We start from the raw sequence: 69,727 nt of genomic DNA, 5'->3' as shown, positions 1-69,727 counted from the left end.
GGGCCAGCTGGTTTGCCCTGAAGGGTGTCCCCGATGAGGGTGGGGGTCCCGCTGGGGTGCCTGGCCAGCTTGGGTGAGGGGCTGAGGGCCTTTTTCAGGCTGGCCACACCCCCTTCAGGGTGGGGATCTCCACTGGGATGCCTGGCCAGCCTGGGTGAGGGGCTGGTGGTTGTTTGCAAGCTGGCCAAGTCCCCCAGCGGGGACCCTCACCCCATGGGGGTGTGGCCAGCCTGGGTGAGGAGCTGAGGGCTGTTTTCAGGCTGGCCACACCCCCTTCAGGGTGGGGGTCCCCGCTGGGGTGCCTGGGCAGCCTGGGTGAGGGGCTGATGGCTGTTTGCAGGCTGGCCACGGCCCCCAAGCTCCCAGCCTCTCCTTTTTTGCTTTTTTTTTTTTTTTTTTTTTTCAGCACCTTCTTGAGCGGAGGCCAAGGCCAGCTGGAAGCAGGTATCTGGGATTTATTTATCTTCTATAATTGGAACTTTGTAGTGTTAAGCAGAGGCCAGGGCTGGCCAGGGCGGGTGGGAATCTTGGCTTCCTCCATTGCCGGGGGCAACCCAAGCCTCCTGCTTGCTCCAGTTCCATGGCTGCCGCCATCTTGATTGGGTTAATTTGCATACTTGCTCCTGATTGGCTGGTGGGTGTGGCTGGTGGTCATAGCAGAGGTAAGGTCAATTTGCATGTTTCTCTTTTATTAGGATATTTTTATTGATTTCAGAGAGGAAGGGAGAGGTAGGGAGAGAGAGATAGAAACATCAATGATGGGTAAGGATCATTGATCGGCTGCCTCCTGCACACCCCCTACTGGGGATTGAGCCCACAACCTGGGCATGTGCCCTTGACCAGAATCGAACCTGGGACCTTCAGTCCACAGACCAATGCTCTATCCACTGAGCCAAAAGGCTTCTTTCTTTTGCCAGATTTAGGTGCATAATGAGGCTGTGAGCTTAGGAATTCTGCCAATGCAAGGGCTACTCAGGAAACCACCACAGGGCCACCTCTGCTTGGGAGCTGGGGTTCCAGAAACTCTCCATTTGCTCATGTCAGATCACAATGAGCCATTCTACAGGCAGCCCCTCAGGTTTACTACACTTGCAGAGGGTACATGAAGCTGGGATTAGCTTGCTGCAGCCAGTCTCCCAGGAGCCGGCAAGACTTGTGGCTAGAGAGAAATCTACAGAGGCCCCAAACTTGGAGCATGGGTGACAAGAAACTTAGCCCAGGGACCACCAGCGCAGCTGTGATGCTGCTGGAACTAGCGCTGGAAATGGCGCCACATGCATTGCACTGGCTAGCCCCCTCATGCTGGGCGGCAGCTCTGACCCTCCGCACCATGTGGAGTTGGCAGAACTGTGCTCATACCCAGGTCAGGCTGTCTCCCACCCGCTCCCGAGGCCGGGCACCATGCCCAAGAGAGCCTGGTGCTTCAGCCATGAACTTGTTTGCTTTCTGGTTTCAGACACGTTTGGGGTGTGAAAGGTTTAGCTCCTTGGTCCTGTGACACCCAGCTAACATCTCAGCCTCTGAGGATGCAGCCGGGAGGCTCCGGGTTCTATGTGCTAATCCCAGGACAAAGCCTCACAGGCACCGGCTGGGGTGACAGATGGCATGAAATGGGAGAGGTGACTGCTGAGGAGGTAGCTTTGGAGGTGGGGCGAGAGGGAATGCTGGAGAGAGCTCAGGCAGGGGGCCATGGAAAGGGATGGAGTAAGGGATTCAGAAAAGGACAGTCAACCCACAAAAGCCGCTTGCTAAATGAAAACATTTAATTTAGCTTGCTATAATAGAAGGCGCGAACATTGGAATTAGACCAGGTCTCAGCTTAGCTGTCGAGCTCTGTGATCTAGAACAAGTGACCATCCCTGCTCCCTCCTGTTCCGCGGAGGAAACCTCCCCTGCAGCACTGAGTCATGAGTGTGAAGCAAAGAAGTGTGTGACCGCATGGTGGCTGAGTGAACACCTGCCGGGGACATGCCCAGGGCTGTGATCACTGAATTCGCCAGTTATCTGCCACCATATTTGAATTTAATTTTAAAAGGTCCACCGCTTGCGTCTATAGATGCTTATGGCATACAAATGGTTAAAAAGTAGTCACAACAGACACACACAATCGCAATGCACCGTGACAAGTGCAATGAGAGAAGGCTGAGGGCCCACACGCGGCTTCACGCGGGATGAAGGCATGTGCAGCGAAGGGCCAGCATGTGCAAGGGCAAGGCACTGTGCTGGGCAGCAGCCGGGGCTGGAGCAGGATGGCCATGGTGGGCAGGGACGGGGGAGAGGCTGCGGGAAAGGTCAGCTGGGGTCAGGTGGCTTGGCAGGTGGTGTGAACTTGACTCCGCGTGACTGGGAAGCCGACAAAGGTTTTAAACAGAGCATGACTGACTGTATCTGGGCATCCGGGGAAGATGACACTGCTGTCCACCGAGTCCCAGGCCTCCGTGCCAGGCGACGTGTGACGGCTTCACGTTCCGTCCTCACAGTCCTGTGACACACGGGCCTGTGGTCAGCACCACTGCGTGGGGAAGACATGGAGGCTCAGGAAAGCGTCTCCTTTGTAAAGGTATTAGGAGAACTAATATCTTTTAAGGAATTTTTATTGATTTTGGGGGAGAGAGAAACATCAGTGTGAGAGCAAAACATCAGCCGCCTCCTCTACCAGGGATCGAGCCCGCAACCCGGGTTTGTGACCAGGAATCCAACAGGCAACCTCTTGGGAGCTCAGCCACTGCGCCACCTGCCCGGGCTGAGAGAACTCGTTTTAAAGATCATCGGAGGTGGGGCTCAATCAAGTGGTTGAGCCGCCACCTCCTACTCCTCTGCTTCTTCCTCCTCTTCTTTTGGAAGAGCTGGAATAGGACTGATGTTAACGCCTCTTTAAATGTTTGGTAGACTTGGCTAATAAAGCCATCCAGTCCTGGACTTTGGTTGGGAGGTGTTTTTTAAAAATCCTCTCTAGATGATATGTTTTTATTGATTTTGAGACGGAGGGAGGGGGGAGGGAGGGCGGGACCTTGATCAGTTGCCTCTGGTAGGTGCCCCGATGGGGAATCAAACCCGTAACCTTCTGGTGTGTGGGATAACACGTCCACCAACTAAGCAACCTGGCCAGGGTGTTGGAGGCTTTTTGATTATTGGTCCAGTTTTCTTACCATAGTTTTATTAAGAGTTTCTGTTTCTTGCCCTGACCGGTTTGGCTCAGTGGGTAGAGCGTCGGCCTGTGGACTTAAGGGTCCCGGGTTCGATTCCGGTCCAGGGCATGTACCTTGGTTGCGGGCACATCCCCAGTGGGGGGTGTGCAGGAGGCAGCTGATCGATGTTTCTAACTCTCTCTTCCTCTCCCTTCCTCTCTGTAAAGGATCAATAAAATATTTTTTTTAAAAAAAAAAGGAGTTTCTATTTCTTCTTGAGTCCGTTTTAAAAATTTGCATGTTTTTAGGAATTTGTTTATTTCATCCAAATTCTCACATTGCCATACAGTTATTCATAGTGTTCTCTTATACTCCCTTTAATTTCTGTGAAGTCAGCAGTAATGTGCCAGCCTTCATTTGTGATTTTAGTTATTTGCATCTTCTATTTTTTAAAGTTTATCTTTATTGTTGAAAGTATTACAGATGGCCGAAACCAGTTTGGCTCAGTGGATAGAGCGACAGCCTGCGGACTCAGGGGTCCCGGGTTCGATTCCGGTCAAGGGCATGTGCCTTGGTTGCGGGCACATCCCCAGTGGGGGGTGTGCAGGAGGCAGCTGATCGATGTTTCTCTCTCATCAATGTTTCTGACTCTCTATCCCTCTCTCTTTCTCTCTGTAAAAAATCAATAAAATATATATATAAAAAAAGAAAGTATTACAGATGTCCCGTTTTCCCATTGACACCCTCCACTCCACACCTACCCTTCCCAAGTCTTCACCATTCTATTGTCTGTGTCCATGGGCTATGCATATACGCATATACGTTCCCCAGTTAATCACTACGCATCCCCCCAACACACCTTCCCTCTGAAATTCATCAGGCTGTTCCATGTTTCTGTGTCTCTGTATCTATTTTGTTCATTAGATTCCACATAAGAGATCATGTGACACTTACCTTTCTCCAACCAGCTTATTTCACTTAGCATAACACTCTCCAGGTCCATCCATGCTGTTGCAAATGGTAAGAGTTCCTTCTTTTTCACAGCTGCATAGTATTCCATTGTGTAAATGTACCACAGCTTTTTTATCCACTCATCTGCTGATGGGCACTTAGGCTGTTTCCACATCTTCGCTATTGTAAATTGTGCTGCTATGAACATAGGGGTGCATACACTGTATTCCTTCTGATTGGTGATTCGTGTTTCTTAGGACATATTCCTAGAAGTGGGATCACTGGGTCAAATGGGAGTTCCGTTTTTAATTTTTTGAGGAAACTCCACACTGTTTTCCAGAGTGGCTGCACCAGTCTGCATTCCCACATGCTCATTCCCTTTTCTCCACATGCTCACCAACACTTGTCGTTTGTTGGTTTGTTGATGGTAACCTTTCTGACAGGTGTGAGGTGATACCTCTTTGCCATATTAATCTGCATCTCTCAGATGATTAGTGCCTTTGAGCATTTTTTCATATGTCTCATGGCCATCAGTATGTCCACTTTGGAGAACTGTCTATTTAGGTCCTTTGCCCATTTTTAAAATAGATTGTTTGTCTTCCTTGTGTTAAGTTGCATGAGTTCCTTATATGTTTTGGATATTAACCCTTTATCAAATGTATCATTGCCAAATATGTTCTCCCATACAGTGGGCTCCCTTTTCATTTTGATGATGGTTCTTTTGCTGTGCAGAAGCTTTTTATTTTTATGTAGTCCATCTGTTTATTTTCTCCTTAGTTTCCTTCATTCTATGAAATGTATCTGTAAACATATTGCTACAAGAGATGTCTGAGATTTTGCTATTTTTCTTCTAAGGTTTTTATGGTTTCAGAACTTATATTTAAATCTTTTATCATTTTGAGTTTATTCTTCTGTATGGTGTAAATTGGTGATCTAGTTTCTTTTTTCTTTCTTTTTTTTATGTACCTGTCTAATTTTCCCAACACCATTTATTGAAGAAACTGTCTTTTTTAAAATATATTTTATTGATTTTAGAGAGGAAGGGAGAGGGAGAGAGAGATAGAAACATCAATGATGAGAGAATCATTGATTGGCTGCCTCCTGTATGCCCCCTACTGGGGAATGAGCCCACAACCCAGCCATGTGCCCTTAGCCGGAATCGAACCTGAGACCCTTTAGTCTGTAGGCCGATGCTCTATCCATTGAGCCAAACCAGCTAGCGTGAGACTGTCTTTTTTTAAAACATATTTTTATTGCTGTCAGAGAAGAACGGAGAGGGAGACAGAAATAGAAACATCAATGATGAGAGAGAATCACTGATCGGCTGCACTCCTCCAACTGGGGATAAAGCCCACAACCCGGGCATGCGCCCTTACTGGAATCGAACCCAGGATCCCTCAGTCTGCAGGCCAACGCTCTATTCACTAAGCCAAACGGGCTAGGGCTGAAGAGACTGTCTTGAGTCCTTTGGATGCTCTTGCCTACTTTGTCAAATATTAATCATAAGAGCTTAGATTGATTTCTGAGTTCTCTATTCTGTTCCATTGATCTATATGCCTGTTCTTATGCCAGTACCAGGCTATTTTGAGTACAATGGCTTTGTAGTATAACTTGGTATCTGGTATTCTGATTCCTCCAACTTTGTTCTTTTTTCTCAAGATTACTGTGGCTATTAGGGGTCTTTTTTGGTTCTATATAAATTTTTGTAGTGTTTGTTCTAGATCTGTGAAATATGTCATTGGTATTTTAATAGGAATTACATTGAATTTATAGATTGCTTTAGGTAGTATGGACATTTTAATGAGGTTGATTCTACCAATGCATGAGCACGTTATATTCTTCCACTTATTTATATCTTCCTCTCTCTCTTTTTTCAACATCCTGTAGTTTTCCTAGTACAGGTCTTTTACCTCCTTAGTTAAATTTATTCCTAAGTATCTTAATTTTTTTGTTGCAATGGTAAATGGAATTGCTTGTTTAGTTTCTCTTTCTGAGCGTTCATTATTGGTGTATAAAAATGCCATCAGTTTTGGGGTGTTGATTATGTATTCTGCTACATTGCCAAATTCATTGATTACATCTAGTACTTTTTGGTGGAGTCTTTAGGGTTTTCTATGTACAGTATCATGTCACCTGCAAATAATGAGAGTTTTACTTCCTCCTTTCCAATTTGGATGTCTTTTATTTCTTCTTCTTGTCTGATTGCTGTGGCTAGGACTTCCGGTGCTATGTTGAATAAAAGTGGAGAAAGTGGACATCCTTGTCTTATTTCTGTTCTTAGGGGGAATATTTTTAGTTTTTGCCCATTGAGTGTGATGTTGGCTGTATGTCATAAATGGCCTTTATCATGTTGAGATAAGCTCCCTCTATTCCCACTGTGCTGAGAGTTTCTATCAAAAATGGGTGTTGGATTTTGTCAAATGCTTTTTCTGTGTCTGTTGATATGATCCTGGGATTTTTGTCTTTTAATTTGTTTATGTGATGTATCACGTTTATTGATTTGGGAATATTGTACCAGCCTTGCATCCCTGGAATAAATCCCACTTGGTCATGGTGTATGACCTTATTAATATATTGCTGGATCCAACTTGCTAAAATTTTGTTGAGGATTTTAACATCTATGTTCATCAGGGATATTGGCCTGTAGTTCTCTTTCTTTGTAGCGTCTTTCTCTGGTTTTGGAATTAGGGTAATGCTGGCCTCATAGAAAGAGCTTGGAAGTGTTCCTTCCTCTTGAATTTTTTGGAATAGTTTGAGGAGGACAGGAGTTAGTTCTTCTTTGAATATTTGGTAAAACTCCCCTGGGAAGCCATCGGGACCAGGGCTTTTGTTTGCTGTGAGGGTTTTTTTAAATTATTATTATTGCTTCAATTTTATCAGTAGTTATCAGCCTATTCAGGCTTTCTGATTCTTCCTGATTGAGTTTTGGAGTATTGTATTTTTCTAAGAATATGTCCATTTTGTCCAGTTTGTTGGAATATAGTCACTTATAGTATTTTTTATGGTCATTTGTATTTCTGTGGTGTCACTTATTACTTCACCTCTTGTTTCTGATTTTGTTTATTTGGGTCCTTTCTCTTTGTTTCTTCAGGAGTCTGGCTAGGGGTTCAACAATCTTGTTTATCTTTTCAAAGAACCAGCTCTTGGTTTTATAGATCTTTGGTATTGTTTTTCTAGTCTCTATGTCACTTATTTCTGCTCTGATCTTTTTTTGTAAGTATTTTTCATTTTTTAAAATATATTTTTATTGATTTCAGAGAGGGTGGGAGAGAGAAAGAGAAACGTCAATGATGAGAGGGAATCATTGAACAGCTGCCTCCCGCACATCCCACACTGGGGATTGAGCCTGCAACCCAGGAATGTGGCCTGACTGGGAATCAAACTGTGACCTCCTGGCTCCTAGGTCAATGATCAACCACTGAGCCATGCCAGCTGTGCGTTTATCTTGTTTTTTGAGGTAGGCCTGTAATGCTATGAACTTCCCTCTCAGAACTGCTTTCACTGTGTTCCATAAATTTTGGGTTGTTGTATGTTCATTGTCATTTGTTTCCAGGAAGTTTTTGATTTCTTTATCTCGTTGATAACCCATTTGTTGTTTAATAACATGCTATTTAACCTCCATGTGTTTGAATGTTTTACGGTGTTTTTATTATAGTTGATTTCTAATTTCATTCCATTGTGGTCTGAGAAGATGCTTGATATGATTTCAATCTTCTTGAACTTGTAGAGACTTAGTTTGTGTCCTAACATGTGGTCTATCTTTGAAAATGTCCCATGTGCACTTGAAAGGAATGTATATTCTGCAGCTTTGGGTGAAATGTTCTGAAAATGTCAATTAATTCCATCTGATCTAGTATGTTGTTTAGGATCGCTATTTCTTTTAATTTTTGTCTAGAAAACCAGTGATGCCTGACTGCTGTGGCTCAGTGGTTGAATGTCGACCTACGAACCAGGAGGTCATGGTTCGATTCCCAGTAAGGGCACATGCCAGGAATGCGGGCCAGATCCCCAGTGTGGGGTGTGCAGGAGGCAGCTGATCAATGATTCTCATCATTGATGTTTCTCTCTTTCCTCCCTCTCCCTTTCTCTCTGAAATCAATAAAAATATATTAAAAAGAAAACCAGTGATGTCAGTGGGGTGTTAAAGTCCCCACTATGATTGTATTGCTGTCAATATCTCACTTAAAATTTTCTAGAAGTTTTTTTTTTATATATTTGGATGCTCCTGTATTGGGTGCATATCTGTTTACCAGAGTTGTATCCTCTTGTTGTATTGATCCCTTTAGTATTATGAAGTGTCCTTTTGTGACTGATTTATTTCACTTAGCTTAATGTCTTCAAGATGCATCCATGTTGTAGATGTGTGAAAACTTCGTTCCTGTCCTAGCTGGTTTGACTCAGTGGTTAGAATGTTGGCCCAAGGACTGAAGGTTCAATTCGGTCAAGGGCATGTACCTCAGTTACAGGCTCAATCCCCGGCCCTGGTCAGGGTGCATGTGGGAGGCAACCAATCAATGTGTCTCTCTCACATTGATGTTTCTCTCTCTGTGTCTCTCCCGCTTACTTCCACTCTACCTAAAAACCAATGGAAGAAATATTCTCATGTGAGATTAATAACAAAAACTCTATCCTTATTAAGGCTGAATAATATTCCATTGTACATACATTTTGCTTATTCATTTATCTGTTGATGGGCACTTGATTGCTTCCACCATTTGACTATTGTGCATAATGCTACTATGAACATGAGTGCACAAAAATATAAATCTAAATATGTATCTGCTTTCAATTCTTTTGGGTATATACCCAGAAGTGAAATTGCTGGATCATATGGTAGTTCTTAATTCTTTGAGGAAACATCATACTATTTTCTATAATGGCTACACCATTTTACATTTCCACCAGCAGTGTACAAGAATTCCAGTTTCGCTCGGCCAGCGTGGCTCAGTGATTGAGTTTTGACCTATGAACCAGGAGGTCAGAGTTTTGATTCCTGGTCAGGATACATGGCTGGGTTATGGACTCAGTCCTCAGTGTGGAGTATGTAAGAGTCAGCCAATCAATAATTCTCTCTCATTACTGATGTTTCTATCTCTCTCCCTCTCCCTTCCTCTTGGAAATAAATATATACATATTAATAAATAATTTTTAAAATATTCTTATAAAAAAAGAATTCCAGTTTCTCTACATTCTCACCAACAGTTATTATTTTCTGCTTTGTTTCATCCTATCTAATAGAGGGAATATGCTAATTGACCATCACGCCCTCACAAAGATGGCGGTGCCCACAGCCACAAGATGGTGGCACCCAGTCCTCTCAGCCCCACCGGGGCAGCGGGCGTGCGGCATGGCCAGGCTCGCCCCCAGGTGGGTCCGGACGCTCCGCGTGCCTGCCTCCAGAGTCCCCAGTCCTCTCAGTCCCCCAGCCGCCCAGGGCCGGCCCAAGGCACAGGCAGGCCTCTGATGGCGGCTGCCCAGCCACCCTGGGCTGGCCCGAGGTGCAGGCAAGCTTTGGATGGCCGCTGCCCAACTGATGCCCGAGGTGCAGGCAAGCCACCGATGGCAGCTGCCCAGTTGCCCAGGGTCGGCCCGAGGCACAGGCAAGCCTTGGATGGCAGCTGCCCAGCCGCCCAGGGCCACCCAAGGCTCAGGTAAACAAGGCTGGCCAAGGCTTGCACTGCTGGCAGTGGCAGCAGCAGAGGTGTGATTCGGGCGTTGTCTTCCCCTGATGACCAGGTCACCTCCCACCCCTGAGGGCTCCCGGACTGTGAAAGGGGTTAGGCCAGGCTGAGGGCCCCCCGCTCCCATGCATGAATTTTCATGCACTGGGCCTCTAGTTTTATATAATAGCCATCCTCCTAATGGGTGTGAAATGGAATCTCATTGTGGTTTTGATTTGCATTTCCCCAATGATTAGTCATGTTGAGCATCTTTTCATGTGCCCATTGACCATTTATATATCTTCTTTGAAGAAATGTCTATTCAAGTCCTATTGGATCATTGTTACATCCATTCTGCCAATCTCTTGTGTGTGTGGTAAAATATACATAAAATTTACCATTTTAGTCATTTAAAAATAAGTAACTCTGTGGCATTAAATAAATTAATAATGTTGTGCAATCGTTACCAATCCTTGTATTTTCATTGGTGAGCTTAATCCATTTACATTTAAAGTGATTATTGATAGTGAAGGACTTACTTTTGCCATAGTATTGTTTTCCATGTCATATCTTTTTTGTTTCTCAATCCTTTCAATACTGTCTTCCTTTGTATCTGCTTTGTTCCTAGTATACCATTTTTATTTCCTCTTCATTTCCTAGTTGTTTTCTTAGTGGTCACCATGGGGATTACAATGAACATTCTAAGATTAACAGCTGATTTATCATCTGAAACCATGGAGGCTAGAAACCAGTAGGATGATATATTTAAAATACCAACAGGAAAAACAGAAAACAAAAAACCTGGCTGTCAATAATTGCATATCCAGAAATACTATTCTTCAAAATTAAGGAGAAGTTAAGACATTCCCAGATAAACAAAAACTAGTGAAATTCATTGCTACCAGAACTATTGCCCTATAAGAGATACTAAAGGGAGTCCTCAGACTAAAACAAAAAAAGCACTAGATGAAAACTAGTAAGAAATAAAATAATTGGTAAAGGTAACTCCAAGGTATATATAAAGACTAGTATTATTGTATTTTATGTAACTCTTCTTCTATGTTTCTTTTATGATTTAAAAGATATATAAAGCAATAACTATAAATCTATGTTAACATACACACAATGTGTAGAGATGAATTGTAGCAACAACATAAAATGTGTATTTACAGAATTGGATAGGAGAAATTAATGTATGCCATTGAAACTAAGATGGTATGGCCCTGGCTGGTTTGGCTCAATGGATAGCACACCGGCCTTTAGACTGAAGGGTCCCGGGTTCAATTCTGGTCAAGGGCACATGCCAGGGTTGTGGGCTTGATCCCCAGTAGGGAGTGTGCAGGAGGCAGCCAATGAATGATTATCTCTTATCACTGATGGTGTTATCTTTCTCTCCCTCTCCCTTCCTCTCTGAAATTAATATAAAATGTAAAAAAAAAAGAAAGAAACTAAGATGGTATTAACTCAACCTAGATTGTTGTAAATGTATCTATTTCTTCTTAAGAGTACTTTGGTAATTTGTGTCTTCAGATGTATTCTCCATTTTAACTAATTTGTTGATTTTATTGGTGTAAAGTTGTTCCTATTATTTCCTTATTTTTCTTTTATTATCTGTAGAAACTGTTGTGATGTTACATCTCTCATTCCTGATTTTGGTGACTTGTATTTTCTTTAATTCTGGTCAATCTGACCAGAGGTTTATCAACTTTGTTGATCTTCTCAAGAAGTAGCTTTTAGTAGCATTTGGTTTCGATTTTTCTCTCTTTTTCTATTTTATATTTCATGGATTTCTGCATTGATCTTTATGTTTTTCTGCACACTTTGATTTCAGGTTGAAGCTGAGATAATTGACATGAGATCTTTTTTAAAAAATAGACATGTAGGCCCCACCGATGTGGCTCAGTGTTGATCGTCAACCCATGAATCAGGGGGTCATGGTTCAATTACCAGTCGGGGCACATGCCCAGGTTGCAGGCTCGATCCCCAGTAGGGGGTGTGAATGAGGTGGCCGATTGATGAGTCTCTCTCATCACTGATGTTTCTCTCTCTTTCTCTCCTTTCCTCTCTGAAATAAATAAATATATATACACAAAAAGGAATCAATAAACATTATAAAAGAAATTAAAAATATATTTTAAAAAATAGCCCTAGCCAGTTTGCTCAGTGGATAGAGCATCGGCCTGTGAACTAGAGAGTCCCAGGTTTGATTCCAGTTGGGGCATATGCCTCCATTGCAGGCTCAATTCCTGGCTCTGATTAGGGCATGCGTGGGGGGTAACCAGTCGATGCGTCTCTCTCACATCCATGTTTCTCTCTCTCTGTCTCTCCCCCTCCCTTCCACTCTCTCTAAAAATCAATGGAAAAATATCCTCAGGTGAGGATTAACAAAACAAAACACAAAATAGACATTTAGTACTATAAATTTCTCTAATAGAGATGTCCACAAGCTGGTATGTTGTTTTCATTTTCACATTCAGCTCAAAACATTTTCCAATTATTCTTTATCCAAATACAGTATAGCAGGATTTTCCAAGGATTTTACTGTTATTGAGTTCTTTTCTTTAATATTTTTTATTGAAATTTTAAAAATTAATCTTTATTGTTGAGATTATTACAGATGTCCCTCTTTTCCCCCCCAGAGCTCCGCTCCACCTGGTTCCCACCCCACCTAGGTCCTCGCCACCCTACTGTCTGTGTCCATAGGTAATGCATAAATGCATATAACATCTTCGTCTAATCTCCTCCCACCCTCCTCCACACACACCTTCTTTTTTTTTTTTTAATGTATTTTATTGATTTTTTTACAGAGAGAAAGAGAGAGGGATAGAGAGTTAGAAACAGCGATGATAGAGAAACATCGATCAGCTGCCTCTTGTACAACCCCTACTGGGGATGTGCCCGCAACCAAGGTACATGCCCTTGACCGGAATCGAACCTGGGACCTTTCAGTCCACAGGCCGACGCTCTATCCACTGAGCCAAACCGGTTTTGGCTCACACACACCTTCTTCCCTTTGAGAATCGTCAGTCTGTTCCATTTCCATGCCCCTAATTCTATTCCAGTCACCAGTTTATTCTGTTCATCAGATTTTTGATTCGTTTGATTTTTAGATTCAATTGTTGATAGATATGTATTTGTCATCACTTTGTTGTTCATATTTTTTATCTTTACCTTTTTCTTCCTCCTCTTCTTAAAGAATATTCTTCAGCATTTTTTTAAATGCAAAACTTTTTTAAATTTTTTTAAATTTAATAAATCTTTATTGTTCAGATTATTACAATTGTTTCTCCTTTTTCCCCCATAGCTCTCCTCCACCCAGTTCCCACCTCACCCTCTGCCCTTATCTCCCCCACACTGTATTCATCCATAGGTGTACAATTTTTGTCCAGTCTCTTCCTGCATCCCTCATACCCCTTTCCCCCTGAGAATTATCAGTCCACTCCCTTTCTATGCCCCTGATTCTATTATATTCACCAATTTATTATGTTCCTCAGATTTTTAATTCACTTGATTTTTAGGTTCACTTGCTAATAGATATGTATTTGTTGTTCTTACTTTTTTCTTCTTCCTCTTCTTCAAGAATACCTTTCAGCATTTCATATAATACTGATTTGGTGGTGATGAACTCCTTTAGCTTTTTCTTATCTGTGAAGCTCTTTATCTGACCTTCCATTCTGAATGATAAATTTGCTGGGTAGAGTAATCTTGGTTGTAGGTTCTTGCTATTCATCACTTTGAATATTTCTTGCCACTCCCTTCTGGCCTGCATAGTTTCTGTTGAGAAATCAGCTGACAATCGTATGGGTGCTCCCTTGTAGGTAATTAACTGTTTTTCTCTTGCTGCTTTTAATATTCTCTCTTTGTCTTTTGCTCTTGGCATGTTAATTATGATGTGTCTTGGTGTAGTCCTCTTTGGATTCCTTTTGTTTGGGGTTCTGTGTGCTTCCTGGACTTGTAAGTCTATTTCTTTCACCAGGTAGGGGAAGTTTTCTGTCATTATTTCTTCAAATAGGTTTTCAGTGTCTTGCTCTCTCTCTTCTTCTGGCCCCCCTATAATTCTGATGTTGGTATGCTTGAAGTTGTCCCAGAGGCTCCTTACACTATCTTCAAATTTTTGGATTCTTTTTGCTTTTCTGGTTGAGTGTTTTTTGCTTCTTTGTATTTCAAATCTTTGACTTGATTCTTGCATTCTTCTAGTCTGCTGTTGAGTCTCTGTATAATATTTTTTATTTCAGTCAGTGTATGCTTAATTTCTAGTTGGTCCTTTTTCATATCCTCGAGGGTCTCGCTAAATTTATCGGCCTTTTCTAGGAAATTCTTGAAAAACCTTATAACCGTGGTTTTGAACTCTATATCCAATCGTTTGTTTGCTCCATTTCTTTCCTTTGTGATGTTTCTTTGTCTCCGCATTGTCGCTGCTTCCCTGAGTTGGTAGGGTAGCTTTGTGTGCTAGGTGTCCTATATGGCCCAGTGGGTCGGCCTCCCCAGTTACCTGAGGTGGACACCCTTGGTGCACCCCTTTGTGGACTGTTTGTACAGCTTTGTTGTAGTTAAGTCTTGATTGTTGTTGGTATCACTGGGAGGAATTGACCTCCAGGCCAATTGGCTGTGAGGATCAGCTGTCTACACTGCCGGGAGAACTTCTGTGCTGGAGACAGCCTTATAGGACCAGGCTTGCAAAATTGCAAAAGCCTCTGTGCTCAGCTTGGATGGGGCGGAGTCTCAGGGCTGAGCAGACAGTCTTGGCTTCCCGTCAGCCCTGCCCTTGCGTGCGCGCGCGCACCTTCAAACCTCTGCCTTCCACGGCTCCCCTGAGTTTCTGCCTGATAGTCCAGATTCCCCCCATAAAAGCATGGGTCCCCAGGAGCTCACCCGGAACTGGGGTTCAGAGCATTCGGAACTGGGGTTCAGTGCAGTCAGGAGCTCCCGACTCCCTTCCACTAGGGAAAGCCAGCGGCAACCTCCAGTCTTCTTTGCGAGCAACTAGCTTGCGCACGCGCCTCCAGACCCCTGCCCGCCGCAGCTCCCCCGAGTCTCCGTGTGCCTTTCTCTCTACCTGACAGTCCAGACTCCCCCCATATGAGCCTGGGTCCATGGGGTTTCGCCTAGAACTGGGGTTCAGTGCAGTCGGAAGTGGGGTTCAGTGCAGTCAGGGGCTTCCTTCCCTCTCCCGCCAGAGAAAGCCAGCTAGGCACTCAACCGCCCTTCCTCTCTGCATGTGTGTCTCCGTACCTCAGCCCTTTGCAGCTCCTCTGATTCTCCGTGAGCTTTTCTCTTTCCTTCTAGTTGTAGAATTTCCACTCAGCCAGCTTTCCTGTGGTTCTGGATGATGTCTGTTCTGTCTTTTAGTTGTAGTTTTGAAATTGTTGTGTGAGGCAGCAGTTTAGGTGCTTACCTATGCCACCATCTTGGTTTCTCCTCCTTCAGCATCTCATATAATACTGTTTTGGAGGTGATGAACTCCTTTAGCTTTTTCTAGTCTGTGAAGCTCTTTATCTGACCTTCCATTCTAAATAAAGCTTTGCTGGGTAGAGTAGTCTTGGTTGTAGGTTCTTGCTATTCATCACTTTGAATATTTCTTGCCACTCCCTTCTGGCCTGCATAGTTTCTGTTAAGAAATCAGCTGACAGACGTATGGGCACTCCCTTGTAGGTAACTAACTGCTTTTCTCTTGCTGCTTTTAAGATTCTCTCTTTGTGCCAAAACCGGTTTGGCTCAATGGATAGAGCGTCGGTCTGCGGACTGAAAGGTCCCAGGTTCGATTCCGGTCAAGGACATGTACATTGGCTGCGGGCACATCCCTGGTAGGGGGTGTGCAGGAGGCAGCTGGTCGATGATTCTCTCTCATCGATGTTTCTAGCTCTCTATCCCTTCTCCCTTCCTCTCTGTAAATAATAAAATATATTTTTTTAAAAAAAGATTCTCTCTTTGTCTTTTGCCCTTGGCATTTTAATTATGATGTGTCTTGATGTGACCCTCTTGTTTGGGGTTCTCTGTGCTTCCTGGACTTCTATTTCTTTCACCAGGTGGGGGAAGTTTTCTGTCATTATTTTTTCAAATAGGTTTTCAGTATCTTGCTCTCTCTCTTCTTCTGGAACCCCCATAATTCATATGTTGGTACACTTGAAGTTGTCCAGAGGCTCCTTACACTATCTTCATATTTTTCTATTCTTTTCACTCTTTCGGTTGGGTGTTTTTTGCTTCCTCATATTTCAAATCATTGATTTGATTCTTGGATCCTCTTAGTCTGCTGTTGGATCCCTGTGTATTATTCTTCATTTCAGTCATTGTATGCTTAATTTCTGACTGGTCCTTTTCCGTTTTTGTTTGTTTGTTTTGTTTTGTTTTTTGGCATTCACACTAAGATCCTTGAAAGTCTAAGTTCCTTGGAAGTTTCTAGAAGATTCATGAGTAACCTTATCATTGTGGTTCTGAACTCTATATCCAGTATTTTGCTTTCTTCCATTCCTTTCATTTGTGACTTGATTCTTTGTCTCTGCATTTTGGCTGCTTCCCTGTGTTTGTTTCTATGTATTGGGTAGCTGCTAAGTCTCCCTGAGTTGATAGGGTGGCCTTGTGTGGTTGGTGTCCTATAGGGCCCAGTGACTCAACCTCCCCAGTCACCTGAGGTGGACATTCTTGGTGCACCCCTTTGTGAGCTGTGTGCACAGTCTTGTTGTAGTGGAGCCTTGATTGCTGTTGGTGTCACCAGGAGGAATTGACCTCCAGGCCAATTGGCTGTGAGGACCAGCTGTGTCTACAATGGAAGAGCTGCTGTGCAGAAGACACTCTTATTGAGCAGGACTTGCTTCAGTGGGACTTTGGTGCTCACTCAGTCTGCCCCTTAAGTGTGTCACTTATGGATGTGAAGAGTTGTAATCTGGTATGGTCTCACACTGACCACTGGGTACACTGGCTCTTGGGCCTTCAAGGAGGTGCAAAGTCAGCCACTGCCTGGGGCCATCCAGCAGGAGCTACAGAAAGATCTGTAGATTCCTCCTCTTTGTATGGGGTTTGTAAGTTTCCAGATGAGGCCCAGCTCTGAAGCAAGGTAGGCTGGTGCTGGTGCTGGGTCTTGAGCCTTTTATTGATAGGTTTGGGGCTCCCTGACCCAGCTGAAACTTGTTTGACAGATTTTAGCCTGAGAAAGGACAGGCCATTCATATGCAAAAGCCTCTTTGCACAGCTTGGGTGGAGTTGTAAACTGGATGAGGCAGGGTCTTAGGGAATCACCAGGGTGGAGCAAACAGAAATGGCTGCCAGTCAGCCCTGCACTGGTGAGGTCCCAGCACGGGAACATGACCACTGTGAGCACCTCCGTCTGGAAGAAAGCCACCCGAGTTCTTGCCCCAATGTCACAGTCCAGTTTCTCCCCGTATGTGTCTGAGTCTCCAGAGCCTTGCCCAGCACTGGAGCTCAGTGGAAGAGGGAGCTTGTAAATTCAGTCCGTGAATTTTATGAGAAGCAGCTGGGTCTCCAGTAGCCTGTGTGTCACTCAGCCCCAATCCGCACCTGTTTTTACAATCTGTATTTCTTACTGCCCATAGGGACTTCTTTCCCCAGCTCTGGACCCTGGTCTGGGGGTCTGGTGTGGGGCTGGGACCCCTTGCTTCTCTGGGCGGCCTCCGCAGAGGTGATCTCCCTCCTGATTAAAAAAGTGACACCCAGTATGCTGGGCCAGCCGGTTCTGCACCTCCTAGCAGTCTCAGTGTGTTTTCTTCTTTACGTCCCTAGTTGTAGTACTTCCATTTAGCCAGCTTTCCAGTGGTCTTGGATGATGTTTGTTCTGTATTTTAGTTGTAACGTTGATGTGGTTGTAGGAGGCAGCGAGTACAGGCATTTACCTATGCCACCATCTTGCTTCTCCGAGTCTATTGAATTTTTTTATAAGGGGGTGAGAGAAACATTGATGTGAATGCAGCTGCCTCCTGCATGCACCCCACTGGGGACCAAGCCCTGACCTTAATTGAACTGCTGACCTTCAGTGCTCAGGACAAGGCTCAACCAACTGAGCCATACTGGTCAGGGCTCTTATTGATTTTTAATATAATTCCACTGTGATCAGAGCATACTTTGTATGACTTGAATCCTTTTTTATTTATTGATGCTTGTTTTAAGGCCCAGAATATGATTTGTCTTGATAAACGTTCTATGTGCACTTAAGAATATGTAATCTACTGTTAGGTTAGTATTCTCTCAATGTCAATCAGGACAAGTTGGTTGACAGACAGTGTTATTCAAGTCTATTATTTCCTGGCTGATTATTTGTCTACTCATCTTTCAGTCATTGAAAGAGTAGTATTGAAATCTCTGACTATAATTGTGGTTGTCTTTTCTTGCAGTTCTATCAGTTTTGTTTTATATATTTTGAAGCACTCTTATTAGGCCCATGAACATTTAGGATTATTATGTCCTTGATTAATTAACCCCTTCATCATTACAATCTGATCTTCTTTATCCCTGGTAATATTCTTTGCTCTGAAATCAACTTTGTCTAATATTATTGTAGCCTTCCTAGCTTATTAGCATAAGCATGGGGTATCTTTATTTTTATTCTATTTGAATTTTTATATTAATCTTTTGCACTCGGATGTCGAGATTAAAATTACTCTTTTATGTATCAATAATTTGAAATATAAAAAAATCCAAATAACAGGGGGAAGGTTAGGGAGAGGTGGGGGAGATAAGAGATCAATCAAAGGACTTGTATTCATGCATATAAGCATAACCAATGGATGCAAAACTCTGGGGGGTGAGGGCATATATGGGAGTGGGGCGAGGGGTGGCAATGGTAAGATATGTACACATATAATACCTTAATAAAAAAATTGAAAAAAAATCGAAATAAATAAGTTTGTATAAAAAGAAACTCCAGTTTTTTATTCTACTGCTGCGCTTTGTAAAATCTGGGGTATTTAAAAAATTAAATCCCGAGTAGAATAAAGGAATCGAGAAAAAAGCAAGCGAGTGCAAAGGGTTAAAGTACATTTTTGTCCTGGCTGGCATGGCTCAGTGATTACAGTGTTGGCCTGTGCACTGGAGAGTCACAGGTTCGATTCCTGGTCAAAAGCACATAACTGGATTGCAGGTTTGATCTCCAGCTCTGGTCAGGGCATGTGGGGCAGGCAACCAATCAATGTGTCTCCCTCAGATCAATGTTTCTCTCTCTTTCTCCCTTTTACTCTTTCTAAAAATCAATGGAAATAATGTCCTCAGGCCTGACTGGTGTGGCTCAGTAGTTGAGTGGTGATCCAGGAACTAAGAGGTAGCTGGTTTGGTTCCCGGTCAGAACACATGCCTATGCCCAGGTTGCTGGCTCAATCCCTAGTGGGGGCTGTGCAAGAGGCAGCCAATTGATGATGCTCCTTTCTTATCGTTGTTTCTATCTATTCCTCTCCCTTCCTCTCTCTCTAAAAAAAAAAATCAATAAAAACATATCATACATATATAAAATATCCTTGGGTGAGGATTAACAAAAATAAATTCAATTAATTAATTAGTTTAATTAAATAATTCTTGCCCTGGCGGGGTAGCTCTATTGGTTAGAGTGTCATCCCAATACACCAAGGTTGCAGGCTCGATCTCCAGTCAGGGCACATACGGGAATCAACCAATGAATGCATAAACAAATGGAACAACAAAATGATGTTTCTCTCTCTCTCCCCCCTCCTCTCTCTCTAAAAGCACCAGTAAATAAAATTTTAAAAATAAATAAGTACATTTCTTTTTAAACATTTTTTGCCCTAATCGGTTTGGCTCAGTGGATAGAGCGTCGGCCTGCAGACTGAAAGGTCCCAGGTTCAGTTCTGGTCAAGGGCATGTACCTTGGTTGTGGGCACATCCCCAGTAGGGGGTGTGCAGGAGGCAGCTGATCGATGTTTCTCTCTCATTGATGTTTCTAAACTCTCTATCCCTCTCCCTTCCTCTCTGTAAAAAATCAATAAAATATCTGTTCTTTGTTCCCCTTTTCCTCTTTTTCTAACTTCTTTGGGATTGAGTATTTTTATTTTAATCCTCATGCAAGGATGTTTTCGATTTTGAGAGAGAGAGAGAGAGAGGAGAGACAGAGAGAGAGAAAGAATCATCAATGTAAAAGAAAAACATCCATCAGTTGCTTCCTGTAGGCACCATGACCAGGGATCAAACCTGCAACCTAGATATGTGCCTTGACTGGGGATTGAACCTGCAACCTTTTGGTGCAAAGGATGACACTCCAGCCAACTGAGCCACCCGGCCAGGGCACTTGAGTATTTTTTATTTCATTTTATCTCTTTTTCTGGCTTATTAGCTATAACTGTTATTTTACCAATTGCTTTAGGATTTACAGTATACATCTTTAACTTACCACAGTCCACTTCATCACAGGAACTAACCAGGCCTCAAATGCAGCCCTGGAGCAACTGCCAACACAGAGCTGTCCAGGAGGAAGGGCCCATCTGTCACCCAGTCTGCCTCATCCTTGGGAAGTCAGCACATTGCTCAGGGCCTCAGCTCACTCATTTGTAAATTGGGGTTGTCCCACCTGCCCTGCCTAGCTCAAAACAGTGTTCTGTTCTAGGAGTAAGGGAAGAAAAACATGCTAAGTCTCTGATACTGAGACTCCAACCCTTTCCACACACTGGCCCAGCCAATGTGACCACTAGGCCTGCTCCTGGGACCACTAAGCCTCAAGATACATGGTTAGAAGCCCTAGGGATGAGGACAAAGGTTGGGTGTGTGGGCAGCCAAGGAGGCCTGGGTTCTAAAACCTATCACTTGAGCCGAAGCCGGTTTGGCTCAGTGGATAGAGCGTTGGCCTACGGACTCAAGGGTCCCAGGTTCGATTCCGGTCAAGGGCATGTACCTTGGTTGCAGGCACATCCCCAGTAGGGGGTGTGCAAGAGGCAGCTGATCGATATTTCTCTCTCATCGATGTTTCTAACTCTCTATCCCTCTCTCTTTCTCTCTGTAAAAAAAATCAATAAAATATAATTTAAAAAAACAAACAAAAAACCTATCACTTGAGTGAGGAAGGACATGGAGTTGAGGAGAATAAATATCAGGGCTTCTGAGCCAGACCAGTAAGCCAGGACACGTGGAATGGAGAAAATGAGACAAATAGCTGAACAAACTGGCAGAGCAATTTATAACAAATACAGAAAGTCACCTCCCTAGAGATAACTTCTAGGCCTCAGTTGTATTTCAGTTCCAGGCCCAGAAAAGCAGCAAAATCATGTGGGTGACATCAGGACCAGCTGCAATGACTAACAACCTCCTGCCCTGGCATTGACCAATCAATAGAGACCATGACCCTCAAAAACCACACCTGGGATTAAAAATGGATGTAATGGCAGAGTAAGTGGATGATGCACAGACAGGCTCCCAGGACCAAACTGGGATTACAACTAAAATATAGAAAAATTTCCTGAACAATCAACAGAAGACTCGCTGGAGAGAACCCTGATAATGGAGGATGGAAAGTGGAGACCGCACAGAGACTGGTAGGAGGGACAGAGGTGCCAAAGGGCTGGCTGGGCTCCCACAGACAGCAGCTGAGGTTCCAGAGAGATATCTCAGCTGTGGGGGTGCCACTGAGAACCCTGGGCTCTAATCCCCAAGCTGGGACCCCCAGCAGAGAGCGCCAGAACTGAGAAGGGTACCCACATAACATCTGGCTGTGAAAAGCAGTGTGGTTGCTGTCTGCCAGGGAGAGATGCTGGAAATGCAGGCACCCTCTTAAAGGGCCAATGCACAAAATTCCCTGTGGAGCCAGGTACCTTGTGCTCCAGCAGAGGGAGGACAGGGTAGCCTGGAGTTGTGTGAGCAGAAGCCAGGACTGGGGGCTCTTGGGTTAGAGCTCAGAAGGCAGACGCTCCAGTTTCCGTGCTGAGTTATTCCCTCACACTGTGGAGGTCATCTTTCTCACTCAGACATTTGCTATATAGGCAGCTTTTCCCGGGAGGAAGACAGTTGACCCACCCTATTAGAAAACAACTTGTCCTATGGGGCAAAGTTTCTGAGGCCCATTAAGAGACTAAGAATAACAATTAGCCTCCTAGCAGAAGCAATTGCCCCACCCTATTATAAAAACTCAGACCACATCTATGGATGATTACGTGAGGGCTATTCAAGACAGAATCCTATCTGTCTGTAGGCAGAGGTGATCTCTGGAGGCTTTGAGTCATTGCCTGATCCAATTAGTCAGAAACAGCATTTGACACTGTCCTGCACTAGAGACTGAGAGGCATAGCAGATCTACCTAATACATAGTCACAAACCCAAAAAGGAAGCCAAAATGAGGAGACAAAGAAACAATATTCAAATAAAAGAACAAGAGAATTCTCCAGAAGAAGAGCTAAATGAAATGGAGGTAACAAATTTATCTGATATAGAGTTCAAAATAATGATGGTGAAGATGCTCAAAAGCATGAAAAAAGATATAGTAACTATGAAAACAGGAAAAGAGAATGACATGGCACAAATAAAGAACACATTAGAAGGAATACACAGCAGATTAGGGGAAGCTGAGGATCAAATCAATGGATTAGAAGATAGGGTTGAAAAACTCACACAATCTGAGAACCATAAAGAAAAGAAAAAACAATTAAAAAACAGGAGGACAGCTTAAAGGGCCAATGGAACAACAAGAAAAGTAACAATATTCGAATAATAGGTGTGCCAGTAGAGACAGAAAAAGAGAAAGGAATAGAGACCATGTTTGAAGAAATAATGGTAGAAAACTTCTCTAATCTGGTGAAGGAAAAAGTCACACAAATTCAGCAGGCACAGAGAGTCCCAAGCAAGAAGAACCCGAATTGGCCCATGCCCAGACACATCATAATTAAAATACCAAAAATTAAAGACAAAGAGATAATTTTAAAGGCAGCAAGAGAAAAGCAAATTGTTACCTACAGAGGAACCCCCATAAGGCTGACACCTGATTTTTCATCAGAAACTCTACAGGCCAGAAGGGAATGGCATGAAGTACTCAAGGTAATGGAATGCAATGACCTGAAACCAAGATTACTATATACAGCGAGACTATCATTCAAAATAGATGGTGAAATAAAGAGCTTCCCAGACAAAAAAAAAAAAAAAAAGGCTAAAGGAGGACATCACCACCAATACAGCATTACAAGAAATGTTAAAGGGACTGCTATAATGAGGAGAAGAAATAGAGAGAGAAACCTAGACATACAGAATTAAAATGGCAATAAATAAGTACCTATCAATAATAACCTTAAATGTAAATTGATCAAATGCTCCAATCAAAAGACATAGGGTAGCTGAAAGGATACAAAAACATGACCCTACTATATGTTGTCTACAAGAGACCCACCTCGTAACAAAAGACTCACACAGGAGGAGAGTGAAGTAATGGAAAAATTTTCCATACAAATGGAAAAGGAAAAAAAAGCTTGAGTAGCAATATTCATATCTGACAAAATAGACTTCAAAATGAAGGCCATCACAAGAGACAACAAAGGTCACTACATAATACACAAGGGATCAATCCAACAAGAAGATATATAACCCTGGTAAATATATATGCACTCAATATAGCTGCAGCAATCTTGAGAATGAAGAACAAAGTTGGAGGAATCACAATACCAGATATCAAGTTATACTACAAAGCCACTATAATCAAAACAGCCTGGTACTGGCACAAGAACAGGCATATAGATCAATGCAACAGAATAGAGAACCCAGAAATCAACCCAAGACATTATGCTCATTAATAATTTTTTAAATATATTTTATTGATTTTTTACAAAGAGGAAGAGAGAGGGATAGAGAGTTAGAAACACCGATGAGAGAGAAACATCAATCAGCTGCCTCTTGCACACCCCCTACTGGGGATGTGCCCGCAACTAAGGTCATGCCCTTGACCGGAATCGAACCTGGGACCCTTGAGTCCGCAGGCCAACGCTCTATCCACTGAGCCAAACCGGTTTCGGCGCTCATTAATATTTACAAAGGAGCCAACAGCATACAAAGGAGTCAAGACAGTCTCTTCAATAAATGGTGTTGGGAAAATTGGATAGATACATGCAAAAAAATGAAACTAGATCACCAACTTACACCACACACAAAAATAAACTCAAAATGGATAAAAGTCCTAAATGTAAGTTAGGAAACCATACAAATCCTAGAAGAAACCATAGGCAGCAAAATCTCAGACATCTCTTATAGCAATATGTTTATGGATTCATCTCCTAGGGCCGTGGTTGGCAAACTGTGGCTCGCAAGCCACATGCGGCTCTTTGGCCCCTTGAGTGTGGCTATTCCACAAAATACCACAGCCTGGGCGAGTCTATTTTGAAGAAGTGGCATTAAAAGAAGTTTAAGTTTAAAAAATTTGGCTCTCAAAAGAAATTTCGCCAAATTTTCACCGGTTTGGCTCAGTGGATAGAGCGTCGGCCTGTGGACTCAAGGGTCCCGGGTTCGATTCTGGTCAAGGGCATGTACCTTGGTTGCAGGCACGTCCCCAGTGGGGGGTGTGCAGGAGGCAGCTGATCGATGTTTCTCTCTCATCGATGTTTCTAACTCTCTATCCCTCTCCCTTCCTCTCTGTAAAAAATCAATAAAATATATTTTTTTTAAAAAAGAAAAATTTCAATCGTTGTACTGTTGATATTTGGCTCTGTTGACTAATGAGTTTGCCGACCACTGTCCTAGGGCAACGGAAACTAAGGAGAAAATAAACAAATGGGACTACATCAAAATAAAAAGCTTCTGCACAGCAAAAGAAACCATCAACAAAACTAAAAGGGACCCCCTGTATGAGAGAACATATTTGGCAATGATACATCTGATAAAGGGTTAATACCCAAAATATATAAGGAACTCATACAACTTAACAAAAGGAAGATAAACAATCCAATTAAAAAATGGGCAAAGGACATAGACACTTCTCCAAAGTGGACATACATATGGCCAAGAGACATATGATAAAATGCTGAAAGTCACTGTTCATCAGAGAGATGCAAATTAAAACAACGAGGTACCACCTGTCAGAATGGCTGCCATCAACAAATCAACAAACGACAAGTGCTGGCGAGGATGCGGAGAAAACGGAATCCTCGCACACTGCTGGTGGGAATGCAGACAGGTGCAGCCACTGTGGAGAGCAGTATGGAGTTTCCTCAAAAAATTAAATATGGAACTGCCATTTGACCCAGTGATCCCACTTCTAGGAATGTACTAGTATCCTAAGAAACCTGAAGCACCAATCAGAAAGAATGTATGCACCCCTATGTTCATAGCAGCACATTTTACAGTAGCTAAGATCTGGAAACAGCCCAAGTGCCCATCACTAGATGAGTGGATAAAAAAGCTGTGGTACATTTACACCATGGAATGAATACTCTGCAGCAGTAAAAAAGAAGGATCTCTTACCCTTTGAGACAGCATGGAGGGACCTGGAGAATATCATGCTAAATGAAATAAGTCAGTCAGAGAAAGACAAGTATCACATGATCTCACTCATATATGGAATCTAATCAACAAGATAAACGGATGAACAGAGTGGATCCAGAGACATGGAAGCATGGAACAGAGTGCGGAATCTCAGAGGGAATGAGGCGGAAGGTGGGTGGGTGGGAGGTAACCAACCAAAGAACTTGTCTGCATATATGCACGGCCCATGGACGCAGACAGTGGGTTGGAAAGGGCCTGGGGGGTGGGAAGAGGTGGGCTGGAGGGGGTCAATGGGGGAAATAGGGAGACATATGTAATACTTTCAACAAGTAAGATTTTTAAAAAAGAAATAATTCTGAATAACAGCACAAATTGCTCTTTAATAACACAGGTTAGAACTGTGTGGTCCACTTATAGGGAGACTTTATTTTTAAATAAATTCTGTGAATGTAAACAAAACAAAAAAACCCACACCTGGAGCCCTAGCTGGTTTGGCTCAGTGGCTAGAACGTCAGCCCATGGACTGATGCTCTACCCTGGATCACTCCCAGATTTGATCCTGGTCAAGGGCATGTATCTAGGTTGCAGACTCAACTCGTGGGCATGCAACCAATTGACATGAGACATCGATGTTTCTCTCTCTGTCTCTCTCCCTCACTTCCATTCTCTCTAAAAATCAATTTCCTTGGGTGAGGATTAACAACAGAAACCACACACACCTAGGAAATGGATGAATATTCTGCTGTAACCCTCCCCTAAGATTCCTGCCTGCAAGAGAGAGATAAAAGGCTCAAGACAAAGGATGCAGTGTGCACTCTCCCTCCTGGGAGCAGGCCCTAGCCTTCCCTTCTCCCTCTTCTTCCCCCACAGGCACGCATCTCCTCAACTTTAAGGGACGCAATGACCCTTACAACCAGGGGAGCAATGGGCAGCAGCAGTCATCCCAGGCTAACCCCTAAACCTGTCCCCAAGGCCCTTTCCTCTGACTCCCAGAGAGCTAGGGCAGCCCAGCCTAACTCACTTGTGGCTTCTTCTATCCTAAGCCCTTCCTATTTCTCTCTGTCCCCGGTTTTAATTAACAGACCCTCATAGTCACCTGGACTGGTGGTGTGACATTTTTCCTGAAGTCAAGAACCGCTTGTCCTAGACAGACGAGCTCAGGGCCGGGTCCCTGTCCGGTGACACTTGCGGTACTTTGACAAAAACCTCAGATGTTGGCCTTCCTCAATGTGACTGCACATTGTTGGAACAACCATTGTGTCCCTGGGGGCTGCAGCTCTCTGTAAGTTTGCTGTGGGGGAACCAAGAAAGAAGGCATACGCGGATTCCTACAGAAACTGTAATTCCAGGCAAGATTTTGAGGAGATGAAGAAGGCTGGTGTCTTTCAGAGTGCAAAGAATCGGAATGTAAAGAATTTCCTTGGGTTGAATTCCATGGAAGTTTGTCACTGAGCTGTGTTCCTGAACTGTGAAACAGGGATATTTGAGCTGAGGAATAGTTCTCTTGATAAATAAACGATTAACAAATACTGTGGAAAAGTAAATTCTAAAAAATGAAACCTATTAATTGATCCCCACTGCCTTGCAATGTGAGGCAGGCCTTGCGTGAGGAGGTGGCTCCTCCCTCTGCATGGTCTCCCTACTCAGACTCAAAAGGCCGAGAACACCAGGAAATCCGCCTGGAGCCTCCAAACGAGGCGTCTCTTTGATTGCTTCCCTGTCTGATTCCCCACCACAGTCAGGGGGCTGCATCTGGAGGCGAGAGGCCGAAGTCTCCACCTACAGTCTGGTTCTCGGTGGAATCAGCCAACCTTCTCTGGAAGGACCTTCGGAGACAGGTCAGATCAGACCCAGTAGCTTAACTATGTCCATGCCATGGGCTGCCTCTGGCAAAAACAGGGTGACCCATGCCCTACCTGGTTCGGCTCGGTGGACAGAGCGTTGGCCTGTGGACTGAAGGGTCCTGGGTTTGATTCCGGTCAGGGGCATATGCTCAGGTTGCAGGCTAGATCCCCAGTGAAGGGCATGCGGTGGACAGCTGGTCAGTGATCCTCTCATCATTGATGTTTCTATCTCTCCCTCTCCCTTCCTCTCTGAGATCAATAAAAATATTTTTTTTAAAAAATAGGGGGACCCAGGCCATCCCTGTGTCTCCAGTAGCACCCGAGGACCCAGGAGGAGGATCTCAGCCTGGTTCAACTGCAACAACCTTTATGTTCTTAGGTGGTTTCCATCACCTGCCAGTCTGGAGTTTCCCCAATTGTATGTGATTCTGGCGGGGGCAGGAGGGGGGGAGGGGGTCTGGTATAAAACCATTTGAGGTAACTGTAGATTCACCTGTGGTGGTAAGAAATAATAGAGATACCCTTGCCTAGCTTCTCCCAATAATAATAATAATAATAATAAATCCTCACTGGAGGATATGTTTTTATTGATTTTAAAGGGTGGAGGGGGAAGGAGAGAAACATGGATCGATTGCCTCCCCTACACGACCCTTTTGGGGTACAGGACGATGCTCTAACCAACTGAGCCACCTGGCTGGGGCTCCCAATAACTTTGGCAAAACTATAGTATACCAACCAGAATACGGACACTGGTAAAAACCCACCAATCTTACTCAGACTTATCCAGCAGGTGTGTGACATTTCAATGATCAGGCCAGGAAAGCTCTGACCCAAGCCTGCCTGCTGAGCCAGCAGCTGTAACCCCCTGGTCACCCCGCGGCTCCTTCTGTGCCCCCCCCCCCCCCAGAGGTGGCCTGGGCGTGCGGTGTGTGCCTGCTCCCACACCGCCTCGGCCTGTGCTCCCGGCCTTAGGACCGAGGCGCGGGCAGCGCGGGCAGGTCCGTGGGCAGGTCCGTGGGCAGGTCCGTGGGCTGGTCCGTGGGCTGGTCCGTGGGCAGGTCCGTGGGCAGGTCCGTGGGCTGGCCGCGCAGGAGCTGACCCGCCCGCCTCTTCTGCCCTCAGCGCGCGGCCAGGAGGCGTGGAGGACGCAACGTGTTAATGGAGGCCTATCGGCCGGGGCAGGGCCCTGCCGGGAGGGACGTGCCCCAGTCGCCAGCGCCTGAGCAAAGCGTTAGAGGCGGCTTTGCTCCGCGTCCCAACGAGAGGAGGAGCGCGGACGCCAGGCCTCGCCCGGGAACGGGAGTCCCCAGCGCGGGCGCTCCACGAGGTCCGCCCCGGGGCACGCCGGGAAACCGCGCGCCCCGCCCCCTCCCGCGCACGCTTCTCCCCCCGCTGCGCAGCCCTCGGCTGCCCCCTGCCGCCGCGGGGTGGACCCTGCAACCCGGTCCGTCCCCGCCTTCACGCCGCCGGATTGGCCGCGCTCCGAACCTGAGGCTCCGCCCGTTTCCCCGGGTCCTTTGATCACGCGCCTCCAGCCTCTTCCGGGGCCCGGGAGCCAACCGAGGGCGTTCCTGTCCGGGCTGCAACGGCGGGAGGTAAGGCATGGCCGGGTCGGATGGGCTGCCGAGCGCTGACATGGGTCCACGCCTCGGGGTTCCGGGGTTCCAGGATGCCGGGGCCCCTCTACCCTCTTTCCAAGCCTCCCTCCCCCGGCCTGAGCCTCCCAGAGCCCTGGGAACGGCCTGATACTCTCCCCACCCCGACATGTATTCTCGACGATGTGCGTGCGACTAAGCAACCTGCCCCCGCGAACACCGGGACAGGTGGTTCACACCTTGCCCTCGGGTGGAGACTCAGGCGAGCCAGGGCCAGGGACCGAGGGGCATCTGTGTGCAGCCGCGCAAGGACAGTCTCCTTGCATCTGTCGGTGGGAGCTGACCCTCTCCTACTTGTCAGCTCAGGCCAGGAGGGTAGGGACCTGGGCGGAGCCCAGAGGAAGGGGACTTCACCTCACAGATGCAGTCCAGCCCTAACAACTTGTGTCCACCCAGGCAGGAGACACAGGGAAGAGGATGCCCAGACTGTGTGTCTGGAGTGACACCAGGGACGAGGAGGACACACTCAGCCTATACTGTAGCCTGAAGTGTGGGGATTGGATCAGGACTGAGACGGGCTCCTTCCAGTGTGCCTACCTCATCCCCGGGGCCACAGTGCAGGACCCTCATGTTTTTACCCGACTTCCCCATTTTGCTTCACTGCATAGGTGCTGGCAGCCCAGCACCCCAGGAGGTCGGGGCAGGAGCTGGGAACCTGTGTCTAACCTTTCCCCAGTTTAGAATTGCAAGTGTTTGGCCTGCACCTGAGCTGGGCCCCACCCTGATTTGGGGAATCAGAGCTGGGCAGAACTAAGTCTCTGGGTCTGGGCCTCCCCTAGGTGCCCCTTCACACCCAAGATTTGCTGAGAGTCATTGGAAGGTTAGGGTACCGGGAGGACTCCTTGTCCCCGTGCCTGGCCCGAGATTTCATGTATCACCAGCTCTTGGGGAAGGCTCCAGGGGCTGGGTGTCACTCTGGCTGCAACCGATGCCCTCCCTTCCTCCTCCCCAGGGAGCCCAGTGGAGGCGCCCTCCCGAGGCACTGCCCATGCTGACCGCACAGCCCCCCGGCTGCCGATGTCATGAGTAACACCACAGTGCCCAACGCCCCCCGGGCCAACAGCGACTCCATGGTGGGCTATGTGCTGGGCCCTTTCTTCCTCATCACCCTGGTCGGGGTGGTGGTGGCTGTGGTAAGGAGCCCCCTCGTTCGCACATACACCCACAGCTTTGCTAACCGGGGCTGGGCGGGCCTGGTCTCTGAACAAGCTGTCCTGCAGTGGGCTGTGGAGGTGGGTGGGCTGTGCAGGTTGCCCAGCCTCCACAGCGCTGTCTCTGTTACAGGTAATGTATGTCCAGAAGAAAAAGCGGTGAGTGTCCCTGCCCCCAGTACTGCCTCCCCCACATTTGGCTTAAATGTCCTTTCACAGGATTAGTGTCCTCTGCATACATGTAAGATGGCCCTCCGCCATCCTGACACAAGCCTGAAATCCCCTACACCCCATTGTTAGGTTTTCCTGCCCAGGCTCAGCTTACCCGCTGGGGAGAGGCCCCTTTGTCCTTAGAGCCTGGGGGAGTGGAGACAGGGCGGTCAGATGTTTAAGGGGGGCCCCTGGGCTGACCCCTCCCCTGCCCCCCAGGGTGGACAGGCTTCGCCATCACCTGCTCCCCATGTACAGCTATGACCCCGCTGAGGAGCTACACGAGGCTGAGCAGGAGCTACTCTCTGACATGGGAGACCTGAAGGTAAGACGGAGCCAGCAGAGGGGGGTCTGCTCTGCTCTCACCCTGGAAACCAGAGCCTGGTTCTGCCCTCAGCCCTCCCCCTTGGGACTGATGAGTAGCAAGGCCTCTCTTGCAGGGGCCTGAGCCCCACCGTCGTCTCCCCCACAGGTGGTGCACGGCTGGCAGAGTGGCTACCAGCACAAGCGGATGCCCTTGCTGGATGTCAAGACCTGACACCCTCACCTTCAGAACCATGGGGTCCTGCCGCCTGCTGCTTCCCCTCCCACCTGCTCACCCAGCCCCCTGCTGGGCACTGGGTCTCCACTCCTCCCACCCACCCCATCCCTTAGTCCTTTGTGGGCTGAGCCTGCTCCCAGGCACTCGGTGTTTTCCTCTTGGGGTGGGCCCTCCCTGACTTGGCTTGGGAGCGCTTTCCACGGTGACAGGGCCGGATGTATAGTCTTCGTATACATATTTTGTAAATAAAATGTTTTGTGGTTAGAGGTGATTTCAAATGCCTTAAATTACCTCCTGAGGTGACTGCTTTCCATCCTCCTGCCTCCACCCTGAAGAGCTGGGCAGGGCAGCTCGAGCCACGCCCCCCCACCGCCCAACAGGTTCTAAGTTTCCATCTTCACCTGCTCCAGGCACACACACCCCCACCGCACCCCCCTGTACAGAGACTCCAGTCCAGAAAAGGATATATTTTTATTCAAGTAACTGCAAGTAGGAAACCAGAGGGAGGGGCCCAGGCTGGGACAAATAATGGCCACCTCCTCCCGGCAGAACAGGGGGAGGTGGCCCTACACTCTCCGCTGTCAACACAGGCCCCCTGCTCACTCTGCTGCAGCATCCTAGGGAAGGCTCTACCCCACCTTCCCTGGGACTGGAGTAGTCTATTCCCAGCCTGCTTTGCCTCTTGCTCCTTCCCAAGAGCATCTGGGAGGGGAGTGTGGGCAGAACAGGAGGCGGTGAGGGTGAACATTTGGCGCTGGTAGCAGCAATGACAGATGTCTAAGGATGAAACATGGAACAAAACAACACAACTGTCCAGAGGTAGTTTGTGAACAGAGGAAAGATGGAACCAGAACCTTGGGGGGTGGGGAGGAGCAGGGGGTGGGAGTGAGCAAGGCTCGCTCCTTGTTAGTGCCCCATGTGAGGGGGAGGAAACTGGAGGCCTCGAGTGGAAGCAGATGGGGTCAGGGGCTCACACCCCTCCTGCCTTCCCTCCTGTGCCACAGGGGGGCGCTGTTCAACCTCGTGCAGGGCTAGGCACCTCGTGGAAGGAAGGAAAGGGGGTGTGAGCCACACCTGGTGAGACAGACACAGGTTCGTTGGGGCATCTTGGGGCCAAACAACACTATCCATGGCCACAGGTGCTGCTGCCAGGACAGTGGAGTGGGCATGTCAGAGTGAGATGGGGCTCGGGCCCCTTTAAGGCCAGGGGAGCCCTCCCAGGCCCCCTAATGGGAAGCCAGAGGTAAGAGTGGGGAAGGGACCCCCTAAACCGGGAGCCCAGTCAGCAATGCCCCCACCACGCAGGGAGCAGGGACGCAGCAGGCATGGGGTGCAGCTAAGTGGGATGTCAGCTTTGTCAGGATGCCGGGGGGAATGCATGTGGGGGTGAGAGGGTGCTGGGAATCGAGACCAAAGGAAAACTGTTCCCCACTCGGGCCACCAGGGCCCGGCTGGTGTGCTGTGTAGTGTGGCGGTGCAGGCGGGCGCAGGTGGGTGGTGGTGGCCGGGGGAGGGGGCGGGGCAGTGGGAGCGGAGCTGTCCAGTCCCAGAAGGAAACGGCTCCTCAGGGAGGAAGCAGGTGGCACGGTCACTGCTCTTCCTCGGAGGACTCCTGTGAGATGCCCTCTTCTTCCTCCTTCTCCTGTGAGGTGGACAGGCAGGGCCATCAGCACGGGTGCCAGGCCTGGCCCTCCTCCTCCTCCACCCCCAGTTGCGGGGGAGGGAACTCAGGCCTGCTGCCCCCACCCCTCCCTGGCTCTCCAGAAGGGGGATGAGTCAGGGCTGAGTGTGTGGGTGACTCAGCAACCTCCACAGCCCAGCTTCATTCATAAAAAAGGAAGAATTTAAAAGGAGGGAAAAAAACCACACATGCTGCTCTCAGAGCCATCCTCCCTCCCTTGCCCCGGGACCCACTGTGGGGGACAGGGCAGAACCCAGAACAGCAGCACTGAAGCTGAAGGCTGGGGAGGGCAGGCAGCAGCCAGGGAGAGGAGACGGGTAGGGGTGGCGGAGGGTGCAGGAGAACCAGGTGGCCTTGGCACGCAGGGGCAGCTGCTGGGCTGTGGGGCAGTGGCCGAAGCCACAGGCTGACCCCAGGCCAGGGTGGGGAGGAAGGGGAAGTGTGTGGCCCAGGGGCTCACTCACGGGGCGGGAATGTCGGGACACCACGGGCTGCAGCCCCCGTGCCAGGCACAAACTCCAAAACAACTTGTTTCCTGTTACTCACTCCTGGGGCCCAGCCAGCCCCCCTACCCCCACCCCCCCAGCCCTGGTGATAGTGGCTCAGCTCGAGGAATGAATGCCTCAGGGAGTTCAGGGAGCAGGTTGGGGATAGGGAAGGGCTGGGAAAAGGAAGGCTGGGGAGGCTAACTCAGGGGAGCCCCCTGGAGGCGGTCTCCTGACTCGAAAACCTACTTCCACTACCAGCTCTGGGGCCCAGAAAAGAAAGGAGCCTCGTGTGGGTCACACCTCAGCTCCCTCCAGCACTGACCCCTCCAGCGCTGAGCTCTTTGCTGCTGCTTCCTCCTCCCCAGGATCAGGGCAAAGACACACCTCACTCCTCCCCCCTGGGAAAGCCTTTCCTCAACTCTGTGATGGGAGACAGGTTAGAGGACCTCCAAGATCCCCCCCCTAGAAGCAGAGTGCAGGGCAAGGGTGTTCTGTACCTGGGAGCCCTCACTCCTCATGGGCACATAGCCCTGTAAACTAGGTGCCAGGAGCCGGGCCTGGGCCAAGGGTGACAGCCACCATTCCCGACCCAGCAGGTCGGGGAGAATGGTTTTTCCATGGTGGGTGCACAAGACCAGGTAGGCCTCACCCATTTCTCAGCAGCCCACCCAGAGGGGCCACGCCTGTACCCCCTTCACCTACCAGTTTTTTGGGTCTGCCCCTTGGTTTCCTCCCTGGAGTCGTGGTGGTTTTCTGGATGGGCAGAGGAAAAACCCAGAGTCAAAAATGTCCCCATCAGTGCTCATCCAATAACGGTGGGCTGCCCTCCTCTGCTCAGGGCAGCCCAGGAATCTCATCCCAGCCACAGGCCCACCCCAGCTGGTCCAGCTGGTGATGACTGGCCGCCACATTGCCCCCCTCAATATACACACACACGCCCCCCACTCCCTCCTCCTCCTCCCATGACTCAGAGGATATGAGTCGTGTCTTAGAAAAAATAAAATAAAAAACAAAACAACTTCTCTGGAAGCCTGATGCCGCCGGGAAGCTGGCCTTCCCTGACCCCCACCCCCAGATCCAGGGGACCCCAGGATAGAAGTAACATTCTCGGCCCAGGGGCTGGTGGGGCTGCCCCGTCCCTGTGCCCAGCTCTCCTTTCTCCAGGCCAGGGATGCTGTAGGACTTCTGACTTGATTTCCCCATTGTCCCAGGCAGAACCAAGGCGCAGAAGTGAGACCTCAGTCATCACCCTGCTTTCCCCATTAGCACGGACCCACTGCCCGCCACCACAGCCCAGGCAGAGGGGCAGACTGGGAATAAGCCAGCCCTTCCCCACGCCTCCCTCTTCGCACACTAGGATGGCCACTCCACCCCCAAGCCTCACCCGGGTCTTGGCAGCGCCCTTGTTTTTGCTCCCCTTTGGTCTGCCCCGAGGTCTCTTCGGTGTTGGCACTTCGCTGGGCTCCTTCTGCAGAGACAGAGGAGGCAGTTAGACACGGATGCCACCTGTCCCACCCCAACCGGAACAAGCCTGTCTCGTCCACATTAAACACTTGTTTATCACAGTAACCCCCTCCCTAATTATCTCAGCCAAACCACTAGGAAAATCACCTGCTTTCGCATCACCACCAGCAGCTTCCCCTGGCACTTTAAGATTATGCAAATTAGCACGAGCATTAAGTCAGCAAGCCATCACCTAGGCCAAGAACCCACAATGGCAGGGACAAGTCGCCGGGATTCAGTTGTTGGACCACCTTTTGCAAGGGCACATACAAGGCCCTTGCTTCCCTGCGACAAGAAGACCCTGGGGAAGGTGTCCTGGGGCCGACAGACAGGCAGCTCTGCCCCGTCTCAGCTCTGCCACTGACTAATCCCAACATCCTGGGGAAGGCACTTCCGGCCTGAGCCTCACTTTCCTCATTTGTAAGGGGTATCATCAAAATTAAATGAAGGATGTCGAGTCCTGAGCCACAATCATTGCCCACCCTTTTCAGGTAGTACATGCTGCACACTCTGGGATGCAGAAGAGTAGAAAGGAGGGAGCCTCCAGCCTCTACCTGTAAGCTGGCCCCCTCCCGGCTGCCTCCCAGGGAGAAGAAACCCCAGAGATCCCTGCCATTGTTGCCGCTAAAATTTTAATAAGCCCAAGTCGGAATAAAAAGCTGCTGCATAATGCATAGAAGCCAGGCAGCAGAGGCAAGCAGCCACGGCTCCCCGTGGGTGGCTTCTGCCCATGGTCCAGTAACCCAACACCCCTTTCTGACCCCCAACCCCACCCCAGTAAGAGGCGGTGGGGAGGCCCAGGGAAGCAGACTACAAGGCTGAGTGCCCCACACACTAGGCTCTGAAGAGGCAGCTGAATGCCACCACCCAGACGCCTCCTGGCTCCCGGCTCCCAGTCAAGGCAGACCACCCCTCCACCTCGCTGCCGGGGGAGCTGGAGGCCTCGTCTCCTCTCCTCTTCCCCGGGAAGGGGAAGGCTGGCCTTTGCCCACTGGCCATGCCTCCCGGGGTGCCCCACAGGGCAAGGCTGGAGGAAGACAGCACCAGGGTTCCGAGGGTCACTCTGCCACCAACCCCCCACCATTTTCAACTTCTTAGGCTTCCATTTCCTTGTACGGAGCCAGGGTGAAGCCCAGCCAGGCCCACGGGCAGTGAGGCCCTGTCCTGGAGATGAGGAAGTGCAGCAACGGTCAGTGAGTACCCAGAACTTTCGTAACAGCAATATGTGAGGTGGATCTCACGCTTAAAGATCCTAGGCTTCTCTCTCATGTTCCCGGAGTTCATCTTTACTGTTCTATAAACACAGGGGGCAGGACAGGCCGGAAGTAAGAGCAGGTGGCCTCCCGCAGTGCAGAACTGAGGCTGGGTCCCCACTTCTGCTGGGGTCTCAGGAGGGTCTGAGAGTTGGTGAGTGTAGGCTGTGCAGGCATGTGGGGAGGACATGCAGACAGGAATGATTGTGCACCGCTCCGTTCCTGCTTTCGCCTGCAGGATGCCTGGTACCTCCCTGGCCCAAAGGGGTAAACCGAGGCAAAGACTTGGACACCCACCTGACTCCCCACCAGTGCGGTCCCAGGACTCACCGGAGGCTGCTTTCTCGGCCGGCCCCGCCCTCGCTTCTCAGTGCCGTCCTTTTCCTGCTTGGAGGCCAAGGGCTGGCTGGACTTCGAACTCGACTCGCTCATCTTCCCTTCTCTACGGAGCAGGCGGAGGAGCGATGGCTCAGATGCTGAAGGCAGGAAAGGGGGTTTTAAACAAAACAGTTTCAGCCACCCCTACGCCCTCATCCCTCCCACCCTCCAAGGTACTGCAGCGAAACTGCCTGCACCCAGGATGCCCACCCTGCTGCCGCCGCAGGGAGGAGCTAGGCCCTTTGCCCTCATCACTCCTTATCTCCTGTTCAGAGGGCTCTTTGTTAGCCTGCCACCCACAGGGCCAGGGCCCCAGGCACAGGCAGCCCAGACCTAGCTGAGGGGGAAGGCTGTCTGAGCAAAGGTGTAGATGGGGGGGGGGGGGTCTTCACACCACAGGGGGCGGGAGGGGGGACTCTCTCTAGCCAGCTTCTGACCTTTCACCGAGCTGGGGGGCTTGCAGGAAGCAAGGGAGGAAAGTTAAGCAGAGAGAATGAGCCCGGGCACCTGGCAGTCCCCTGCACAGCTCGCTGACAATACTGGCAAGCTCGAGGCTCAGGACCTGAGACTACCAGGGCCAACCTTGACACTCCAACCAACCACTAGGCCAGGGCGGTAAAGCCTGGGGTTCAAAGATGGGGCACAATGGGGAACCGGGAAGGTGGTTGAACTGCAGCGGGCAAGGCTGGCGGAGGACAAGGAGCCCACAACGGAAAGGTGGGTCTCCTCTCTCCCCTCACCCCTCACCCCCATCCTGCCCACCTGGGCCAGAGGAGAGCGTTCCCTTTGATCCCTGCTTACAGGAGGGGCTTCTCCAACTGGGATGGACCCTTCTAGCTGGCCCTCCGGAGCCCTGGCAGGACTGACCCTAAAAAGCTTCTTGGTCCTTTTCTAGCATGTTCCCTCTCAGAAGCCTCACTATTTGAGTTTGCCCAAAACCTCCCCCTGCAAAGACACCTACACCCTGTGGCTGGGAGCCCCTTCGAGGCATAAAAAGGACAGAGAGGCCCTGGCCGGGTAGCTCAGCTGGTTAGTGTCGTCCAGATACACCAAGGTGGCGGTTCCTTCCCCGGTCAGGGCACATACAAGAATCAACCAATGAATGCATAAAACGAGTGGAACAACTAATTGATCTCTCTCTCAAATCAATAATTAAAAAACGAAATCTTCCCAGTCATTATCCCCAAGTTACAGACAAGAGACTGGAGTGAGGAAACCCGTGGCGCCACCACCTCCATGTGGACCAATTCCTGGCTGCGCTTGGTCAAGGGTGGGCTGGGCCAAGGCCTCCGCTTGGGAAAGCCCCTCAGTCTGTAACACGGGGTCAAGGTAAGACAGCTGCCTCGACTCCCTCTCCAGACCCCTGCAAAGGTCAAACCAGATTAATAGTTTTAAAATTCCTAAACAATGGGAAGTCTCCATTCAAAACGAGAACTAGGACATTTGAAAATGACTTTTCTCCTTTTCAGACAATTTCCAATGAGAAAACATTTTGCAAATTTATGACTTTTGGAGGACCCCATCCTCAAAGCTTCGGGGTGCGCCAGACAGCAGGGCTTTTTCTGGTATTTCTCCCATTTTACAATATTTTAGACTTGAAGACCCTTTAAAGAAGGTGGTTGGGGCTTTAGCTGCTCCATCATCAGTGCTTGGCCTGCTCTGTAATTACAGGCAGTGATTAAAATCTTCTATTACACCACAGGTCCCCTCTCAAACTAAACATCAAAATTAATCAGCTAAGTGAGTACTGGCCCCACATGTGGTCTGCTGGAGGCCCCCCTCCGAGACGGGGTTCTAGTTGGGTGAAGCTGGTCCCCAATCCCAGACAGCCTGGGCCGCGCTGCTGGGCTGCTGATGGGTCTCCCTGGAAGCTTGTGTTTCATCTGGTGCTTCCTCCTACCTCTTGCTGCTGGGGACCCTTGAGCCCACTCTCCCACCCCAAATCCAGCCCTCCATGAGTTGAATAAAGGCCTGAGGCCCTCTCTGGTGAGACCAACAAATGCTGCGTCTTCCACCTGTTTCTGAACAGCAGAGGCTTGTCGTGGAAAAGCCACTTTGAGGGCCCAATCTTAATCCTTCAATTTCTAAGACCTTTTGGTCCTCACGCTTGTCCCCTTTACACGCTGTGCCCGCACTGTGCGCTCCACAAATGCTTAGAGAACTTGCAGGAAATCATCACGGGGCTGCCTTGTTTTACAAAAAAGTAGTCCAGAGAACCTGATAAGTTGCCTCAAGTAGCACAGCAAGTTGACGGACAGGATGGAGTAGGTTCCTGGCGACCCCCTAGCCCGCCACTTTCCTTACCCGCCTGGGAGGCTTGGTTAAGTCCCTGGGGCCCCCGGCTCCACCCTCGGTCCCCGGGTGACTCTGCAAGTGTCTGCGCTTGGCCGTTGCAGGTCCACCGGCGGGACTAGGGGCCAGAATGAGCGGGGGGAGGGGCGCTCTAGCAGGCGCGGGAAACCGGTGCACCCCGACCGCATGCACCGCCACGCGGGTGCACCCGGCCCCACTTCCTGCCAGAGGGGGCACCCAAGCCCGCCTCGGGGCAGGAAACCTGGCGCGCGCTGGCGCGGGGTAGAGGAAGAAAGCCACCTTCCTCTGTGCCCTCTCCGCAAAATAAAGCCCCAGGAAAATAAATTGAAACGGGGAGTCAAAGGGACTAGTTCCAACAGAGCCCAGCAAAGCAGAGAAACCAGTTTGTGGGGGTGGAGGGCAGGCCTGGCCCTGGGGGCTGAAGAGGCGCGCGGGCCGGGCCAAAGGTGGGGTCGGGGTGAAGCCCCACACCCAGGCCCGCGATTCGGCCTCATCTGCGGAAAGGGGCACCAGGTGAAGGCCGAGCGGGAGCAGGACCGAATTGCGGGATTCCTGCCCATCCCCCTCACTTCTAGAACTTCCCCAGGCTGCGGGGGACGGCCGGCTCCCCACTCTCCCGCTGCGCCGCAGCCTGTTCCTCTCTCCGCCCCCCCAACCACCCACTCAGGGCCCGGGTCGGGCCCGGGCTCGGGCGGGAGCGGCGGGCGCGAGGTGCATCGGGATCCGCCGGGTGCACAACTCGCGCTCGCCGCAGCCGCGCGCCCCCTCCCCCACCGCGCGCCTTTCCCGGGTCCCCGCCCCCCGCAGGGCGCCCGCGTCGCGGGGGAAGGAGTGCGGGCGCCCTCCCCAAGCCTGCGGGCCCCGCCGCCCGCCCCCGCGCCGCGCGGCCCTCCTCCGCCCGCGGCTCGCGCAGTCCCGGCCTGGGAATAAAGCTGGAGGCACGCGCTGCAGCCCCCGGCGGCTCGCAGGAGGGGCGGCGGGGGCGCGGGCGCCCCCCTCTGTCGCGGGCCCCGGGGACGACTCACCGCGAGCTCGGCCGCCGGCCTGTGGTGCGCGCTCCGGGCTGCTAGGAGCGACGGTGCTGGGCGCTGAGGACCGGCCTGGCTTCGCCGCCGCCGCCGCTAGTAGCAAATGCGGATCTGAAACCGGGAGAGAGCAGAGGTTCTCAGAGACCGCCGCCGCCGCGTGCTCGCCGCCCAGGCCCCCGCGGGGTATTTATGTGTCACCTCCAGGCGGGGGGACAAAAATATTCCCCCTCCCCCGAAGGATGGCGAGGGGCAGGAAGCCGGGCACGGCCCGTGCGCGGCCTCAATAAATAATTTCATTAAATGATAGATATTAAAAAAAACAGAAGCCACCGGAGGGGCCGCGAACTCACGCCTTCTTGGAGCCGCGCCAGCGCCAGAAATAGCCCGGGCTCGGAGTCCCAATTAGAGGAGCGCAGCCCCGGCTCAGGGGAGCTTAAAAAGAGCGACCCAGGGGCAGGGGGGACGGGCCCGCCCGCGCCAGCCGTGTCACCGAGGGGGCGGGGCCATGCAAATGAGCCCGGGGATTTAAAAGGGCGGCCGCCCGCCAGCCGCCCCGCGGGTGGGTGCTGACTTCGGGGAGGGGCACGCAGCTCCCCGCGCCGGCGCCGGGGGCGGGCTGAGAAACCGAGGTGCCGGCCCACTCCCCACTCTCTCGGACGGGGAACCTGGGAGAGGGCACCGAGGGGTCGTCTAGGAGCCTTTCCTGGGCTTGTGGGGGAGGGTTTCCCAGTCCCGGGAACGGGGTTGTCCCGGGCAGAATGACTTCCAGGGTTCTTGGGGGCATAAGGGCCTGGCGCCCGCGGGGCGCGAGAGACGGTGGTGCCTGCGGGGTCCGCGAGGGCGGGGGCGGGGAATGGAGAGTTCGCGGCCTACCCGCCGCCCCCTTCGCCCAGACCGGCGGCTGGTAGACCTCCCCCGGGCGGACAGGTGTCGGCATGTACCTTTCCGTGCCAACCCGCGTGCGGCTACCTGGTGAAATACCGCTCTTGTGAAATTCAAACGTGAAACTTGTGAAACCCAGAGTTTTAATTTATTAGCGGCCGCAAGTGACCCTTAATCAAGGTGCACCCTTAAAGCAAAACAAACGACCGGCTCTGCAGGTAAACCCGAGGAGAGGCTCCTTCAGACCCGCTCTCCCGCACCCTCTGCCCCGTCGCTGTGACTTTACTCAATAGGAAGGCGCGAACCGTCACCGCCTGGAAGCGCTTTGAGGGCAGGGACGGGGTGCACGCACATCATGCCCGCCACGCCGGGCGCTCTGGCGCCGGCCCAACAAAGACTTGTTGCACGGCCGACAAGGAAGCCCCAGTGGGAAGATGGCGGGGAGGGCCGTGGAGAAGAAAGGGCGCTGCTGGTGGCGCTCCCTGCAGGCCGGGCCGGGGCCTTGGGGAGCGGGCCCCCCCGCCCCTGGTCCCCGCGGCGGCCTTCCACACCTCCCGTGATGCAGGGAATTGCAATGCGGCCCAGTGACACGGCGGTGACTCATGTTTTTCTTCCTCCCCGGTCAGCCGAGGCCCCGGCCCAGCCCCCTCCTCACGGGGCCGGCCGGCGGCGGAGGGGGCTCCAGGAAAACCCTGCGCTCGGAGTGGAGGCGGGGTGGGGAACGGCGGGGCCGGCCTCCCAGTTTCAAGAATGTTTCAGGAATGTTTCCGGTGGGGGTGGGGAGCCGAGGCGGGAGTGGGCCCAGCCCCCACCCGGGCAGCACGTGCTCGGCCGGGTGGGGGTGGGGCGCCGGGCGGGAAGGCGCTGGGGGCCCACAGAACCGGTTTAAAGGAGAGGGCGCGGGGCCGGGGCCGGGGCCGGTCGGAGCTGGGAGTGGGCGGGGAGGCCTCCGGCCCGCGCGCCCGCTCCCCGCCCAGCGCCCAGGTGGGACGCACCCCGGTGAAGTCCCCAGGCTGCCCTGGAGGGAGAGGAAGTCACCGAAGGGCGGCCCGAGGGGAGAGAGGGCGGAGGGGCTCGCAGGGGAGAGGCTGGGGGAGGGGTGGCCTGCCCCTTTGTCTGGAGCCCTGGTGGGGGTGGGGCGGGTGCAAGGCGCGCTGCTCCATCTTTGTGCCCTGCGCCCAGCGCGCGCTTAGTAGGCCGCCGGTAGAATTGGCCGAGTGGCAGGAGTTGTTAGCTCCAGAACCTTCGCGGCCTTGAGTGGAAGAACGAGCCCTCCACCCTAAGGTTGCAGGCCCCTGCCGGCGCCCCAGGGCCCCCAGGCTTCTAGGCCAGGCCTGGGGCTGGTGGCCAGGGAGGCCTTGTGTGGCCTGGGTCCGTCCCTGAGAGTCGAAGCGGGACTTCGTCTCCAGTGGGCTGTGGGGAAACTTGGCCAACTTTTTGGCCCACTTTTCACCAGCCGACTTGATCTTATTTTTCCCTACTCTTATTTTCCCCTCGTCCTGATTTCCTCACCGACTTGTTTTTTACCTTGTATTATGTGTATTTTTGTAAGCCACCTCAATCCCTCTCTGGAAGGAAGCAGATATAAATAAATTTCTAGGCAAATATAGCAGTTTATTCTTCTCCAGGATTATCCACACCCTTGAAATCCAAATAACTCTACCCCTGACCCCCACCACCATGCTTTCTAGATTGCAAACGCCCCAAAATTACTTTCTTTCCTCTTTCAATAAGTATTTATTAAGCAGAAGGATGAGTGGTAGGGATTTTAAAAATAAGACCGAGTCCTTGCCCCAGTGAATTTCATGTCTAGAGGAATCAGAACTAGGAACACCCCAGAGTAACAATCACCTAGATGCCAGGAGGCAGAAAGCCTGGGTTCAATATTTACTGAGGGCCTTCTGTGTACAAGCACTGGCCCATGCTCTTGGGGTACAGTCGGTGAGCAACCTCTCTATGCTCTCAGAACGTAGACTAGGGGGTCAGGTGCTGAAAGAGAGACTCAGTGGGTGCTACCGGGGGAGAGGGGGGAGCTGGGGATAGTCAAGGAAGTCTAGGAGAGGTGGGCTTGAGCAGGCCTGATGGGATTTGGTCAGGTGGGGGGCCATGGGGAGCAGGCAGGGAGAGGAAGCTGTTCTAGGCCAGGGCCATCAACCTGATTGGTCAAGGCCTGAGGGGCCCAGAGAAATTGGTCATATCAGAGCCAGTCTTTGCCACAGGAAACATTTTCTTATGTCCGAGTTGAATTTTACAGTTTTCATAAGGACAACCCAGTGAGCTCAATGAGCCCCACAGACATATTCAAAAGCAGGGAGTTCAGCTCAACTTTCTTTTTCCGGACAGCTGGGCTGTTGAAATTCTTCCTGATGTATGTTAGTTCTTTCCCTGCCCTATTAAGTAGCAGAAGCCTGACAATCTCCCAGTCGTGGCTTGAAATGCAGAGGTCGTGGTAGGTTAGGGTGCCCCTTAGCATTCCCTGGGGATTCATGTCTGCCATCTCTCCAGTTATATATTTACTTACCAGCCTATCTCTGGCTTTTGCATCAACTGCAGCTCTCAGAAGAGTAGAGGTTAATAGAGGTCCCAAAAGGCATGGGAGTCAGGTGTGACAGTGTTCTGAATTGGCCTAACCTGGAAGGTAGATGGGAAGAGGTGGGGTGAAGAGGCATAGAAATTGTCTCACCTATTGTCCAAACCAGGATACTTTTTAAAGAAAGCCTTTTACTGATGAGAAATGTACATACAGAAAATGCACAAATCCTGTGTTCAGCTCAACACATTTTCACAAAGTGAACACCCTTGTGTCACTAGCACCCAGATCAAGCAGCTTTTATGTGCATTGTGTGGATGGAATCATACGTTACATACTCTCCTGTGTTAGTTTATTTTGTTCAACATTATGTTGTGATTCATCCATGTGATTGCACGTGGCTGCGGGATGTTCGTTCTCTTTGATGCCTAGTGTAAGTGTCCCACAGTTTTTATATCCACTCTGTTGAAGGGCATTTGGATAGTTTCTGGTTTGAGACTGTTACAAATAGTGCAGCCACAAATGTTCTGGAATATGTCTTGGAGACTAGATGTGCACACTTCTGTTGGGTATACACCTAGGAGAGGAATTCCTGGATCATAGGATATGTATGCCCAGCTATTACAGACAAGCAGGACACTTAAGAGTAAAAGGGAGCCCAACTGGTGTGGCTCAGTAGTGGAGCATCAACCTATGAACCAGTTCGATTCCTGGTCAGGGCACATCCCAGTAGGGGGTGTGCAGGAGGCAGCCGATCAATGATTCTCTCTCATCATTTATGTTTCTTTCTCTCCCTCTCCCTTCCTCTCTAAAATCAATAGAAACAACAACAACTAAAAGAGTAAAAGGGGTCACTAGCAGTTATGACAAACGATGAGCATGAACCTGAACTGGCCCATTATAACTGGGATTGACCCAGGACCATATCAACCAAGATTGACCTAGGCAAGCCAGATATCGGGTCACGCTGGTGCGCAGTGTTGACCAATGTCCTGGAGAGTCACCAGCTACTCGTACATCTGGTCATCTGGCAGGACCGGCCACTAGGCCCTGCTGACCACAGGCTCCGCTGCCAGGAAGCCCGGCAGGCCTAGAGTGGGAGGAGGACCTTTCTGCTTCCAACTTTCGAGGGAAAAATTCTCCAATAAATAGGAAGGCCTGGGAGACAGGAAGCTCCCTGCCCCCTGCCCTGAGCCAGCTACCCACCTTGCATGACCCCAGGACACATCAGTTTTATCAACCTTCTTCAGAGCTGGAACCTAGGAAAGCCCAGCTCCTCTTCAACCTCAGGAAAAAACAAACAACAACAACAACAACAAAGGTAAAAGGAGAGTTGATGAGCACCTACTAAATGCAGCCCCTCACAGCCCCTACCAGTTCAGCAATGCTACTGCCCCCATTTTACTGGTGTTAAAACTGAGCCTCGCCTAACTGGTTTGGCTCAGTGGATAGAGCATCGACCTGCGGACTGAAAGGTCCCAGGTTCGATTCCGGTCAAGGGCATATACCTTGGTTGTGGGCACATCCCCAGTAGGAGGTGTGCAGGAGGCAGCAGATCGATGTTTCTCTCTCATCAATGTTTCTAACTCTCTATCCCTCTCCCTTCCTCTCTGTAAAAAATAAAAAATAAACAAAAAAAAAACAAATAATATATATTTTAAAAAAAACAGCCTCAGGGAGGTTAGCTTGGGATTCTGCCTCCTTCCCCTGCACTGCTTCTCCTAGACGGGGTGAGCTTGCTGCCTTCTCCCAGCCTGGCGGATGGGTCCCTTTCTGCCTCTCCCCCTCCCTTCCACTCTCCCTAAAAATCAATGTAAAAACATCCCTCTGGTGAGGATTAACAATAAATAAATAAATAAATAAATACATAAATAAATAAATAAATAACATGTAAACAGTGCTATGTATTGTGTTTTCTGTCTGGTTCTCCCCACTGAAAAGTCAGCTTCATCGGGGCCGGGAATTTTATGCTGTGTTCACTGGGGTATCTCTAGGGCCTACCACAGTGTTCAAGCTAAAAAAAATGTGTCTGAATAAAGAATGATTAGGCCCTGGCCGGATCGCTCAGCTGGTAGGAGTATCGTCCCAAATGAGGTGGTGGATTCGATTCCCGGTCAGGGAACATACTCAGGGTTGGATCCCTTGTTGGAGCATATACAGGAGGCAACTGATTGATGTTTCTCTCTCACATGGATCTCTCTCTCTCTCTCTCTTTAAAAACATGTTTTCATTGATTTCATAGAGAGGAAGAGAGAGGGGAGAGAGAGAAACATCAATGATGAGAGAATTATTGATCTGTTGCCTCCTGGGGATCCAGCTCCCAACATGCCTGGAAATGGAACCGTGACCCCCTGGTGCCACTGGCCGGGCTTCTCTCTCTGTCTGTTTCTCTGAAATAAAAACAAAAATGATGATAATTAGCCAAAGTGATTTCTGTTTCAGCAAAGGCCACGCCACAGGGAGTTGTGCTGGGGTTCTGAACTTCAAGGGAGAGAAAAGAAAGGGCAAGGAACCTGGCAGATCATCACCGGAGTGAGAGTGGCCCGGCCTGAGTGAGACAGGAATTGCACCTTACAGAGACACCTGTGTTTGTATCATTAGGTTAAAAACCGCAGGGCCTTCATCGTCACATGATCTCCTGCAGACTCATTTCTAATGGATATTACCTTTGGATTAAAAAAAATTATTGGTTGATTTTAGAGAGGAAAGGGGAGAGAAACAGAGCGCGCGCGCTGGAGCACACATCGATTTGTTGTTCCACTATTGATGCATTCACTGGTTGGTTCTTGCATGTGCCTGACTGGGGAATCAAACCCACCAACTTGGAGTATCGGGATGATTCTCGAACTGAGCTGTCGCCAGGGCAGATAGCACCTTTACGTTTTATAATTTGCCACCGATGGTGGGTAACTGTTTTCTCTCTGGGCCTCAGGAGCTGGCAGCCACTTGGCAACCATCTTGGCCTTTGGCTGGGGCAAACTGGCTGGCTGGGTTGCTTGTTGGTGACTGGGCAGCGGCGGCAGCTCCTCAGAGTGCACTCTAGGCGAGGGTAAGATTTACGCTCTGCGTGGAACAGAAGGTCCCCTTTGGTCTAAGGAACCATCTAGCAATGTCTAGTGCAACAGGCTCTGCAGATAAAATGCCCCCAAACTCGTTGCCTCCTCCCACTCAGGAATGGCGGAGAACACGTGCCCTTTAAAGGTGTGTAGCCTATGGAGGCCCCATCCATGTGAGCAGTTGAAGGAAGTGTTAGGGGCCACGACTGTGGGCCTGTGACCCTGTTCTCTGGAGGCTTAGTCTGTCTCTCCAGGCCACTGGCCCGCCCGGGCAGGATGTCCATGTCAGCTCGCTAACCGGCTGTGGGGCTTGGGGACTCCAGGCCTCTGGCTTCAGCCACCTGCTTGCTCCCACCCGTGGCACAAAGTTTGGGAACAGGCCCCCAGGCTTCAGGGAAATTCTCACGTGGTCTTTGACTTCCGTTTCTCTTCTGTTCCTTGCCTGCTTTCCAAGTGGGAATGCCCTGGGCTGGGGAAGGGGAACTGACCCCTGGGGCCTTCTGCGTGTCCTGCCTGGTTCCTTCTGCCTCTGCGGGGGGACGCTGCTCCTCTGGGGAGATGTGTCCTGAGTCGCCCAGTGCTCGGTCCCCTCTAGACCTCCCTGAACTTATCTTAGGGCTGGGAGCTCCGAACTGGGAGCCGGCAGGTGGGGTGCTGTCCGCCTGCTCCCAGACACATGGGACAGCGGGCCGCGCCCACAGGCCCACAGCTGGGCCGGAGTGCGGAGGTGCAAAGCAGGGCCCGCGGAGGTCGGAGGGCCGGGGCCTGGCTGGGAGGAGGTGGGCCGCGGTGGGGAGGAGCCGACGCCATGCGGGCCTCGGTGGGAATCCTCCAGGGCTTTGTTTTCTAGACGCCACACCCGCGAGCTCCGCACCAGGGCCTAAGGGGGCCTGGCGCTCAGCACAAATTTAGTGAATGGATGGATGAATGAGGGCGCTGGGGGCTGGGGGAGGGGCACAGAAAGAGGAGGTTGGGGGAGGGGAGAGGAGCCGGTGGGGGCGGGGAGGTGGCCACTGGCGGGAGAGCGCGGGAGGAAGGAGGCGGGCGGAGCTGGGCGAGCCTGCAGGTCTGGAATCTGGCTAGGAGGACATGGCGGGGGGAGGGGCGCCGCCTTTCTCCCCACCAACCTGGCCGGAGCCTGGCTGCTCCCGCTCACCCCGCCTCCCGGCCTGTCCCCCACCCCACAAATCCTCGGGGGTCGTTGTCCTCCAAGGCCTAGTCCTCACTGTGAAGTGAGTGGCGGCATCTTTGTTTTCTTTCTTACTTTCCAGGAGCTCAGGCCCCAGGGGGTCGGTGGCCGCTGGGTCTGGAATACCTGAGCGGCCGGGACGTGAGCAGGCAGAGGGCAAACCCAGGCCGGCACCCGCCCCCTCCCACCCCGCCTAGCGCTGCGGTCCGGGGACACCGCGCCTGGGCTGGGTAGCCCGGCGAGTCTGGGTTTCTAGGGGTGGTGGGGCGAGTGGGTGAGCTGAGAAACCCAGGGGAGAGGAACCGTGCCGCTGCCAGGGAAGCGCGGAGCTGCCTGTGGGCAGTGCCAGGGAGGAGCTGCTGACAGTCAGGTTTCTGGGTCACCATCTAGGGAGCCCTGCCAGTTCCCAGGCTTTGGGGGTGGGGTGGGTTGAGGGGTGAGGGCAGGTCTGCATCCCACATCCAGACCCTGCTGCCTCCTTTGTCTGGGCCTTCCGGGGCCTGCTCCCCCTCCCCCCTTGATGGGCCTGATGGAGTCCCACCTGAGGGCCGATTGTGGTTCCTCACCTTCCCCTGGGCTCTGGGCCTGGGGCCTACCTGCCCTGAAGGGGGGTGTACAAAGCGATGCAGAGCCCCTCCTACGGCAATCCCTTGGCTTGGGCCTCCCTCTCCTCCACCCCTGCTCCCTGGGCTCTGTCCTCAGTACCTGTGGACTCCTTTTTCTGACAGTTTTGCCCTTGGTGGGAGGGGTCTTTGGGGTCAGGATGACTTTCATAGCAGAAATCCTTTTCCTAGTTTCCAAAGAGAATTCACCTTCTCAGCACCGTGAGGCTCATACCTGGTGCCCCCCGCGCCCCCTCCCCCCCACCTTGGCAGTGGCTTGGTCCCCTACAAGTCTACAATCCTTTTTCCCCAAGAGCTCAGTGTCCATTACACAGTCACTGAAACTGAAGTCCAAAGAGGTTAAGTATTCTGCTGGGATAGAAACATAAAAAATGGAGGGTCTGGGGGTGGGTGGGGGGCTAGGCTGCCATTGGTGGCCACTAAGTGTTAGGAGTGGAGGGGTGTGACTCTGAGATTGGGAGGCTGTGCCTGGCCACTGTGTGCATTTCCCAATCCGCACAGGAGAAGCCATGTCCCACTTCATAGATGAGGACACGGGTTCTGCAAAGTCAGGTGACTTGCCAAGGCCAATGGCAGAGCCAGGGTTTAGAATATCTGTGGGTCTCACTTCTCTGAATTCTGTCCCACCCCACCTGCTCTCCCTACCCAGCTCTTCCCACCCCGCTCTCCCACCCCCTCACCCTGCTCTACTTGTTTCTGTTCTGTAACTTTATCTGACATCTAGACTGTGCTGCCCATTGGGGTGACCACTAGGCACAGGTGGCACCTGAGCACTTGGAATGTGGCAAGTCTGGGCTGAGATGTGCTGGGAGCATGAAATCCTCACTGATTTCCAAGGCTTGTCACACACACACAAAATATAAAAGCACTAATTTTCTGGTATATTGATTACATGTTGAAATGATAATATTTGGATATATTGGATTAACTGAAATATATTATTAAAGTTAATTTCCTGTTTCTTCTTACCATTTTAATATGGCTCCAAGAGCCCTAGCTGGTTTGGCTCAGTAGATAGAGTGTCGGCCTGCCCACGGAAAGGTTTCAGCTTCACTTCCGGTCAGGGACACATGCCCAGGTTGTGGGCTCCATCCCCGGTGGGGGGCATGCAGAAGGCAGCCAATCAATGATTCTCTCTCATCACTGATGTTTCTCTCTCTCCTTTTCCCTTCCTCTCTGAGATCAATAAAAAAAATATGGCTCCAAGAAAGCCTAACATTAGATATGTGCCTTCCATTCTATTTCTATTGGACAGTGCTGGTTTAAATCCTTTGCTTATTTATTATTTATTGTTTATTGTAAACCCCCACCCCCACCTCATGTCTGCTCTTGGAGGGCAGCAGTTGACATTTTGTTCACTGTCCTTTGTGTTCACCGCCAAACTCCAGGTTTCCAGAGCCTGGCACTGGTTTTATTAACGGGGTTCAGTAAACATTTGTTTAATTGAATCCAGCGGTCTGATTGCAGGTGAGCCTCGGAGGTCAGGAGGTCAGGAGGGGTCTGTAGGAACCCATGTTCCCGTCTCCTCTGCCACCCCACAGGGCTCCACAAGGTGACCTAGACCCCCAAGGAGCCCTTCTTGACACCCTCCCCTCACCCTGTATGGGTGGGGGGTCTGGGGTCTGGGGTCTGGAGCCGGTGAGCGATGCTGGCTGGGGCACCACCAGGCCTGGGAAGATGGGGAAGGCTGCCGGTGGAGGTGGAGGTGGAGGTGCAGGGACAGACTGGAGAGCCGCTGGGACCCCGACGCTGTTCGATGGGATCCAGCGCCGCCCGGAGTCCCTGCGCGCCCAGCTCCGCCGCCGCGCACCTGGGAGCCGGCTGAGGGCCCGGCCGCCGTGGGCGGGGTGCGTATTGTCGTCGCGGTCCGGTGTGGGGGTGTCCGGCCCAGGCTCACACAAGGTCACTGTGTCAAAGGAGCCTTCCGAACACTTTCTCTTTCTCCGAGATTCGATTGCGGCTTCGAAAGCCCCTTCCGTAGGGACTTCCCTCCGCGCCTGACTCACGCTGCCTCATGCGTGTGACTCAGGCCGGCGCCGCGCCAGCGCCACCCCCACCGCCACCCGCCGGCCACCGGGCCTGCCGCAGGGCGGGGACAGGCGGCGGCCGGAGGCGGGGCGCAGGGACCGGGGCGGGGCGGAGGCGGGGGCGGGGCTGGAGGAGGAGATGGAGACTCAGGGGCACAACCTAGAGGGGAGGTGCCGAGCATCTGAGCTCTGGGGGATGGAGGACCGTCGCAGCCGCTGGAGGAGAGGCTGGAAGAGGGAGACTGGGGAAATGGGAGGAGAGAGATGAGTGAAGGACCTCGGCTCCGGAGAGAGCGCCAAAGGCCTTCTCGGAGGCCAGGCAGGCAGCGGGTGAGAGGAAGGAGGGGCAGGAGGGAGACGGGAGCGCTGGGTGCTGCCGCCCCTGAGCCCCGCTCCCCCTGGGAGGTGGGGGCAGGGACATCCTTCGGAGCTTTGCGCTCGCCCCGCCCAGCCTTGCAGCCCGGAGCTCTAGGACAGCGGGCCAGGAACTCACGCGTCTGGCCTCATCCTGTCCCCTGCGGGTCGGAGGTGACAGTGGAGAACAGTCGTCTCCCAGCGCTTGTTACCCACCCTGCATGCACCTCCTCACTCGCCACCCGTTCCGCTCTGCCCAGGCACTGTCTGCGAGGCGGACTGCCCGTCCCTGGGCCCGCTGCCAGCTGGCTTTCTGGGGGGCAGTACCTACTGGCAGGGTATCTTAGAGGAGGTGGGAAGTCGGGCCTCCTTCCCTACCTTGGCCCTGCTTTGGACCCGGGTCTGGCTGCTCTGTGTCCCTCCATGACTGCAGCTCCGGGCACACAGCATCTGCCCCTTGCCCTTTCAGCCCTCGGAGGCATGATGGCTTCCGCCATCGCTGGTCTTACCACCCCTCATTGATCCCCTTCACCCTGCCCGAACCCGGGTAAAGAGCCCCTCCATTGGAGCTTCTTGGAGGCCCTGGGGTGGGTTCCATTTCCTGCCAGGCCTGACTGCTGCACTGCAGGGGGAGCACTGAATGAATGCGCTGGTCAGGCTGGGCACCCAGTAAATCTCAGCTCTTACTGTCATCCTGCTCTCCTTCCGATGTGGGAGGGGGGGGGAGTGCAGAGAGAACCCTGACCAGAGTCACATACTACATTAAAAAGCTCTTGGATACATATTCGCTCTTTAAATCCTCAAAGTGAGTCTGAAGCAGCTAGGAGTTATTCACTTCATTTAGATGAGAAGCATGAGGCTCCTGCATTTGAGAAGCAACACGCTGGATACAAGCAGTGACAATGGACTCTTCCTTACAGGTGATGGGCCAGATTAGGGAGGAGCAGCTATCTATCTATAATAATAAAAGCATAATATGCTAATTAGACTCGATGTCCTTTGGGACGACCTTCCGGACAAAGCTGGGGCTGCAAGGGAAGCCCGGATCCCTGGTGCCTGCCGGTGGCCGGAGGGAAGCCCAGGTCCCCGATGCCAGAGGGAAGCCGGTGCCGGCAGCCGGGGGAAGGAAGGCCTACTCTTGCAGGAATTTCGTGCATTGGGCCTCTAGTATGTATATAAAAGGCTAATATGCTAAGTGTCTGATGGTTCAACCAGTAGCAATGATGCACACTGACCACTCCGGGGCAGACGCTCCGACTGGTAGGTTAGCTTGCTGCTGGGGTCAGGCCTATCCCCCAATGGGCCAGACTGGCTAGACACTCTGGGAGCCCTCCTGTGGTCCCTCCTGGGCCCCAATTGTGCACCGGTGGGGTCCCTCGGCCTGGCCTCTGGGGATCAGGCCGAATCCATGCACTGGGCCTCTGACATCCCCCGATGGATCCCGGATTGTGAGAAGGCGCAGGCCAGGCTGAGGGACCCCACCGGTACACGAATCCGTGCACCAGGCCTCTAGTGAATAATAATGATAGTAGCAGCTAAGATGTCTAATACCTCCCAAGCCCCAGACAGTTCTGATACATCCTTATTAACTGCTTTAATCCTACAACAACCCTAGAGGTGGCTGCTATCCTTACTGTCTTTTACATTGTAGTAACTGTGGCACAGAGAGGTTGAGTAACTTGTCTAAGGCCACACAGCAGAGCTGGGCTGAAGGGCAGCCAGTTTGGCTTCAGTTTCACCACTCTAACCTCTCCTAGGTTCCCCCTTTGGTATCTTGGGGAGGGGCAAGCAGGGTGAGCATCCCTGCATTCCAGGCAGTGTCTTGGAGGGGAAAGAGTTTTGTGGTGAGTTTCCGAAGTGACCAGCCCTGCGGCTTCTGGCACGGGGTGGGAAGAGGAAGCAGCGGAAAGTGGCAATGAAGGGAGTAAACAGGAGCTGATAGGGGCGCCACCTGTCAGCCAGGGCGTGGACTGTATTGTGAAGGGAGCATGGGAGGTTGCAGCAGGGGGAGCAGGCTGGCATTTTATAAAGGACTACTTTAAAATGCAAGGGAAATACTGTTTTTCTCCTATCAGATGGCAAAGAGCTTTAAAATGCTCCTTTGCAGAGCCAGGCAGGGGCTGGTCTGACGTTTCTGGAAAGCGGCTGAGCCTGGGTAGCTCTGAGGAGGGGTCAGCCCTTTGACTTGCTAATCCCATCCCTAGGAATCTTTCCTCTGACATAAGTAGAAAAGGTCAGAGACAATGTCCCAGAATCTGAAATTCATCTCCTCATCAATAACAGCAGCAATAGTAAAAGGAAACAAGATACATGCCCAGCAGGTGGGAAATATTCCTTTTTAAAGCTCTTTGCCACCCTGGCCCGTGTGGCTCAGTTGGTTGAGCGCCGGCCCGTGCACCAAAAGGTCTCGGGTTTGAGTCCAGGTCAGGGTATATACCCAGGTTTCGGTGTTGATCCCCAAACTAATTAATGTTCTTCTCTCACAGCAATGTTTCTCTCTCCTCCCTTCCTCTCTCTCTAAATTCAATTTAAAAATATTTAAAAAATAAAAAGAAAGCTCTTAGCCATTTCATAGGAGAAAAACAGTATTTCCCTTGCATTTTTTCATTAAAATGAAGTATCACGGAATGTTTTATAACAATTAATATAATTTTTCAAAGTCTTAGAAGTAATAACCTACTTTATCATGGTTTCAGGGTGCAAGATTCACACACAAAAGTCAATCATATTTTATATGCTAGCAATGAACAACTGGAAACAACTTAAAAAGACAAAACTTTATAATAGCTCCAAAAGGAAAGAAAAAGAACAGAGCAATACTCGAGCATTACACAACAAAACATACACAGGTGTCTATGCTGAAAACTGTAAAATGTTGATGCAAGAAATCAAAGATGGTACCGCGTCCCCGGATGGCAAGACCCAGCACAGCGCAGAGCGATTTCTCTCCACGCTGACCGAAATGGTTTTCTAGAGCTGCCCCGACAGCACCACAAGCCGCGGGGGTGAAACCACAGAAATGGTCTCGGCTCTCGACGCCAGAAGTCTGAGCTCAAGGTGTCAGCCGGGCCAGCTCTCTGCAGCCTCCAGGACCTGCCTGGCCTCGTCCAGCTTCCAGGGGCTGCCCGCTGTCCTGGGTGCTCCTGGGCGTCAGCTGCAGCGCCTTCACACCTGCCTCTGTGGTCGTAGGATTTCTCCCGTGTGTCTGTGCTTCTCTAATGGGGACCTCCGGCACAATGGATTCAGGACCCGCCCTATTCCATTAGCACCTCATCTTACAATTACATCTTCAGTGACCCTGTTTCCTAATAGTCATGTTCCGAGGAGATGTATTAGGTCCAGCTTGGACTTCAACATGTCTTTGGGGACATAATTCAACCCATAAAACTGATCTATCAGTTGAACACAATCCAATCAACTCCCAGCAAGAATTTTTGTAGAGCCGAAACCGGTTTGGCTCAGTGGATAGAGCGTCAGCCTGTGGACTGAAAGGTTGCAGGTTCGATTCCGGTCAAGGGCACGTACCTTGGTTGCGGGCACATCCCCAGTAGGGGGCTGTGCAGGAGGCAGCTGGTCGATTTTTCTCTCTCATCGATGTTTCTGGCTCTCTATCCCTCTCCCTTCCTCTCTGTAAAAAATCAATAAAATAAAATAAATAAAATAAAAAATATATATATATAAAAGAATTTTTGTAGATATAGACAAGCTGCTTCTAAAATTTATGTGGAAAGGCAAAGAAACTAGAACACCTAAAACAATTTTGAAAAAGGAGAATAACGTTGGAGGACTTATGTTATCGGATTTTAGGATTTACAGCAGGACTTGCAGCAGTAATGGAGTGTGGTGCCCTGGCCGGGCAGCTCAGTTGTGGAGCGTCGTCCTGATGTACCAAGGTTGTGGGTTCCATCCCTGGTCGGGGCACATGCAAGAGTCAACCAATGACTGCGTGGATGGGTGGACAGAGGAAAGGGCAACACAGATCAATGAAACAATAGAGGCTCAAGAAATAGACCCACAAAAACTCTGGGGGGTGAGGGCATGTATGGGAGTGGGGTGGAGGGGACAATGGTAAGATATGTTTACATATAATACCTTAATAAAAAAATAAAAAAAAAGAAATAGATCCACACAAATATGGCTAATTGATTTGGACAAAGGTGCAAAAGCAAGTCAATGGAGGAAGGATAGTTTTTGTCAACAAATGGTGCTGGAACAACTGGGCACCTATTACAAAAATAAATAAATAAACTTGTCCTAAACCTCACACATCATATTAAAATTAACTGAAAATGAATCATAGATCTAAAGGTAAAACCTAAAGTTAAAACATCTAGAAGAAAGCATAGGAGAAACCTCTTCATGCTCTGGGGTTAGTCAGAGAGTTCTTGAACACGACACAGCAAGACCCATGAAGAAAATTGGTAGATTAGACTTTATAAAAATCCAATCCTGGCCCAGCTGGTGTGGCTCAGTGGTTGAGCATCGGCCTGGGTTGCAATCCCATCCTAGATCTTTACCCTGGAGAAACGAAGCTTACCTTACAAAGAATGCTCACAGCAGCTCTAGAAGCACCACAAACCGGAAGCAGCCCCAGTTGGGAGAGGGAGTAAATGAACGGGGGAATACTACGCAGCAGCAAGAAGGAACCAACTCTTGCTACACACAGCGATATGGATGAAAGAAGCCAGTCCCCAAAGGTTGCATGCTGCATGCTGCATGCTTCAATTTACATGATGTTCTAGAAAAGACAAACAATGGCTATAAGAACAGAACAGCGGTTCCCAGGGCTTGGCGTGGGGGAAGGGGTGCCTGTCGGGGGATGGCGAGAGGGAGTGCTGTGAGGATGGTGGAACTGTTCTGGATCCTGAATGTGGGGGTTACAGGTGCCTGTGCATGTAAATCCCTAGCAGTGCACACCGAAGAGCTCACTGTCACCGTATGATAACTTGAGAACCCAACGGCGCACATCCAGTCGGTAACTATGCGATAAAGCAAGTAGTGGTACACCCCTTCGTGGGAGAGTCCCGGTGGTGGGTATGAGTGGTTACTGCACGATGCTTTGAGTTTGGCTGTCTGACAATTTTCATCATAAAATCTTGGGGAAAACTATATTCAGAATGAGCCTGTTTGTTTTGAAATCTATTTATCTACACATGTATGTGTAGGAAGAAAATTGAAGATATCACTCCAAAATCTCTCTCTGAAGGGGAAAATTGTGGTAATTTAAATGATCTTTTAAAATATTTCTGTATTTTCTATAATGTGCACATATTTTATTTAGGGAGAGTATCGGCTATATTTTATTTATTTTAAATGTTTTTTTTTTTCACTTACATGTCAATCCATGCTTATGCTCAAGTTCAAATAGTACAGACATATGTAGTAACCCACATATGGTGGGAAGGCCAGCATACTCCCAACACTGTAAACATTCTGTGCATTTCGTAAAGGATAAATCTTAAAGCGAATCTTTAGTTCTTTATTATTATGTCACTTCTGAAACACTTATCAGCTCAAACATATTTCATCTTTGTTTCCATGACGATGACCCAACAATGACAACTTTATATTTACAAGGAAGAAAACGGCCTCGATTCTATAAGTTTGAAGCAAAGAAGGTGCAATAATTTTTCCTGATTCCAAGAACTGAACCAGGAAAAGGATTTGCATCCTTGAAACATGGGGTCATCCTTCTTTGCTATTTTAAAAGATAAACTATAAATGTTTATAAATATAGAAGGTGGGCAGGGTCGGCTTCTGGCACAGCCACCAGCTCTCTCTGACTCCTCTCCGGGCTCAGCTTTCTATGTTACTTTATCACGAAGAATAAACAAACAGAAGAGATAGTAACGCCTGGTACCCAGCAGCAGCGGGTGCTGTCCGCGGGCCTGGTCGCCCTCTCGCTGAGTGCTAACCCTCTATTTTTAGCTGAGCACATGGTGACCCTCAGAATAGACTGTTTCCTTACTTCTCTTATGAGATGTGGTCAGCGCAAAATAACATGTTTTTATTTTTGTTAATGTTATTAGTTGATTTCAGAGAGAGGAAAGGGGGGAGAGTGAGAGAGAGACACACATCAATTTTCTGTTCCACTTATTTATGTACTTACTGGTTTATTTTTGTATGTGCCCTGAAAAGAGATCAAAGCTACAAACCTGGTGTATCAGAAGGACATGCTGACCAACTGAGCTGCCCAGCCAGTGCTAAGCAAATGTTTTTAGAGGGAAGGAGTGTTTTTTTTTTTTTTCTTTCTTTTCTCCAGTTACTCCTTTCTAAAGGCTAGAGAGTGGACATGATGGCTGGAGCACAGGCAGCTATGTTAGGTCATGAGAAAGCCTTGGGAAGGAAAGCCGCACATCACAGAGCAGCCAGACGGAAAGAGCCCGTTGCTGGGACAGTGGCTCGCCCTGCTCGTGCTAACCCTGGACTGCCTGCCTCTGGCCTCGTGGTGTGAGAGAAAAATACTTCTGTCCCGCGTAACCCCCTGGTATTTTGGGATTTTGTTATAAGACAAAGTCAGTGCGGAGGCCGTTTCAGTAAGTGAAGGGAGAGGACTGGGGCCTGAACCATGGTGGGAAGTGGATTTTTGAGACATTTGTCCAGGACGTGCCAAGTCCCCATTCCCGAAGGACCGGACTGGGGCTGCCGAGTGCACTGCTGTGGCGGCCAGCGGGTCTGAGAGGTACCGGTGCGTGCCCACGGTCACGCAGCCAGAAGCAGCTGGCCCTGAATGGAACGGAATGTGCATTTATCCACTGATGAGCAGGAAACTCCTCCAAAACGCAGGGGGTGGGGCCAGCGGCCCAGGTGGGTCTAGCCTGGAGGTCACTGTGAGACTGCAGTGAAGGTGTTGGCCAGGCTGCCGCCATCTGAAGGCTTGGTGGGGGCCGAGAAGCCATGGCCACGGTGGCTCGTTCACCTGGCTGCTGGCCGAGCTGGGGCCTCCCTGTGCCCCCTCCCGCCCCGGAAGGTTTTACCTGAGTAAAGATCGATGCCACTTCTGGGGGTGGAGGGGAGAGCGTGATGAGTTCCAGCAAGGGCGGGTGGGATGGTTAAGAGAAATGCTGCCCTGGCCAGCGTGGCTCAGTGGTTAGAGTGTCGGCCTGCACACCAGAGGGTTGTGGTTCGATTCCTCATCAAGGGTACCTCATGGGTTGCAGGTCGGATCCCCACCCCTGGTTGGGGTGCATGTGAGAGGCAACCAAACGATGTATCTGTCATTTTGATTTCTCTCTCTCCCCCCTTTCCCTTCCACTCTCTCTAAAAGAAAAAAATCAATGAAAACAATATCCTCTCTCTATGGGTGAGGATGAGAGAGAGGGAGAGAGAGAGAGAGAGAGAGAGGGAGAGAGAGAGAGGGAGAGAGAGAGACAGGGAGAGAGAGAGAGGGAGAGAGAGAGAGAGAAATGCGGTCTGTGAGGCTTGGGCCCACAGTGAGGCTCAGAGCCGAGGCCCCAACCCCCGCCCCCTCCCGTTGCCTCTGGAGCTGTGGTGCCTGCTCCGCCGTCCAATGGGAGCTAATGTCTCTTATTGGGTCGTTGGGAGGCTTAAAAGAGGAAATCCAGGTAAAACACCTGAGCTAGCACCTGACACATCACAATTGGTCCAAAGAAAGGTTTACGATGGTGAATTTCCTGCAAGGAATTCTCCAGGGGCTTCCCCGCTGCAGACCAGCCAGTCAGGCAGCCTCCATCTAACCAGCCTGCGCTCTAGCCCACACCCCTGCCCTCGCCCACATGCCCTCCCCCCCAGCCCTCCCCGGTGGAATCTGCCTGGTGGGCCTGGGCCTCTCTGGTCTCTCGGGCTTGCCCCTGCCTTGTTCCGTGTGCCTGGCATTGCTCTGGGCACAGCGGGCTGGGTGGGAAGACCGACACGGGGACAGTTTCAGTGAGGGGGTTGGCTACCTCGGCTGAGGGAGGCGGGGGGGGGGGGGGCTAACTGGGCTACAAGGCGCAGGAGGGAGACAGCTGGGATGTGGGGGGGGCGGGGCGGAGGGTGCCTCTCTGAAGGGCTGCCCGGAGCTGAGGGTGCACGGTGCCCCTTGCCCCCTCCAGGATGTCCGGTCAGCAGTGGGGGGCGATGGTTTTTCTCATCTGCTCACTCTAGGAGCTCGACAGTTGCCTTTGAAATTAATTGAGGATTTGAGGGTGATACAATCCCTGCTTTCCCCTCAAATACCCGTCTCTCCACCGGCTCGTTCAGGTGCCCGAAATCCCCCGTTGGAATCAGGTCTGGTTAAGAGCCAGGGTCTCGGGAAAGCCCTGCTCAAACGTGCGCCCCGGGGCCGCGGGCAGTAACAGAGCAGCCCGGTGCTGGTGAACCGAAAGGACACCCCTTCTGCCACCAGGGCTCAGCCACCGTAAAACCGCCGGGTGTGTCATCACCTGACCTCCCTCCTCAGGGTCACCACCCAACCCCAAGTCCCCCCCTGGTGGTCTGGGCTCCCTTCTTAGTAACCCCACCCCAAGTAACAGCTTCCCCCACCAAAGCGTACCCCTGTGAGCACCATCCTCAGGGCCCCGCTGGGCTACCCACCTGGATGTCCCCCACATACCCCGCGGTAGGATGGCACTGTGGGTGGAGGAGCAGCTGTGCCGGTGGAGGGAGGTGGTGCCACACAGCCACAGTCAGAGCTGGCAGGGCCCCAACAAGGTGGGCAAGGTATTTATCCACGGTTTTGGATGCGGAGAACCCCTGACTGAGCTGTCTCGCCCTCGCCCCTGGATAAGCCAGTCTCTCTCAGGAGGAAGTGCCTCCCACCTGGGCTTTTGCACCAGGTGGCCTCACAGCGCTTCTAGGAGGAAGGGGGTGCACTGTACTGGAGCGAAATCCGGGGTGCCTCACCCGAGGCCTGGCTCAGGTGAGGACCTCCTGCTGCCTTGTACCAAGGTGGCCACGTGGTTCCACTGCTGGTTAACTGAGTGGCTCACCAGTGCCGTCAAGGACTAGGCTGCTTCCAGCCTTCACCCCTGCCGTGGCCACGGGCCAGCCATGCTTTTCCTCATGGTCACCAGACGGCTGCCTGTCACCAAGCATCGTGCCTAGACGTGACAACGTACAGTGAAGAAGGGAACTTTCCCCGAAGCTGCCAACAATCCATCTCATTCTCAGTGGTCAGTTACATCACTGCTCTTCAGAATCCATTATTAGTGTCATGTTGGGAGAAAACTAATTCTCCGCGGGTCTCTCATGCTTCTGCACATCTCTCAGGGTGGTTTGTGTAGCCAACAGCCTCAGAATAGAGTTTCCTCCAGATCACACAGCCGATTGGTTTAGTTCCCATTCGAAAAGATTCAGGTTCCCTAAGCTCAGGTTTTCTCTTCCGCAAGGCAACTCACTGCAGTCCAATGGCCACACCCCACTGCAAAGGATGCTGGGAAATGTAGTCTTTAGCCCATCTGAAATTTCCATTTCAATGGAAAAAGGGACAATGGGTATTGGGGCAATTGGCAGTCTCTGCCACAGTTACTCCAATAAAATTGGGGTTCTGCGAGGGAGTCAGGAGGAACGTGTTGAAGAGGCAGCCCCAGTGCCTGCACAGGAGGTTGGTGCCTTGACCCCGTTCGACAGCTGAAGAATTGAGTTCCAGACAAGGAAGTGTCAGGGCCGAGTCTAGAAGCCCGTTTGCTGACCCCTGACCTCAGGTTCCCTGTTTTCCTGCCTCGGCATCAGTACGTCACGTTGGCCATGCAAGGGAGGCCTCCTCAAAATGCTCATTTCCTTGGCTCCATGGGTCCTCTCTCCTGATGGTCACCTGATCTTTGGTTTCTTGCTCCTTCACCTTTCCTTCCCAGCCTGTGCTGGCTGGAGCTATCAGGCCACCTGACAGGTGACATTAAAGCCATCTCCTTCCCCTGAGCCCCACCCTCCTGCCTGCCCTCTGGACCACTCTCTGTGCTCTGTATTTGCATACCCAGGAGCCCGCCACACCCCCATCTGGGTGTCTTCAGGCACCGAGGACATCACAAGTCCGAAACTGAACTCATGACCTCAGCACACGCTGACTGCTCTTCCACTCTAGCCAGTCTCAGTGACACTCCACGCTCCAGCGGACGCTCTTGTCGTCTTTGACGCCTTCCTTCCACATGCACCCACCTCCATACCCCTGTGCCGGGATCACTGCTGGAGCCTCTCCAGAAGCCACCTCGGCTTGCCCAGCCATCCCTTATCACCTTAAAATAGAGGTATGATCACACTATTCTTATTCTTAAAACCACTGCTTTTAGGATAAAGACCAAAATGCTTTTTATGGCGTAGCAGTCACCTGCCCCTCCCCGTTATCCATTATTTTCTTCTTTAGAAAGAGAGCCCCCTATTTGTAGCTGGGCAGGCACATGGCCATTTAAAGGAAGACTCCAGCCCTAGCCAGTTTGCTCAGTGGGTAGAGCGTCGGCCTGAGGACTGAAGGGTCCCGGGTTCGATTCCGGTCAAGGGCACGTACCTTGGTTGCAGTGCTCTCCTCTCTTCCTGGAGCCTCTTCTCCTGCAATCCCAGCTCAGCCTTCAAGCCTCAGCTGGATGCCACTTACTCAGGGGGCCTCCCCGACTGCAGTGGCACACTGCAGCATTCACACCCAGCGCAGGTGATGGTTGTTTTTAATATGTTTTTATTGCTTTTTAGAGAGAGAGAAACATTGGTGTTCCATCGGCTGCCTCCTGCACCCTCCCTACTGGGGATCGAGCCCGCAACCTGGTGTGTGCCCTGACCAGGAATCAAACTCTGACCTCTGGGTGCATGGGAAGATGCTCAGACAACTGAGCCACACCGGCCAGGGCAAGCAGATAGTTTTAAAAAAAATATCCCTCCCTATATATTATTTCCTTTTTCTTTTTTTAAAATACATTTTATTGATTTTTTTTTACAGAGAGGAAGGGAGAGGGATAGAGAGTTAGAAACATCGATGAGAGAGAAATATTGACCAGCTGCCTCCTGAACACCTCCTACTGGGGATTGTGCCCACAACCAAGGTACATGCCCTTGACCAGGATCGAACCTGGGACCCTTCAGTCCATAGGCCGATGCTCTATCCACTGAGCCAAACTGGTCAGAGCTATTTTCTTTTCTTTTTTTTTTTTTAAAATATACTTCTTTATTGATTTCAGAGAGGAAGGAAGAGGGAGAGAGAGATAGAAGCATCAATGATGAGAGAGAATCATTGATCAACTGCCTCCTTCATGCCCCCTACTGGGGATTGAGTCCACAACCCGGGCATGTGCCCTTGGCCAGAATCAAACCTGGAACTCTTCAGTCCACAGGCTGATGCTCTATCCACTGAGCCAAACTGGCTTGGGCTATATATTATCCTATCTAATAAAAGGGTAATATGCAAATTAACCATCACTCCATCACAAAGATGGTGGCGCCCATAGCCACAAGATGTCGGCACCCAGTCCCCTCAGCCCCGCCAGAGTCCCCAGTCTTTGGGGAGGCGGCCGCTGAGAGTGGGCAGCGTGAGCGTTCCGCCCGGCCCTGCGGAGGGCCTTTGGGCAGTGGGCACGGAGGGGTCTCTGGGGGGCAGGGGGGCCAGCCCGCAGTGGCCGAGTGCAGGCTGGGAGAGGAGACAGTGGGCCCACCTCCCACGGAAGCAGTGCGGCTCCCCGCGGCGCGCTGCAGTTCCCGCTAGCTCCCGTGGAAGAGGCAGATGGCCTACTGCGTGCAATGTCGTGCAATGGGCTACTAGTTTTCAATAATAATCATGCCATGAATAGTAATAGTAGCTAATAAAAATGCAATGAAATATTCTTTCATTAAAGGTCATATGTATAATCATCATAGTAAAAACAAAGTAAAATATTATAGCACAAAAAAAGGGAATAATACTTTAAAATTATATTAATGCATTCTTTTTGGCAAAAAGGGAAATGTAGCCCTAACTGGTTTGGCTCAGTGGATAGAGCACCAGCCTGTGGACTGAAGGGTCCCAGGTTCGATTCCGGTCAAGGGCATGTACCTCGGTTTCGGGCACATCCCCAGTAGGAGGTGTGCAAGAGGCAGCTGATCGATGTTTCTCTCTCATCGATGTTTCTAACTCTCTATCCCTCTCCCTTCCTCTCTGTAAAAATTCAATAAAATATATTTAAAAAAGAGAAATATATATGCACATCTATTGCAATGATGATAATGACATTACACTATTTGTTTTCCAGGCGTCTGCAGGTTTGTCAATGATCTCATCAAAATTATCTTTGAATATTTATGTTTAAGAAATAGCTTAGGCAAATTTGTTAATTTATCTTTAAGCATAATTGACCAAAGAATCTTTTTCATTAATTTTGGGGGGAAATGTTTTTTCCTCACATGAAGCAATTGATACACAGATAGTTAGGTAAGCCTTAAACATAAGGATAAATTTAGCAGAAATTGAGAAAAAAAATGAATTTCACAATGAATCCCAGAAATCACAGAACTGTCCATGTCTTTCTTGGGGATTGATTCTAGCAGCTTTCAAATATCTTTCCAGTTGAAAAATTTTAAACAAGAAAAGCTCCACATGGTCACATCGAACCAGGCTACTAATGTTTACTTCACACCCACGGGTTAAAGGAAGGGCAGTAGTACAGGATTAGAGACACAGGACCCCCCCCCCCCGCCCCCCAGGTGTGTACCCACCTGCCCTCGGGGAGCTGAGCACTGTGAGGAGAGTGAGGAGTGGCTCAATGACTGGGAATTCTCCCAATTAACTTCCATGTGGAACACAGTGCTTATTAGAGGATAGATATTAAAAAGGTGCTAAGTTGAGACTCACCTATATAATATGAAAAGTCAACAGTGCCCTAGGGTTTGGCTCAGTGCATAGAGCGTCGACCTGTGGACTGAAGGGTCCCAGGTTCGATTCTCGTCAAGGGCACATGCTTGGGTTGTGGGCGTGGTCCCCAGTAGGGGGCGTGCAGGAGGAAGCCAATCAATGATTCCCTGTCCTCATTGATGCTTCTCTCTCTCTTTTCCTCTCTGAAATCAATAAAAATACATTAAAAAAAAAAAAGTCAACAGTAACTGAAACAATTGTTTAGGTCTTAAACCAATGGAAGAATTTGGGGGGGAGGATTGTGTAGAATCACTGGTACATAGTGGTAATAAAAATCAGCCTGACTTTCATTTTTGAAAAAAAATATTTTTATCGATTTCAGAGAGAAAGGGAGAGGGAGAGAGAGATAGAAACATCAGTGATGAGAATCATTGATCGGCTGCCTCCTGCACACCCCACACTGGGGATCGAGCCCACAACTCGGAGATGTGCTCTGACCGGGAACGGAACCCTGACCTCCTGGCTCATAGGTTCAGGCTCAACCACTGAGCCACGGGGCTGGGCCGGGCTGACTTCTGGGGGGCTCTTATTGTTTAAGAGTTTGTTGCTGATGACCCCGTCTTGTTTGACATCAGGGCTGATGCTCCCTCCGCCCCCTGGGCACAGCCTCCTCGGTACCAAATCCCTACATTGGTTTCCCTTTGAGGCCCTCACCCCAGACAGTGTGTCTGCGTCACGACTTCGTCCTCCGCTCCCGTGAGGGCCGGCACGGTCAGTCTGTGGGGAGCTCCTAGCAGTGCACCTGGCAGCCACTAGGCCCTCAGGACATACCGTGCGTGTTGAGTGGATGTAGGTGGAGAGCCTGGTGCAGAGTAAGCGCTCAGCACAGGTGGCCGGGCCGCTGCCGCCTGCAGCACGTTTGAACGTTGGAAGGCCAGCGCCTTCCACATCAGCAGCCAGCTGCCTCTTCGTGAAGCCTCTGCGCGTCTCCCTCTCCTTCTGGGCCCCGGGCGGGGGTGGGGTGGGGGGCGCCCATTTCCTCTTCCCCAGCAGCCAGTCATTCCTGGACAGCAGCAGTTGGATCTCGTTCATCTCTGGGGCCCCTTGGACCCCAACAGAGGGCCTGGCACAGCACAGGAGTCATTAATACTCACTCAGTAGCCAGAGTTTATTGAGCATCTACTACACACCAGGCATTTTCTTTCCAAGAAAGTTTTCTTTCGTGTGGTTCCTAATAGTTACAGCAACTCGCCAGGGTGGGTAGGAGCACTCATTTCACAGACGAGGGAGTGAGCCCAGAACGGTTTGACGACTTGTCTGAGATCACACAGCCAGTGGGTGCAGAACCAGCTTTACTCCAGGTCTGTGGGGCCCAAAGCCCCTGTTCTTTCTTTCTTTTTCTTTTTTTTAATGATATTTTTATTGATTTTTTACAGAGAGGAAGGGAGAAGGATAGAGAGCTAGAAACATCGATGAGAGAGAAACATCTTTTTTTTTTTTTTATATATTTTATTGATTTTTTACAGAGAGGAAGGGAGAGGGATAGAGAGTTAGAAACATCGATGAGAGAGAAACATCCATCAGCTGCCTCCTGCACACCCCCCACTGAGGATGTGCCCGCAACCAAGGTACATGCCCCTGACCGGAACCGAACCTGGGACCTCTCAGTCCGCAGGCCGAGGCTCTATCCACTGAGCCAAACCGGTTTCGGCAAAGCCCCTGTTCTTTCCAGACTATGGCATGTGGGGAAAGGGTGGGACTGGGCAGGGGCTTGGACCTCAGGTTAGGCACGTGCCAGGTGCCTGGACTGACTCCTGGCCAAACACAGCAGTGAGCGGTGGGAGGAGGTGGGGTTGCCGCTCCCAGTGTGGCTGGGAGGCCTGGGTTGGGGTGAGGATGGGGGTGGGTGGCAGACATGAGCTCCAATGCCAGTGAGCTCCCACACTGATGGTTGTGCAGCCCGGGCAAGGCATGGCGTCCTTCTGTGCGTGGAGAATGGCAGGAGATGGGAGCATCTGGTAGAGATGAGGAATACTGACTAAGGCTGGCCCAGCGCTGGGCGCAGGCAGGGCAGAAGATGCTCTGCCAGTGGCTGTGTCTCCTGTTTCTCCATGTTCTTTTCCCCCCCTCCCTTTATACTCCAGGAGGAGCAAGGTTTACCCCATGGGCCCTGCAGGAGGGCACCCCCGGGATCCCGGGATAATGCTGTGCCCTCCCCTATAGGTCAGGTCCCTCTGCACCGAAGCGGTCCCTAGGCGCCTTCCTCGAGGATATCGGCTGAATCACCTCCCCTCGCCCCTCCCCGGCCCGCTGCTTACCAGAGTGCTCCCTGTGCACTAGGGCCCGGGCCCGGCGTGGGGCTGGGGGCCGGGGGCCGGGGCCTGCAGCAGCGGGCCATTGGAGGCAGAGAAATGTGGCCCGGATGGGTCTGGGTTGGGGAATCTCAGGCGGTTTCCTGGCGCCACCTTGTGGTCATGACTGGCATCGCCGCTCCTGCTCTGAAAGGAGATGCTGGCGCGGGCGCGGGGCTGGGCTGAGGCCCAGCCACTTTGGACTCTTGGGTGGTGATGCTGTGAGGAACCTCCAAACCCAGTTCCTATCTTTCAAGGGACAGCCAAGGCTCTGAGGGCCCCCGGGGGTCTGCGGCGAGCAGAGGGGTGGGGAAGGTAGCGTAAAGGGAGTCCAGCCCCGGAGGCAGGCACGGGGTGCGAGAACCCTCCCTGGGGCGCAGGAGAACCACGGCACCCACATGGTGGCTCTGTGTGCCATGAGTGAATCCCACACCTTTCCAGAGGGTCACCTGTGGCCCAGGCGGGATGGCAGGCACCTTCCACCCTCTCCTGATCACTGAGGCCAGAGGGGAGGGCAGGGCCACCACCAGGCCTGCCATCCTCCGGACCGGCACCCCGTGTGACCGCGGAACTGGGGCAAGCTCCCTGGCCAGCCTGGCTCACCAGGGGCCTCTGGGTCCAGGCAGCTTAGATGTCCACAGTGCCACTGTCCTGGGCCCCCGAGGCCGCAGCGAGGGCGGGCAGCAGTGTGGGGACGCTGGGCCTCACCGGACCCCCCAGGCTGCCCGAGGGCTCGTAAGAGCCCAGGGCTGTCCTGGCCCCTGGAGGTGGAGGGCAGGGGTGACACTCAGGAGGGGGCTCGGGAACCTGCTGTTCTGAGGCACAGTCCCTGTCAGCCTCCAGGCCGCACCCGCTGCCTCAGACCTTCCATCTTAGCAGCGCTCACTCACCCCTTTGCACGCTGGCTTCCGGGACTGCAGGCCGCTGGGCACTCTTCTCTCCACTCCTATTTTCTCCCTCAACCAAAAGAAAACCTTTGAAAAAGGCAGGATTTGCATGTAAATGGTTGAAAAAGGCGTTCAATACAGAAAGTGGGCGGGACCTTTCCCTGGGCGGAGGCTCCCGAGAGGGACAGGGCCTCTTCTGGAGAGGTCGTGAGTGAGCCTGAGAACTTGGGGCTCCCTGCCGGCCCATGGTGAGGCCTGTGTCTGGTGCTGGCAGAGTGTGGGGGCGGGTGCCTCCGGATTTCAGCTCCCAGCGAACACCTCCGCTTGCAGGGGCAGGTGGAGGCATAGGGTCCCCAGCTGACCAGGCGATCAGGCATGCGGGGCCGAGGCAGAGCTGGAGAGCAGGTGGGCGTGGGCCAGGCTGACCTGGCACGTCATGTGCTCTACGGCCAGCACGCACTTTATCTGGGGGCGGGCACCGGTGCTATTCATGTCAGACCGCAGAGGAGCCGGCTGTGACCTGGCTGTTCCCTCTGCTCTCCTTGTCCGCCTTCCGGGAGTCCTTGCCCCTCTGCCGTGAGGACCCGTCCTCCCTGTACCCCACGTCGTCCTTGGTTTACCCCTTCCTCCTGGTGGGGCACAGCCTCGAACTCTCTGGAAGGGCTGGGGCAGGTCCCCACATGTCAGCCCCTCGCCCCTAGTGCATGGCGGCTATGGCCTCGGGGTGGGGACACACTTGTCTTCAGGATGTCCACGTGACCGTGTGCGCCTGCTCCTAATGTCGCTGTAGAGCTGTCTGAGGCCAGTCCAGCTGCGGACCCTTTAAGGAAGATGTGACCTAGTTTTCCTCCCCGGAAGCTTGTAGAATATCTGTGTCTGCGACTTCACGTGCTGGGCTCCGGGGATGGGTTTTTATCCATTGAGTAGGCACCTGACAGGCCATTTAGCCTGGGAACTCATGTCCTTCAGTTCAGGGAAATGTTCTTGGATTCTTGCCTTTTTTTTTTTTTTAAATATATTTTATTGATTTTTTACAGAGCAGAAGGGAGAGGGATAGAAAGCCAGAAACATTGATGAGAGAGAAACATCGATCAGCTGCCTCCTGCACACCCCGCACTGGGGATGTGCCCACAACCAATGCACATGCCCTTGACCGGAATCAAACCCGGGACCCTTTAGTCCGCAGACTGACGCTCTACCCACTGAGCCAAACCGGTTTCGGCATCTTGCCCTTTTTTTTTTTTTTTAAACAGCTTTATTGGGATATAAATCACATACCATACAACTCACCCATTTAAAGCATCCAGTTCAATGGTCTATGTATGTTCACAGAGTGTGGAACCATCACCACAATCAATTTTAGGACACTTTTTTTTTTTTTTTTTTTTTTTTTTAATTTCTTTATTGATTAAGGTGTCACATATTTGTCCTCATCCCCCCATTCCCATCCCACCCCTCTCCCCACGCATGCCCCAATCCCCTGTTGAACTTAACCGCTGGATAGGCTTATATGCATGCATACAGGTCCTTTGGTTGAACTCTCCCCCTCCCCCCAACCCTCCCCCTACCCTCCCCTATCCTCCCTCTGAGGCCCGATAGTCCGATCGATGCCTCCTTGCTTCTGGTTCTGTTCTTGTTCCTCAGTCTATGTTGTTCATCATTTCCTCTAGATGAACGAGATCAAATGTCACTAGATATATACTAATAAGAACTGAATGTGAGACGAGCAATAATATTTATGCTGACAGGCAAATGAATCAATCTGTAGCGAGCTTCCCCCTGGACCAACAGTTCTTTTGAGACCCAATTTCGATGTCCAGTAGTTCCTTATGTGTACATGTCAGCACTGACCCCTCAGCTCTGGATGGTGGACAAATGGTGGTAATGGAGGTCCAACTCCCTCTGGTTTGGTCTCGGCCGAACCCAGGGGCACGGCATCACCTGGACTAAGGGGCACGTGGCCTCACCCATACCCAAGGGGCACGTGGTCTCACCCGGGCCTGGGACCCAGCCTCACCCGGATGGATCCAGGGGCGCACGGCCTCACCCGAACCCAGGATCTGGCTTCACCCGTACCCAGGGACGCTTGGCCTCTCCCAGACCCAGGGGCACGTGGCCTCACCCGGGCTTAGTTGCACAAGGCCTCACCTGGATCCAGGGACACATGGTCTCTCCCGGACCCAGGGACAATTGGCCTCTCCCAGACCCAGGGCCACTTGGGCTCACCCGGGCCTAGGTGCACGAGGCCTCATCCGGATCCAGGGACGCATGGTCTCACCCGGACCCAGGGACGCTTGGCCTCTCCCAGACCCAGGGGCACGTGGCCTCACCCGGGCCTAGGTTCACGAGGCCTCACCCGGATCCAGGGACACATGGTCTCACCCAGACCCAGGAACGTTTGGCCACTCCCAGACCCAGGGCCACTTGGGCTCACCCGGGCCTAGGTGCACGAGGCCTCATCCGGATCCAGGGACACATGGTCTCACCCGGACCCAGGGACGCTTGGCCTCTCCCAGACCCAGGGCCACTTGGGCTCACCCGGGCCTAGGTGCACGAGGCCTCATCCGGATCCAGGGACGCATGGTCTCACCCGGACTCAGGGACGCTTGGCCTCTCCCAGACCCAGGGCCACTTGGGCTCACCCGGGCCTAGGTGCACGAGGCCTCACCCGGATCCTGGGACACATGGTCTCACCCGGACCCAGGGACGCTTGGCCTCTCCCAGACCTAGGGCCACTTGGGCTCACCCGGGCCTAGGTGCTCGAGGCCTCACCCGGATCCAGGGACACATGGTCTCACCCGGACCCAGGGACGCTTGGCCTCTCCCAGACCCAGGGCCACTTGGGCTCACCCGGGTCTAGGTGCACGAGGCCTCACCCAGATCCAGGGACACATGGTCTCACCCGGACCCAGGGACGCTTGGCCTCTCCCCGACCCAGGGCCACTTGGGCTCACCCGGGTCTAGGTGCACGAGGCCTCACCCAGATCCAGGGACACATGGTCTCACCCGGACCCAGGGACGCTTGGCCTCTCCCCGACCCAGGGCCACTTGGGCTCACCCGGGCCTAGGTGCACGAGGCCTCACCCGGATCCAGGGACACCTGGTCTCACCCAGACCCAGGAATGTTTGGCCACTCCCAGACCCAGGGCCACTTGGGCTCACCCGGGCCTAGGTGCACGAGGCCTCACCCAGATTCAGGGACGCATGGTCTCACCCGGACCCAGGGACGCTTGGCCTCTCCCAGACCCAGGGCCACTTGGGCTCACCCGGACCTAGGTGCACGAGGCCTCACCCGGATCCTGGGACACATGGTCTCACCCGGACCCAGGGATGCTTGGCCTCTCCCAGACCCAGGGCCACTTGGGCTCACCCGGGCCTAGGTGCACGAGGCCTCACCCGGATCCAGGGACACATGGTCTCACCCGGACCCAGGGACGCTTGGCCTCTCCCCGACCCAGGGCCACTTGGGCTCACCCGGGCCTAGGTGCACTAGGCCTCACCCGGATCCAGGGACACATGGTCTCACCCGGACCCAGGGATGCTTGGCCTCTCCCAGACCCAGGGCCACTTGGGCTCACCCGGGCCTAGGTGCACGAGGCCTCACCCGGATCCTGGGACACATGGTCTCACCCGGACCCAGGGATGCTTGGCCTCTCCCAGACCCAGGGCCACTTGGGCTCACCCGGGCCTAGGTGCACGAGGCCTCACCCGGATCCAGGGACACATGGTCTCACCCGGACCCAGGGACGCTTGGCCTCTCCCCGACCCGGGGCCACTTGGGCTCACCCGGGCCTAGGTGCACGAGGCCTCACCCAGATCCTGGGACACATGGTCTCACCCGGACCCAGGGACGCTTGGCCTCTCCCAGACCCAGGGCCACTTGGGCTCACCCGGGCCTAG

At 51.5% G+C, this 69,727-nt stretch overlaps 2 protein-coding genes across 6 annotated transcripts; one reads left to right on the top strand and one right to left on the bottom strand.

Moving 5' to 3' along the window:
- Nucleotides 1-28,120: 28,120 nt before the first annotated feature.
- On the top strand, nt 28,121-30,803 carry SMIM29 (small integral membrane protein 29). 4 transcript variants are annotated; one of them, XM_054721922.1, is made up of 5 exons: nt 28,121-28,577; nt 29,590-29,770; nt 29,922-29,947; nt 30,227-30,323; nt 30,471-30,803. In XM_054721922.1, the coding sequence occupies exons 2-5, from the start codon at nt 29,660-29,662 to the stop codon at nt 30,534-30,536; spliced, it is 300 nt and encodes a 99-aa protein (XP_054577897.1). In that variant the 5' UTR covers nt 28,121-28,577; nt 29,590-29,659; the 3' UTR covers nt 30,537-30,803. The 4 variants fall into 4 exon arrangements, with proteins under 4 accessions (XP_054577897.1, XP_028017095.1, XP_028017096.1 ...); XM_028161294.2 differs by having other exon boundaries at nt 28,122-28,577; nt 30,257-30,323; XM_028161295.2 differs by having other exon boundaries at nt 28,123-28,577; nt 29,590-29,710; nt 30,218-30,323.
- Nucleotides 30,804-31,201: 398 nt separating this feature from the next.
- On the bottom strand, nt 31,202-39,647 carry HMGA1 (high mobility group AT-hook 1). Of its 2 annotated transcripts, none has more exons than XM_054721924.1 (6): nt 39,536-39,647; nt 39,181-39,294; nt 35,762-35,940; nt 34,093-34,176; nt 33,411-33,461; nt 31,202-32,181 (listed from the first exon to the last, which is right to left on the bottom strand). In XM_054721924.1, exons 3-6 carry the CDS (start codon nt 35,894-35,896, stop codon nt 32,128-32,130), a joined length of 324 nt encoding a protein of 107 aa, XP_054577899.1. In that variant the 5' UTR covers nt 35,897-35,940; nt 39,181-39,294; nt 39,536-39,647; the 3' UTR covers nt 31,202-32,127. The 2 variants fall into 2 exon arrangements, with proteins under 2 accessions (XP_054577899.1, XP_054577898.1); XM_054721923.1 differs by having other exon boundaries at nt 35,795-35,940; nt 39,534-39,646.
- Nucleotides 39,648-69,727: the final 30,080 nt, after the last annotated feature.

The sequence above is a fragment of the Eptesicus fuscus genome, chromosome 10, assembly GCF_027574615.1.
Source record: "Eptesicus fuscus isolate TK198812 chromosome 10, DD_ASM_mEF_20220401, whole genome shotgun sequence".
Taxonomy (NCBI): Eukaryota; Metazoa; Chordata; class Mammalia; order Chiroptera; family Vespertilionidae; genus Eptesicus; species Eptesicus fuscus.
Note: the sequence above shows the minus strand (reverse complement) of the source record. Positions and strands in the feature narration are given on the sequence as shown.

Excerpts from the sequence above, each read along its gene's own strand:
- SMIM29 (XM_008152009.3), top strand. The coding sequence starts at position 29,660 with ATGAGTAACACCACAGTGCCCAACGCCCCCCGGGCCAACAGCGACTCC. Across the intron at positions 29,771-29,921 it reads TCGGGGTGGTGGTGGCTGTG|GTAATGTATGTCCAGAAGAA; the intron begins GTAAGGAGCCCC and ends TCTCTGTTACAG. Across the intron at positions 30,324-30,470 it reads CTGACATGGGAGACCTGAAG|GTGGTGCACGGCTGGCAGAG; the intron begins GTAAGACGGAGC and ends TCTCCCCCACAG.
- HMGA1 (XM_054721924.1), bottom strand. The coding sequence starts at position 35,896 with ATGAGCGAGTCGAGTTCGAAGTCCAGCCAGCCCTTGGCCTCCAAGCAG. Across the intron at positions 34,177-35,761 it reads CCGCACTGGTGGGGAGTCAG|AAGGAGCCCAGCGAAGTGCC; the intron begins GTGGGTGTCCAA and ends CTGTCTCTGCAG. Across the intron at positions 32,182-33,410 it reads GGGGCAGACCCAAAAAACTG|GAGAAGGAGGAAGAAGAGGG; the intron begins GTAGGTGAAGGG and ends TCCACCTCACAG.